The following is a 72,089-nucleotide window of genomic DNA, read 5'->3' as shown; positions in this document are numbered from 1 at the left end:
TGCTTTTCGGTTTAAGTGGAATTATTTCATTTTGTACTTTGATTCAATTAAACTTTTACAAGTAATTGTATCCTACATGAATAAGTTAACAATTGTATATACCTACTTTATATTATAAATAAATAATATATTTGAAATAAACATTTTCTATATTAATCATGGGTGTTTACTTTCTTTTGAAGTTCACTGTATGTTTAACTGAAAGAGTAATTGTTTTTAAAATAGAATAAACAAACTATGATAATTATTTAATTTATTTTTTCAGGCAATTAGAGAATGAGGTATGTTACTGGGTTTCCTATCGTTTTAAATTATTTTTCAATCGATTAAAAGTTTTGCTACTGCCTCTGCTTTTGTTTGACAAGTTTTATTTCTAAGTTAAGCTGCGATGATAACAACTGTCCAGGAAATTAATTTTCGTCTCTCATTGTGGCAACCCGGACGTGCAAGTTCTATACTGTTGGGCCCGTTTTGCCCGGTTTCTGATTCAAACGTGGGATGCATGATGCATCATCAATAATATCTCGGGGGGGGGTAGAAATGTCAGGTATTCATACTTTACAATGATGAATTGTTCTTCTTCCCAGGATAACTTCAGAACTTGCAAAAAAAAAAAATAGTCATTAAATTTGTACTAGTATAAACTTTCAAGATAAGATTATGAAACTATTTTTAAAATTAATTTTTTTTTATTTATCAAATTATAGGTTGAGTTGAATAAAAGAAATATTTAAATGTAAGAATACCGCACATGAATTAAGATTTTTGAGAAATTTATTTACTTAAGTTGATTTTGTAACTCAATCAGGGATTATATGAGTCAATTAATGACTCCATTTCGGCTTCCTTACTATCCATAGTGATAATGAGGAAATGGACGAATCCACTTTATCATTGCATATATAAAACTGCATTCAGATTTTAACTACCTTCAGGAGCTGGAGGGTTAAAGAAATAAAGAGTCGAAAAAAGATTATCTCCGTAATTTTTATTTCCTTGATCATAAATGCGCATGCTCCATTTTAACTCTAGAAAATCACGCAATCCTTGAACATGATGTAATGAGCACGAACTTAATGGAGTTTGCCTTGAGTTGGCATGATGAATCAGAGGGTTAGTCATCATCAGGAGTCAGAGAGTTAAAAAAAAAGGAGTCGTAAAAAATTCTCCATAATCCTTTTTTCCTTGAGCATAAATGCGCCTGACCCGTACTAACTTTGGAAAATCACATGATCAATATTAATAAGACTCATTGAGCATGAATTCAGTGGAGCTTATAGTCAGGTATCAAGATGAATCATGACTTAGTTGTTACCCCCCCCCCCCATGATCTTAATAACCAGCATGAGTGAGGACTAGTATCGCGTGACAAACATGAACTCAACAAATCAACAGGAAGAAGAAAACAAATTATCGAGACGACGCGGGAGTCATTTAATTTCTATTCGTTTCAGTATCCCGATATTAACACTTTTTGATGATTCTACCACTCTAATGAGTGAGACGCGGAAAAATGAGCGGATTTCCTGAATTACTCGTCATTCCTTGATATTGATTTCTGTCAAATGAAATAATTTTTCATTCGGTTTTTTTTCACGTGTATATGACTATCGTGTCATTTTTGGCTGTATTATTTTATTTTAGCTCAAATTTGTGCATTGATTGGTTATATAACTAAGTCAAGTGGCCAAAAATATTTCAGGAGTGGCTTGAAGATGTGCTATATTTATAGGCTATCATTACCGACAGAGTTTATCTACCGTTATTAACCTGAAAATGTTATCAAAAAATCCAATAATAAATAAAAAAAAGTGTATTAAGATAAAAAAAATTACAAATTAAATTAATAAAATAGTTTTCTAAATTATTTTTTTAAAAACCTTAATTATCAAACTTATAGAGCAAAAATTTTCCATTTATTCATCACAATTCAATGTGTAGATTCCTTACAGTAAATAATAATTGCTATAAACTATTTTATTATGAATTACAATCTTTTTCCGATTATATGACGAGTTAGTAGCAGTTTTTACGCCTCTGAAATTCATCAATAATCCAAGTTCAACTTGTTGTTAAATATAAACACCTCCTCCTTCCCCCTTCCCCCTTTCGTCCCTATTTTGACTAAATAAACTCATCCTGACGCATGCTTAAAAGCGCGGAGAGTTTTCGAATCCAAAAATGTACTGTTCTTTTTTACGGTTTTTCTTCATAGCTATTTCATACATTTTTTTTAATATCTTACAATGGATCAGCTAGAATGCCAAAAAAAGCCCAAGGAAACAGCAGTTCACAACCAGGCCCATTTTGACGGTCGCTTGCAGAAATAAAGAAAATCTAATAATTCTTCTAAAAATATCTAGTGATAAAAATTTAGCACGCACAACTAGGAGAGGAAATTGTTTACTGTAGTAGTTAATATAGTTAATATCATATAATATAGCATAGTTAATATCATGTAATTATTTAATAATAAATAATTAAATAATTGTTTGAAATCACACGGAAGTTTTATTGAAACGTCCATCATATTCTGAAACGATATGTATTAATAAAATATGAAACTTTTAGCATCATTTTGCGACATTACAAATGAATGGGTGTATATTCAAAACATGCTCTTTTACTGCAAATCTTCCGTATTTTGTCATTGGTGTCAATAACCACCAATTAGTCATACAGAATTAAATCACACAAATAAAAATGCAATCGATCCATATCCAGCGGAACGTGCGGATAACCTCCTACATTGATGCAAAAATCAACTTATCCTTCCGAAAAATTAAAAACTTTACCAGTTCGAAGAGGAATAACATCATCTTGCAGTTAATATCTAAAAAAACAAAGCATAAGCTCAAATTTATGCAAAATTTTTAAAAATTGAACTCATGCATTTCCTTTAATCTTAAAATACCTTACACATATCCCAGTTAGATTGATAATTTAGTCTGACAGTCAATGTCATATGTTTCCCAATGATATTCCAAACATTAAAGTGGCCGCGGTGGCCTGGTGGTAAGGTCTTGGCTTCGGAACCAGGTTCGAATTCGACGATTCCGATTCCACCAAAGAACCGTCGTGTAAGCGGATATGGTGCATGTTAAACGTCCGGGCCAAACGTCATCCCACTAGTGTGGTGTGGAGAGGGGGATGCCAACTCAGGTGTCGTCCTCGTCATCTGACCGCGGTTCAAAATTACGAGGTCTTTCCCAAAATAGCCCTAGTATTGCTTTAAAACGGGACGTTAATATAACTAAACTAAACTATCCGAAGATTAACAACTTCCGAATCCTGAAAAATTCCCTATCGATGACGGTCGGTTTCTTAAGTACTCAAATAACCTAAGAAGGGTGAAATAGCTATCATAGTTTGATGGCTATTGTACTTTGCAAATCGCTTCCAGTTAATAGGTGATTTTTTGGATAGATTTTATTTGAGTCGCAAGTGCCAATTATAACTTTGCCATTCCGACCGTGATACATTTAAAAAAATCTGTATATGACTTAATAAATATCAAATACTTTAATATCATTTGAGAACTTGATTTATATCTTTCTTTAATGTACAATTAATTAGTTAATAACTGCACTTCTGTCATAATATTTTGAAACATATTTGTTATATCTTACAGATTCTTTTTAACTCCTTTGATCTTCACTTTATTCTTCCACTTCTTATCTTTAATATCAAATTCGATTAGCTTCAATTTTTTCCTTGTTTATAACGAATCGTCCATGTAGGCGTCAAAGAAATATGACAAAATTTTATCATATTTGCTTAAAAGAAGTTGAAGTGTATAAGTTTATGTTTGATACAGCAAAGTATATTCCTTTAACCAAATTATGAACATAAACGCAACTCACTAATAAGCATTTCTTAAGCATGTTACTTTTATTTCTCTTTTAAAACTTACTTCCCAGATACCTGGGCGCAATACTTAATGTTACTTTAAGAACCTCGACGCAATCTTTTCTTTAACGAAGTGCCTTCTGAAGATGCTACTTCCCTTAATATTAGTCAAAACAAACATGACATTTCCTAATTACGTTACTTCAATTTACGGCGCCGAAAACAGAAGCAAAATTTTCCCATTTAAAAAAGGGGAACGCTGTTCTTAATATTTCGGGCTTTAAAATGTCGAGGAACAGACGTAAAAGATAACAGCTTTTTATGCGAAACAACTTCTCAGGGGAATTGCAAGGGAGTTTAATTTTCTGAGAAAATAAAATAAAGTAAAATAAAAAAAAAGGTTTTAGGAAAATTTTTAGAATAACAAAGATGATTATCACTGTTTATTCTCTTGTATTTATCTTCGATTGTGTGCTCTTAAAAGTTAAAAAAGATGAAAGGAAAATCTTTAAAATCAATATCATCCGCCTCCTTTTATCCTTTTATCCGTATTAATTTTCCTTATCATTTAAAACAGCGCACAAAAGGGGCATTTCTTTTTTATTATTATTTCTACTTTCAACTTTCATGATCGATTGCAACGAATAAAGTAAAAGGTCTCTTTATACATTCTGTATAACTTCTTCATAATGAGCTTTGGATCATATATTTTCATTTATGTGTCTTTAATGAGGAAAGTTTCTTCTGTATCAGAATTTTTGGTATAATGCATTTCTTATGTATTTTTCCATAGATAAAATGGTTCTTTTATCCTGGAATTTTTAAATGAGATGCATATATTTCTGTGGATATATTTTTGGTGCAGATGCAAGCTTAATCATTTCGAAACATCACAAGAATGTTGATTACAAAGTGCTAGTAAATCTCAAAATAAGGTAAATATCATGTTAATCCTGTACATATTGAGTTATTTTCTATTTATAAAAATCAGGAATTATCAAAATTTTTTTAATGATTCACTTATTAAATGTTTTTTATGATTTTAATATTTACATGAGGGCGAATCAAAAAGTAAAGGGGCATTGGGAAAAGGTGCATTTATTCTGTGATGGGAAACTGAAACATACATTATTTTTCTACATAACCATCTTCAACTTCAATGCACTTTTCTTAACGTTTTACAGGGGGTTTTTTTATTCCGTTGGAAAAACGTTTTTCAGTTTCATCTGTAACAAATTTTGCTCCACACCAATGACTTCTTCATCGGTTGCAAATCTTCTTCTCCTTAGCTGTTTCTTCAATGATCCAAACATATCAAAATCACCTGGAGCCAAATCTGGACTGTATGGCGTGTGCTCCAGCACTTCAAACCCCAACTCCGTTATTGTTTCGACCGTTCGTATCGAAAGATGGAAGACGCTGAACCATGACTGATATGTAAAGTATTGACGATTGCGCCTTTCTTTGATTCGTCCATTTTCCATCACCATACCCTCAATACTCTTATAATAATTCAATTTGCCTTTAGTTATTAGTAACCATATATCCCCCATGATTAGCATAATGTATAATTTTACAGATGTAAAAATAAATATAGAAAATGTATCATCGTCCATCTTAATTGTAATGCTATTGCATAAAAGAAGTATTATTCTGCAAAATAGAATTTTATTCAAGAAAGAAATTTTAAATTTTCTTTAGTTATTTGTCGAATTTTTTATTCGAAAAAATGACTAGTCTTTCGAACAGTGACAAGAAAAATTCAATAATGATTCATTGTGACGAAATTTAAATTATTGGAAAGCGTCAATGAATATAATAAAAACATCATTAAAATAATACATAAGATTCAAAAATTATATCTTAAAATCTATTTACATTGATAAAATTGTAGTTATTTTATAAGAATCCGTTTTAGTTTCGACTGTTATTTCTTTGCCTATAAAATAACAGCAAACGATTATTCTAAATCCATTATTTTAATCATAAAATAATCCATGAGTTTAATGAATAATTATCAAATATGTTCACCATGTTTGACAATACAATTAAACTATAAACATACAATAACATACAATAATTTAATGAAAATCATTTTCCTATGATGTAAATACCTTATATTTTCCATAACTAATGACGCTAAGGTAAGCAAGAGCGCAATGCATTAAATACTTAAACGAAATTTAATCAGCTATGAACTTATATTAAAAGCTCCATTCATTTCTGAAGTGTTTATGCTGATAAAGTATAGTCCATTACCTTCAAAATTCGACGAGTTTATTAAATAGATGATATTGATTAGTGAGCAACTGCTATTATCCTTCTTGGTTAAAGTGGCTGCAAGTTGAGTAGAGTAAAGTTTTGTTCAATAACCCCATTTGTTCGATATGCTGTCAACGATCCTATAAATTTCCTCTGAATCTAGAAAGCCTTAGATTCTTTTGACAATTCTATATCAAACAGCAACTTCTTTTTCGATGCTGTTTAAATACAGATGTAATATATAAATTTGCATGGTTTTGGTGATTCTTTAATAATATCTAAGGAAATTCAAAAGAGAAATCTGATATTTATATATTGTTGCGGAATATTCATCCTATGGATGAATGATGAGAAATCTATCAAGATCTATAACGTATAACGAAGATTTATTTCAGAAGAAAAACATAATAATAAAACATACTCGAAGCATTCACAAAAGCAGCACTTGCAGAAATCAAGAGCACACTAGCAAATCTCTACTAACATAGAAGCACAAAGCCACAGCTCTCAGCGTAAAACAACTGAACAGCTCAATCTGAGAAAATCATTTCAAAAAGAAAAATCTATTCTGATTTTCGTTTGTGCACTTATACATATATTCCTTCCGAGAACGGCTATGAAAGCTTCTAGAAAAGTCCCGTATCTTGGCTCCTAGTACAAATATCGCCAAACTTCCTACAACTTAGAGTAACTTCTTCTTGACACCAAAGGCGCCAAATTCGTCGCCAAGTCACCAATTGGTATCTAAGTTTTGCTAAAATATATATCTACTTCTGATTCATTGGTCTGTCTAACATTTAAATAACTACTTCTGCTCCATTAAAATATCTATTAAACTCTCTTTCTTATTATGAGCCGATTTGACAAAGAAGCAGTTATACAGATTCTTAATAATATCTTGACGAAATCATAACAATTATTGATTTTGTTTCTACAATCAAAAGATAGGAAATAAATAAGAAAATTCACGATATGGGCGTGAAGTTAGTTCAATAAAAAATATTATGACATTTGAATAATAACTGAAAAATTGAAAAAAAAAAAAACATTTGACACAGTTACAGGGATATATATGTGATAGATAATTGTGGAACAGTTGAAAGAACAAGGATATGAATAAAAAATATATGCTAAGATACTCACACAAAAAAGGATATTGAATGCATGCAAGAGGAAGTATATTAAATATTCATTAGTTTCATATATTCAAATAATTTTCAGTTGAGACATCCGTGTTCCAGTCTGTGATTTTTACATACCTCTCAAAGGAAATAAAAGTCATACAAAGCAAATTGGAAAAAAAAATGCATATATCTCTAAATTTTCTGAGAGTGATACTGCAGTAAAAAAAGGTTGCTACCTTTCAAAATATTAAATTCACTGCCAGATTTCTTAGATTGTAATAATATTGTAAAAATCTTTATCACAGTTTTTTTATTCGTTTGAATTTGAAAGGTTCTTTGAAGATTTTTAAAAAGAATTTTGAGATATCATTAATTAAGGGTTTGCAATAATCCTGAGCTGTAATGCTCTAACTAACCCATGTTATTTTTCAAAATAATTTTCTTTTTTGTGAGATTAGCATAGATTGTTTTTCTATTTCTACGAATATATGTAATCTAAAGATTTTTTGAGCTCTACAAATGTACATTGCTGTTTTTTGCTATCAAAATGCAAAAAATTCCATAAATGTATAGTTGATGATTTTGCTGAAATTTGATTGCAAAATAGAACACATCATTTTAATATGCTCCTAGCTTCCTTTTTTTTTTTGATAATTTATTAATTTACTTGAAAATATGACTGCTTATTTTAACCTCGTGGAATTCAATGGCATGATGAGTATTTATCTCTTAAATAATGGAAGTAAATAATTATCTTGATAAAACAAGTAATTTAATTTTTTATTTTGATCAACTTTCCTCAATTTAAATCTTTCTTTATATAAGAAACAGACAAAAACAATAAATCTTTTCTCAAAACTTCCTTCAGATTCTTCGAACGATCTTTTCAAATTTGTTCACTTTTCCTCTGTAATAAACATTTTTTATTTTATTTTGTAGCTTAATTGTATGATTCATTAAATTTTAGTAATATTTCTATTTTATCCAGATAAATGCTTTTCATATTCTTAATCGAAATAAGAGAATAACAATTAAAATTATCCTCATTATTATTATTTTTTGAATTTTTCAAAATTAAAATAATTTATTTACACTTGAAACTGAACAGTTAAATTAATTTGAAAAAGCGCTATGAGTAATTAGATCTTATATTCAAATGACAATTGTTATTTTAGAAGTATACGAAAATGTTTTCTTTCATTAAAAAAACGCTTTTGGAACTCTTTTTTTATCTGTAGAGAGTAAATAGATTTTCGTGTTTTTCTTAAATTGCTGTAAAAATGTACTTATTTTGTCTTAACATGGGCTAATTCTAGTACTTTTGCAATTACTACAGAAACTGTAAAAGAGCTTGTAGAATTTCTTAAGTTTCGTAAATTAAAATTTAGTAGAGAAAACATTTACTGCATGATGAATTAGTAAATTATTCAATGAAGAGAGTCCAATAAATGAAAAGACATCAGAATAGTATATTATCGATTTATTGTTTAATTAAATAAGCCTGCATAATCTTTCATATTAAACCATTATTTAAAAATCTTTTAATATGTATCTAAATTTAAAAATTCTTTAAAAAACAATTTAAAATCATTTCGATAAAATGATAGTATTAGTAAACATATTTCTTTTAAAATTTGAGATGAACTAAAAAACTTTCAATATAATGGAGCATTTTTTCAAATAGAAATTTCAATATATTTTTTTCAGATAGAAATTTCAATACATTTTTTTCAAATAGAAATTTTAATATATTTTTTTTTCAAATAGAAATTTCAATACATTTTTTTCAAATAGAAATTTCAATAAAATTCAATCCTACACAATAAATTTTATTTGGAAAAAAGTTTAAAAATCAGAAAATCATGATAAGAAAATAAAGAAAAAACACTATTCAAATCTGAACCAAAAATTTAAATTAAAATCAATTAATTCAAAATATACATTTTATAATTAAAATTTATGCGCAGAAATTCTTATGTGTCATAAATTAAAATTTACTTAATTAAAAACATTTATTAATAAATTAGTAAATTATTTACTGAAAATGGACAAATAAATGAAAAGACCCTCAGAATGATTGAATTATTGTTTAATTAAATAAGTAAGTGAAATCGTATACAATACATCATCCACAGAATAATCCTAAATAGCACAGGGAAAGGAACTAAAATAAAAAAATTAGGAAAATGAATTATTGAAGCCAAAAACTAAATATTGATTCGACTGATAGAAAGGAAAGAGTAATTTAAATAAATAAATTTGTAGAAACCATTTAAAAGGCTGTTTTGATTGAATTATTTTATACCTATACATTACAAAAGACATGACAGAGAACATAACGTTCAACACAAATTGATGGAACGAGATGCGAATTAATTAGTTAATTAAAATTGAATCTAAAATTCTGGATAATAGAAAGTAATTGCTTCTTTAGATATTTCTTTGTTTAAATAATTGCCTTTGTTCTACAATAGCACCAGATTGTGTCGTTACATCGAATTTAGCATGGTCAGTACCTTTAATCACAGATCCTCGTTCAACTTTCCGTTGTTTATATGAAAGTCTTGTTCTAAAGTAGCAAGAAGTGGTGCCGCCACAATGTATTTAGAATGACCAATATCATTAGCTACAGATTCTTATTCAATTTTCGTTGTTTATACAACAGTCCTTGTTCTAAAGCAGCAGCAGGTGGTGTCGCCACTATGTATTTAGCATGTCCCATATCTTTAGCCACAGATCCTGGTTCATTTGTTCGTATCACAGCTCTGTATCCATCAGAATCAGCAATGTATTCCACACTTCTGTAGACCCCCAGAGGGTCTAGATACCCATACACGCCTTTAACAACACCATCTTCATTTGCAGATTCACTGCGATGTTGCTGCATTCCCTTACCATCGCCAAATTGATAGCCAAACTGGTATGGACTTGGAATGAATTCATTTACCGGCGAAGAAGAAGGCATTGAAAATTCAATCAGTTCAACTATCTTTTGGGGCATTTCATCTATTGAAGGATTTTTGACTTTCAACAATGGATGAGAAAATATTGCAGGTGATATTATCAAAACTATTAGGAAGACTACAGGAGACATTTTCAGATGGGTTATGGATGAAAACTTTGAAACGAATATAATCAAAGCCAAGTTATGGTTGTTTTTATATGGAAAGGAAACTTTCATATCGTATTTGAGCGAAATTTCAGTTATGCATATATTTCAGACATGAAAGAGAAAACTGCGCAACAAATATTCACGATATTTGGTGAAATCTAGAGTAATTTAATCTTTCTTCACGCTTGAGCAGCTTTCTGTAACATGTCGTTGGATTGATGAATATTCTTGAAATATTTTCTTGCTTCTATAATCTTGAGAATCCAAGTCGGTTGCAGTGAATGTTGGTAATTGTTATTGTGAAAGAAATGATTCCATTTATTCGATGTGATTTTTATTCATTATATAGACTTGTTACTATGAAGATAATAAAATAATTTTGATGGATTAGAGAACTTAGAGAACTTTGTTCTCTAAAAAAGCGAAAAGGTAATCTTAATCTAAGATCTTAGTTCAACAACATTTTATAAAGATAAATAAACATGGATTACAGAAATAAATAACTCGTTCAATATAACAATGAAGCAACACTTTTATTATTAAATATAAGTTTATATAAGTAATAATAAATTCGATGGATCATTTCATTAGAGAATGTTGTTCTCTGAAAAAGCGAAAAGATAATATTATTCTAAAAATCTTAATTTGATGACATTTTGTAAAAATAAATAAACGTGGATTGCAGAAATAATGACTCATTCAATAAAATATGAAGCAATACTCTTATTCTTAATATAATGTCATATACATAATTCTGTATGTAGTTTAATTGAGACATTATATGAAGATCAAAATATAGAAAAATATGCATATCAGAGATTTCATTTATTTAAGTTTTTTGAATTGACCACCCAAAATAGGACTCATGTGTTTGGACCCGGATGTGTTAGAGGATAATGGAAGCTGGAAGTCGAAATTTTACATTTTCATTAAAATTTTTAATAATAAATTAAAAAATTAAATTAAAAAAGTGTGACTATTAAAGAGACCTATAAAACGATGTATCAAATGTTATGATATCTGAAATTGATAAGCTTTCTTTCATGCATTACATAGCACAATACTTTTATACGTAGGATTCTGACAATACCATTCTGAGGGCTTATGTAATGTACTAACTTGCCAATGATCCATAATTTTTTGCAGGGGGAGGAAGATTAAACTTTTATCAAAGAGTATGGCTAAAAGTTTTTGGAAGAAGATTCCAGCTGGATTTTCTTTGACTATCGAAAATAAATACAATAAATATGAAGGACAGATAAAAAATTTCCCTGCACTTCTAATATATTAAGAAAAAAAAAACACTTTATTAAAATTTCGAAACGACTTTTCATTCTAATGAAAAAAAAAAAAAAAATGAAAACTGTCATCGATTGAACGTTCACACGTGGGAATCTGACAAGAAAATTCTGAATGCTTCTGTACCTTGCCATGATGTACATACTGGTACAATCTGTACTGTACTGGTACATACTGTATTGTACGTACTAGGACAATCTGAAGGTACATTCTGTACATACTGGTACATTCTGTACTGTACTGTACGTACTAGGACAACCTGAAGGTACATTCTGTACATACTGGTACATTCTGTACCAGTTTGTCCATGATCCATAATTTTATGCGGAGGATAGAGGATAAGACTTTTATTAGATAGTAAGAGAAAAAATTTTTTGTGAACATTCCAACTGATTTTTCTTAGCCTATTAAACTTAAATACAATAAAAATGAAGAACAGATAAGAATTTCTTGTAATTCTAACATACCACGAAAAAAGAAAATTTTATTAAAATTTCTAAACTACTTTTTATTCCAATAAAAAAAATGAACACTGTCATCGATTGAACGTTCGATATAGCTGAGAAAAAGATACTTTCATAGGGAGAATAGCACTTAATTTCAATATTCAGATAAGAACATTGGTTTTCCGAAAGAGCTGGCTCAAGAAAGATCAGAAAGAATCTTTTACAACTCGGTGAATTTTCCATAAAAAGAAGAAAAAAGTAGGTAATCCCGGAAATTCGATTTCTCTTTCTCAAAATGCTCACAGACAGAATGATACTGAAGGCGACGTCTCCACCCCCGCTTTTCAAAAACCACAAAAAGGTCGAGCCTTTCCCCGATGATGGATTGCTTCACTTCGAAGACTTAACTATCGATCACTACCCAACCCCCACCTCTCCCAGACATAAATAAATAAAAAGTGGTGCAAAAAATATAGGAGTTTCAATTTCACTTCGAGTCTTTTCTGGAGAGAAGATCAATTACGACACTCGGGTTGAAAGTACCTATTTCTTCCATGTCCCTACCCCCTCGACTTGTGACTTTTGCCACCGACGTCGTGTCAGCAATGCTTTATCTTTATTAGAAGACCTTAGAACAAAAATGTAAGTGAAGTATGGAACTTCAAAGATTACGTGTCTGCGACCTGGCGGTGACATTACGCTGGAAGGCGTGAGTTAGCCTAGCAAATGCAGAAGTTTGGGTCGCTTAGGTTGGCGCCGCTCTTTCTAGAAGGGTTGTTAAATTTCTCTGGATATTTTTTTCGTCGCCATATGCATAAATAATGGATGTCTAGAAAGTTCAAACACATTGTTAAAAAAGTCTGAAATGGGTTTTTTTTAAAGAATTACAAAAGAAGTTTCACTATAACATTTGCTTTTATCTTTTTTTTTTTTGAGACAAATGCTATACCAGAATATTGTTTTTTACGACATATGAGCTGAAAAAAACAAATATATATATATATTTATATATACCACTCTATAGTCTTGAGTCTTGAATTCATTCAGATCCCTAATCAATTAATGTTCTAGTTACATTTTATAACTTTCATCTCTGAGATCGCAGACATGCTTTATCTTTATTAAATATCCGTAGAACTAAATTGTAAATTAAGTAAAGGACTTCAATGGTTATATGTCTGCGATTTAGAGATGAAATTACGCTGTTTAACATAAATTAGCCTATTAAATGCTGGAATTGGGTTACTTTACTCTTTATAGAATTTTTTTTAAAAAAATTCGTTCTTTATTTTTTTTTACCATATTTAAAAATACTGGATGCCATGAAAGTTTCAGAACATAGTTAAAAGAGTGTGAAAATTTTTGTAAGTTTCTATATAACAAGTACGTTCACCTTTTCTTTACAGGCGAGACAAATATTTTTCCAGTAAATTGTTTTTCTCTACATAAGAGCTGGAAAGACAGAAAATTATCATTAACTCTTTAAAATTGTTTTTCTTTAACATATTTATAAATACTGGATGTCTGGAAAATTCCAGAACATAGTTAAAAGAGTTAAGGAAGTTTCTCTATAACAATTGCGTTCATGGCCTCTTTATTGGCGAGACAAACGATATTCCACTATATTGTTTTCCTTTAATAAGAGCTGGAAAAGCAGAAAATTATGTCATTGGAATCATTTTTAATTCTTTGCACATTGGAATCATTTTTAATTCTTTGCACATTGGAATCATTTTTAATTCTTTGCACATTGGAATCTTTCAAATTTTTGATGTCCTAGTTTCACCTTGTGAGTGCCATCTCTGAGATCGTATCAGATATGCTTTATCTTTTTAGATATCTGTTGGATAAAAATGCAAATAAATAAAAGGAACTTCAAAAATTATATACTTAGACTTAGAAGTTATATTATGCTAAAAGACGTGCATTAAGCAAGCAAAGGCAGAAGGTTGTGAATCTTATGTTGGTAATGTACTTTATGAAAGTGCTATTAAATTCATCTAGTAATTTATATTCGTCGTATGCATAAATAATGGCTTTAAAAGGTTTTAGAAGTTTATTGAGAAAAATAGAAAATGTTCATCAAAAATTGAAAATTTCCATTTTTTTATTTATTTAACTGTTAAGAGTTGTAAAAGAGTATGCATTATACAAACAGCACATATTGATGTACTAGTTTTTTGTCATTTATTGGCTTTATTATTTATTGGCTGGTACAATAATTTTGCGGCTAAATCATAAAATATTCACTGCACTTGTTTAGGTAATTAAGAAGTCTTTAACCATTCAGTACAAAATTTCCTCCTAAATTCATTGGATCAAAGAAGTTTACAATTAATATTTGCCACGTGTGATAGAAGGAGAAAAAAATCTTTTAATAATTTTAAAAAAAGTGTATTTTTTTACAAGAGGCAGATTTCTTTTTCTTTAAAAAAGAATGTACTAGAGATTTATTTTAAAAATATTTAACCCAACGTAGCATCGTACTTTTATCACTCTAAAGACCCTGAAAACTCCTTAGTTAACATTAGAATTATTTTTGGACGGAATTTGTAATTTAGCAGAGTGATATATTTGTCTAAAGCAGCAACTTTACCACCATATCTGCATTTCAGTGACTTCCACGAGTTTAAAGCCGGCGCTATATTCTACTACAAATTCCTTCTAAAGGTGAGTGTTTGATAGTTTGCAGCATCATATTGTTGCGAAATTTCCGGGTTTGTTTGGATAGTAAAAGTGATATGGTGTGGAGCACGCTCAATCAGCAGGCGGCAGTGGAAAAGAAAACAACGACGTTTATTTACACGAAGGCAGGACAGCACAAAGACAACGAGTACACAGACGACAACTATGTACAGCAGAGACGAACACAGTAGACGACAGTAGCACACTTCAGTAGACAGCAGCACACGAAGCGGATAGACAGAATCCAGCAGGAGAGGGGTTCCTGAGAGCTTCTCTCTACCATCTCTCCAACGGCTGAACTTCTAGCTTTAGCTGCCGACTCGCTACTTCTCATACGACTTCACTTATACCACTTTCTTCAGCTTGAGAGTGTCTCTTTTATAAATGCGGGGGGGGGCGGGTCTAGAATCTTCCAGACCAATCAGGACGTCTCTGAGTGTATCTCGGTTCCTACTGGATAGATCGTGAAACTTCTCGAACTTTCCAGTATAATCCATTTTGTCGACAAAGTCGCCAAATTCATCGCCAAGTCGCCAAATAGTCGCCAAGTTATTCGCCAAGCTCTGAGTTCATTGACGCTCAGCACGCACAGGACAGATCGTACATCCTGTCTTTCTTACGATGACACTAGTCGTACTGGGAAGCAAAATTACAGGTTTGTAACAATATTGAACGAATTCCATTCATGAGTTTCCACTGTCAAGGAAAATACGCCTTAGAAGTTGTTGCACCGGCAGTCGGTCTGCTCAACGGAGTCAAGAAAAAGCCTCGATCATTCGAAGGCATTTGTTTGAGAACACTCATAGCAACACGGCATACGTAATTTTGCCGCTCGTAATCAGACAAATTATTTCTTACCTGCCATTTTTTTAAAATTTACAAACTAGAAAAATACCATTACTGCAGTAGAGCACATATATTGTATAATATTGTTGAATATGGAGTACTATAATATAATTTTGCACAATATTTTATAATATTGTGTAATATTCTATGCTACCTGTGTACTGTGGCATCATTGACAGCAACTACTTTTCCCGGTACCAACTGAAGCCATTTAGACCATCCAACGTTAGCTCAGATTTAATTCAGCACACCATGTAGTAGAAACACTTGTCTTTACAATGATGAATCATTTGGCCCTAACATTGGATTTAACCTTTGAGTCAAGGATCAATCGTCTAATGCCAGCTAAACGTGCATCACATACTCGTACACATTGTATCTTAGACGTGATTGGGCTTTAGTTCTTCGACATTATAAAGCCAAACTGAGATCGTACTATTATTCCATGACGATTTCTCAATAATGAATTAAGATAAGAAGTACTTCGTTTATTAAATAATCAAACCATTAAAATAAAATTATATTACAAAAGGCATTGTTCTCTTATCTCTTATTAAGGGCCGTTATAACTTTAATAACGGCTATGAATAATATAATGGTTATAGTTCAGACCGATAAGGATTATCGATGAGAATAGAGGATTCAGATGACTTTTTTCAGAAAAATTTAAGAATATTTTTTTACACTTGATATATGACTAATATTTACCTAAAAGTCAAGAATCCGATGTTCTGTCATGAAATAAAGAATTCAATGTTTTTGTCTTATTTTTCTGACATTTTACAAATCTAATGTTAATAATAGAGAGAGACCGTTGAAAGATAAAATGAAATAAAATAAAGAGAATTTTGAAAAGTATGTTTTCAAATCCTTTATTATTTTATTTGAAAGTATAATTGATATTATTTTTAGAATTTTGTATGAAAAAACAACAATAGAAGTGCTAGATGATTTATAAAAATATTGCCATTGTTTTTTCTGAATCTGAAGGATCCATCTCTCATTGGAACAAAAAATTTCAATTATTTTTATTCATTGCTGGCGTCGTGTGTATCCATTTACATCTTCAATGGATACTCTATAACTTTCAAAGCAGTGATGACAGCAGAATTTTCTCACATTCATTCTAATAAAATTATAAACAGCCTCATAAAATTTTGGATTTTAAGAATGTCGTGAACATAACAAGTACTCGGATTTTTATTTTCAGAGTCTAGCATATGAAAGTTGTGTCCTATTAATCGTATGCCATTGTCCTATAATAAAAAAACTAGTAGTTTTGTATTATTCATACTTTTCTGTTGTTAAACAATATTTATGGAAGTGTCTATTAATATGTAACCTTCGGCGATATTTTTTTTGGCTATGAAACGATGAGATACGGCTAATATACTAGCTTTAGAAGACCGAAAATGCATTTTAAACTTCTTTTGCCGACAAGCTGAAAACAAAATTTCATATAAAACTATAATTATAGACACGACATTTTATACTAAATTTCATTTATTTAAATAATTATGCTTTTGAGTGACGAGTTTACATGCATTCAGAATTATAAACCTTCGCGATGTTTTTTAATTCAAAATTTGATAAATATTTAAACTTTTCATGTTAAATCAGAATACCATATTTTATTCATATAGCTATTTTTGTTTGTCAGTTATAATGTTGACTCGTACTCTGACATCCGAACAAAGATTTCCTCTGGATGGATTTAATTAGAAACTTGATGCAAATCTGGAAACTTTTTGTTAAAATCATGTACCAAATTTCATACCCCAAACTCAGAGTGTCTTTGATTTATCGTGTTCGCTGTCAAACAGATATAATTCAGAACTGCTCTTCTCAGAGGGAACTAAAACGAGAAGATTTTTTAAAATCACGAGTTCGAATTTTTTGAAGATTACGATTCTTTTTTTGCATTCTTCATGTTCAAGAAACTAGAAAGATAGAAAATCAACATGGCATGGTATTTTTAATACGTTTATTACAGTCAAACAAAAAGAAGAATGGAAGAACTGAAGGAAACACTGATCATATCGAACCGAGAATTTCTTCATTAAAACATTCCAAATCTTAAAGATTTTAAAATTTCGCTAAGTAAATTTTGGATTTCAATTAAGAATAAGACATTTCTGTATTACAATTAATCATTCAGTTTCTGAAACTACGACTTAAAATTCTTAAAAGAACGCTGTTAATGCTCATTATGAGTTTTCAGAGCGAATAACTATTTCTTTCAATAATTTAAGGCTCGATTTCATTACCAATCTTCAAATAACAAAGCGAAATAGCGTAGTTTCGAAACTAATTATTGAGTAAGCGGAATTCAATCACATTTCAAAGAGTCTTCGTGCTTTGTTTACATTCGTGATTAGCAAAGAGATGCTAATTGGAAGTTGCTTTAGCAAATCTGAACAATACCAGAAAATTAATCGCAGATAATTAACGATTTGCTCTTGTTCTAGACATGGGTGAGTATCTTATGAATTCAAAATGCAATTAGCAATACAATGTATACGCTTCCAATAAGTTTATAACTGGAAATGAATACATTTTCCCAGTTTTTCTGAAAGATTTTAATTACACTAAAATTTTGTTTTTACGAATTTTTACAAATTTGTATTTAGATAAAGATCCTTTTTGGAATATTCCTAGTCTCAGAATAGGCCTCTGGAATGTTATTTCGATGCTCCTAAACTAGATATTCGAAAATAAAAATTGTCAAAATTCTGACTAATTTTTAAATTTGTCTGTTGTTAATTAATTCTAATCTAGTAAATTTTTAAAATTTTGCATCTAAAAGTTTGTCTGTCTGTCAGTGAGTATACAAGAGAATACAGAGATGTAATCCAAATTTATAACAATTTTTTTTTAAATCTGGCAAGTTTAATGTTTGCCAGATTTTCCCGTCATGTGAATGCAAACTTATTAATGGAAAATGAAATATATATATATATATATATATTTCAAAAATCCATCAAAGTGAAAAAGTTTCCGTACTCTATTTTTTTCCTTATATGACTGTTATGAATCTGTAATAATGCTTCCATGAGAAGTTAGTTTGCTAGTAAGGAAGATAATTTTACAGTTAGTTCTAACGGATACAAAATGGATGCTGGGTCAATGGTTCCAGCATTGGTGACAAACTCGGCGATCATTGGCAGAGAATTCGATGACTTCGGAGATAAAAATGAAGAACCCGGAATATTCGAGAATTTTGGCTATACCACCATTTGGACTCGAGATCGGCTTTTTATTTTAGAACATTCGATCATAGTGCTATAACGCTTTGAAGAATTAGTAATAGAGCAGAGAGAAGTGAGTATGGAAGAATTGAAGAGTTCTACGGAGTAAAAAATAAAGGACCTAGAATATTCGAGAATTTTGACTATAGTACCATTAGAACTCGAGTTCAATGGTTTATTCTAGAACATTCCATCACGAAAGAAATAAAAATCTAGAAGAAGTCAATAATAAAGTAGAGAAATATGAGTATAGATAATTTTCTCTTTGAAGAGTAGATTTTCAGTAAATTCTATCAGAGCTCTGTGTGTTGTTAAGGTTGTTTAATAATAAATTGCTATTTGCGTTTAGTTGATTTCTACAAGTGATCTTTTTCGTACGTTTCGTATGTCTTTTTTTACACATGCTTTCGTGTAATATAAAATATCTTTATTAAGCAAAATGGACTTTTATTCTCACATCCACAACTTTTGAATTTTAAAATTCGGCCTTCTAAATACACTGAGTTATTATTTACAACTATATGCATGTCAAATTGTTTGTAAAAAGGCCACTTATGACAAGTTCTGTAGAAATCGCCGATGTGTGCACATATAAATACTTCATTTTATAAATATAGCCAAAAAGCAAAAATATTATTTTTATTGCTTATTTTTAAACATTTGAATTTTCCAATTTTGCAGGAATTTCAGTTTCACTCTTTTCAACTGCTATATTTTTTTCGAAATAAATAAATAAATTCCAACAAATTTGAAGACTGATTTGGTAAACTTTCCATCTTATCCTAAAAGGTTAATATAATATTTCAGCTGTATCATCTTATTTTATAAAATATTTATAAAAATCTCTGAAGATAGAATCTTGGAAAAAATGGATTATGATAGTGAATTCTGTATCATAAACTATCAGAAGAGTAATTTGAAAAATACGGATTCTCTAATCAGGATTCAGGACGGTTCTTTTTCTGCTGAAATTAAGACACCCGAAAACTTGGTTTTGCATTTAAAAACACTCATTCGATTCTTTAATTAAAGTGAGTCATTATATCAGGGAACCTTAATTAGCATCGAAGAAATTTCAGCCCCATTATTTTGTTTCTGCTATTGGAGGGGGGGAGATAAACACCTCTCATTATATGTTGCACGTACATGTAAGACAATCCTTGGAGAGTTGCAAATTACTGTTGCAGCAATAAAATTCTCCAGTGATATGAACATCAAATTACCTCTTCCAGTTACTGTCGTTTCTCGTTTGGAATATGAGTGCCCTTGGGTAATTTTAAGCGCTTTTCGATTTTAAGTAATAGACTCGGAGGAATTTAAACATGGCAAGATACATGATATTAATATTGCTACGTAAAACTTTTGCTGTAGAGTGATAGCATTTGTTATTAAAAATCATTTTCACTTGATGCAATATATGATTAAATTCATTTTTAATAAAATATAAAACATTTTAAACATGCAGCAACTGATTGAATTTCTATTACCATAAAACAGAGCTGAATGAAGAAGTAGGATGTGGAATTAACTTCGAAATGTAAATTTTGAAATATATATGTTTTGTACTTATTTTTTATGATCTAGTTTCTTAAAGCTTTATAGGAGAGAAGCCGATGATGCCTTTTTTTGGAAATTAATTACTGCAATGTTTGTAGTGTCTTTTAAAATCTGCATATCACTTAATCCACAGTAGACAAATAAGGAGCATTATGTTAACCTAGTGCTGCTGTTTCCTTATTATTGCGCATGTAGTAAAGTTACCTACTATGTATATAATTTTCAGGTAGCCTTTTTCCAGCACTTGCCAAAACTTTTTGAATAGATTATACAAGGGATTCATATAACATTAGACGGGAACCAATAATAATTTAATTTGGTGAGTTATTTAATTTCAGATTTTTCTCCAGTATCGTTTCTGCTTCCACTATTGTCCTACCGCAGCGGTTCTTAACCTATGGGTCGCGACCCAAAATTGGGTCGCGAAGCATATTTCTTGGGTCGCGCTGAGTCGAACCTAAAAATTGCTGGTTTATTTAATATTCAACTGGATGAAACGACAGATGTAAGTAAAGATGCTCAACTGATGGTTTACGTGCGGTATCCAGGTTTAACAGATATACAGGAGGACATTTTATTTTTCAAACCAATGTCAACAACAACAAGAGTCAGTTGGGTCGCGACATGAACATATTTCTCAAATTTGGGTAGCGGCTTAAAAAGGTTAAGAACCACTGTCCTACCGCGTCAACAGTAGTACAAAATATACAACTAAAGAAGAAAGAAGACATTTAGCTTTGAAGGATCATGATTTTCAACAAGTTATAGTTAATAATACAATATGAGAATTCACTCAAATGACTATCCTATTGAATTGCAAGTCCAATCGGATATTAGGTAAACGGGCAAAAAAGTATCGTTAACATATGTATTTGAAAACTGGAGCAAACATATTTTTAACATATGGATTTGGCAAATTCCATTTCCAATTACACTTCATAGTATTCAACTTCCTGTGCAGTAGCAAATATAATGTTAAACAAATAAGTGGAAGTTTTGCCCCAGAATGTCGACGATTTCGTCAGAGTTACGCTCTGATCTCTTTTGAGTTGCCTATATTTTATTAAATTTATTGTTGTAAATAATTTATTTGTTGTTGCTTATCTTTCGTTTTTTTATATGGAGTAGAGTTATGCTTTCATTATCGAACTAGATTCGCAGTACGTTTTCCACAACAATATTATGCTAAAAATAAAAAAACAAAAACGGAAAAGTAAATTACAAAATGGTAGTTAAACTTAATGTATGTGAAATACGATTTAATCCATTTTATTTTTATTTTTAATTATAATTCTTTAAAAAAAATATCAACAAAAACTATTAAGAAAAATAATTGCAGATGTTCACAGAATCATATCCATAATTAGTTTTGAACTACACTGAAATCAATGTCTTCAAATTGTTACTTTTCTCTTTACGAGGGTATTGGCAATTAACACAAATAAGTTTTACTTCTTGAAGCAATTAAACGGACTTAGATTAATTCATGATTTATCCAAAGATTAATTCAAATAAACTGTCTTTCCTTAATCAAGATTCGAAACGTTTTGCTGTCTTCAAAATAATTCCCTGAACAATGTCTAGCCTCTATAGACATTTATTCTATCCTTTAATTAAAGTGACTCACTAAGCGACATAAACTTAAATGAGCGTGAAGTAATTCTTACTCTATTATTTTGACACTGCAACTAGAGAAACGAATAAATTGTCATTTCTTGTAAGTGGCCCTCTGAGGGTAACGGACTAACTGTTTCAACAATTCAATCTCCTGTGATATGGATATCAAATGATCTCGTCCTATTTCTACCATATTATTTATTCCCATTTAAGTATGATTGCTCTTTTGTAGCTTTAAGTGGCTTTCAATTTTTCTAATTTCTCGTATACTTAGTATAGAGAAAATATAATAAGCGACAAAAAATTCGAACTCGAGATTTTGGCGAATCTCCATATTTTACACGTCCAAAAAGCATATTTTTGGCAAATACTCGTCTATATGTGGCAAAGATAACGAAAAAATGAGTACAATTGAATACAATTCGGGGATATTGATCTAAACAGTTGAAATTTGGTATAGGATTTTAACACCAAATTTGAATATTTCTGTCAAATTTTGAATAAAATCTGTTTAGAAGAAGTTTGTCTGTCTGTTCGAATATAAGTTAACACGATAATTACAAGTGAGATACGAAGTGAGCTATATAGATAAAATATAGTGAGCTTCCAATACGAAGTGAGCTATATAGATAAAGTATAGTGAGCTTCCAATACGAAGTGAGCTATATAGATAAAATTCGGTACTTAGATTTAACATCTATTGTGTAGACACCAGCCAAATTTTGAGCCAAATCCAACTACAGGTTCACTGATTTGTACTTTCAGAAACACGCAAACTCTGTAATTCAAAAACGCAATGCCTTAAATATATCAAATTTGGTATGGGATTTTAAGACTACAAGTACAGTTTTGTGATAAATTTTTGTTTAAAAAATTTGGTAAAAACGTGTCTAAAACAGTAATTCGATTTTTGGACGCTATTAATCATATGCCATTGATTAATTGCCAAAAAACTCACCAAGGACGGCATGATAGATTCAGTAAAAATGCTAAATTCACACAAAAGTTTCGCATTTCGTTACTGATGTATGCCATTGTCATGCAATAAGTTCTTAGTATGATCAGCTTATTAGAGAATATATATAAGAAAATTTTGACGACACCACTCACGCTAGTCTACGTTTGTTTGCTGAAATGGTTTGAGATATTTTAATATGGATTTAGATTTATGTAGAAGTAAGCCAGAAATATTTGAGATTAATAATGTGATTTCTTTTGTAGTAACATAAATGTATATTAGAAGACATTTATATAAAATCAGCTAATCCTTTTTAAGTAAAATATAAATTTGGTACTATATCAAGGCTATAAGCAAAGAAATTCAAGCTTTCGCTGCCGATTTATTCATCATTAATATTGAATTTACTTTCAATTAAACTTTTGTGCATAAATTGTTTATAATCTCTCGAGCAGGCGTCCTGGCATAGGGGTAACGCGTCTTCCCCGCAATATGGGCGTTCCGGGTTCGAGTCTTGGTTTGGGCATAGTTGTACTTCATGTTCTATGTGTGAATGTGCCCTCCTATAAAGGGTTGTGCAAGCGAATGAGTGATGCGTGAGTAGTCAAGTCGTACACTTGGCCTAAGTTGGCTCTACGATACATGGCGCTCCATCCTTAAGCTTAAATCGGCTGTCTTTGAACAGTTGGCTTGTCCGTGGAAAGTGCCATAAGAAACACCACCATAATCTCTCGACAAACTATTATTTAGCATCAAATTGAGGCATATATTAAAGGTCCTGCTATTTTCATAGGTCTACACCTACTTTATTCATTGAATACACATATTTCCTTAATGGAGTTGAATTCCGTGATTTTATGATGCCATAAAATAGTTAAATGTCTAGGTAATTCATTTTAAATTGTGCGTTGCTTTCTGCGCTGCCGTAATTTCATCTTTTTTTTATTATGTAAATTACGCAAATAATTAGCAAAATTATCCTTCTTCAACTTTTATAAAAGGAAGAAAATTCACTCAATTAAATCATTGGTGAAACAATGAAATTGTTGCAAACATTGCAATAATGAAATCTTTTGTTAAAAATTAGGCAAAAGAAAATATTGTCAAAATTCAGGAGAAAAACTGCATGGTAATTAAATTGGAATGGATAGAAATAAATATTAAAATTGCAGGAAAATGAATTATGTGCAATAGTAATTTCGGGTGCTGTCAAAGAAAAAACGTAAAATCTCGAATCATTTTTAAATAATTATAATTTTAAAATAATTGCCCCTGAATTACACATTTTTACCTTTCAAAGTATATCTGGTCGAAATTTAGTGGCGTTAGGTCAAATGGCCTGAGAAGTAGTGCAATAAAATGCACATGCATATTCATCGGCATTATTAAAAGAAATTAAAAAAATATTTGAATCTAAAATGAGAACGTTTTCAAATGTAAAATTAATTAACATTTACAAGGCTTTTCTTATAAATAAAATCAGATTATGGTATTTTACGTTTATTTAATGATCTTGGCCATTAAATCTATGCATTACGTTTCCGCCTATATTGATAGGATGACCATTCAATTTACCTTGAATGTTAATTGTGGGCAAGGTACTTCTTTTTTTTATTGTGTTTACAATTTTTATATTTGTCAAAAAATTTTATTTCTTAAAAATATGATGTGTAGATTTTCTACGCATGTTTCTTACAACTTTAAACGAGCAATTCTTATATATACATAAATTTATTTCGTGTATCTCGGAAACGGTTCTAATGATTTGAATCGGATTTTATTTTATTTTTTTTTATATATATATAAGTTGGACTTTTAAAGTTTATCCATATAAGTTTCTTCTCTGAACAAAAATTCGAGATTTTACACACAAAAAAAAAAATTTACAACTATCGGAATAAGTATGTTCAACTTCTTAGTCGATGTGTGGGCAGTGCAATATAGTAGTCAAAACAGCATGTTTTGTAGTATAGTAGTCAAAACAGCATGTCCTCTGTTTGAGTTACGCTTTTTGTATTATTTTTTGATTTATATGTATATGTTTAATATTTTTGCGGTTTAAGCTTCTCTATATATGTGTCTTTCCTGAAAAAAAAACGAGATTTTACAAACACATAAAAAATTTTTTATAACTAACTATTAGAGCCTTTTTCTATCTGCTCTCATACTGATAATGTCATAAAATGCCACCATCTCACCACAAAAAAAAAAAAAAAAAAAAAAAAATTACAAATTTTGAAAAAAAAAAAAAAAAAAAAAAAAAAAAGTTGCCGAGTGAAACTCGGTTTTCCAGATAATTGTATTCAATCACTTATAAGTAAATTGAATACAATAGAAATATTTAAAATAACTTCTTTCGTTTCAAGGCATATATATATGAATTTAAGGACAGATCTTTGAAACTATTAACTAGTTATTCTGAACTCAGGAGAATAAATTAAATTTCTCTATCAAAGAATTAATTTCAGAAAGCTGCCAAAAATTGAAAGGATCGTCGAAATTGATAATTCCATTCTAGCATATAGCTTTCCAGTAACCAAAGGTGCTGAAAGCTAAATACTTGCATACTGTTGAAATTCAAATTTAATTAAAAATTTTAAAGTTCAGATTTTCTTCACATGCATTGTATTTAATTAACGACAAGCAAATTGAATATTATGGAAATATTTAAAGCAACTGCTTTCGTTTCAAGGCAAATACATATAAACTGAATGAACTGATTTAAGGTGTATGTACACACTTGAAACTTCGAAAATAGTTCAAAATTTCGATTTTTTTTTATTGCTTAATAATGTTCTCTGTTCCTTTAGCTTTCAAACAATACCAAGATGTTGTCAATATTCGAAATATTTCTCGAGTTGTAATTATTTTTCTTGAGGTGCTTTCATTAAAAACTCTAGTTACGGTTATTTTAAAACTCATTTTATGAAGAATGATATTTTTCTACTATGTTGCTTCATTCAAACAATCATAACTCAACAAGAAATGAACCAAATACAATTATTTCTATATCAAAATAATCTGTATGAAATAGCGGATGTTTTGTACCTCAATCAAAGTTATATTTATAGAAATAAATTCTTAATAGCTATTTAAAAGTTAAAATGACAGAAAAAATCTCGCCTTTTCTATTCATAGTTGATGAAAAATAAAAAAAAAAACTATATATTTTTATAATTTTATTGAGGCAGACAACATGAAGACTAATATTAGGCATCATTTCCAACTAGAATTGTGTGTCTGTATAAATTAGAATTTAAGATATCATGTTTCAAAAAATATGCTAATTAGCTCATTAAATATTATTTAATTAATTAATAATTAGTTTAGTATGGTTTTTCTCACTGAAATGAGTTTAAACATATATTAATGACCTACTGTGAAAAAACTGGATTTTTAAAGTTAAAACTTAAAAAAAAATCTTCTAGTGTGTACGTAACTAGACTGAAACATATAACTAGAAAATTTAACTGATTTAATAGAATATTGAAACTTAAAATCAATTAATCAGAATTTAATAGAATTAATAAAAGTTCTCTACCAAAGAATTAATTTCAGAAAGCTGCCAAAAATTGAAGGGTTCACCAAAATTGACAATTCCATTCTAACATAAAAGTTTTCGGTAACCAAAAGTGTTGCAAACTAAATACTTTATACTAATTAGGTGAAAAATCTTAAAATCCTATGTGCAGGTTTTCTTCACTTGTATTGTATTTAATTAACGATAAGTCAATTGAATATTATGGAAATATTTAAAACAACTGCTTTCGCTTCAAGGAAAATACATATAAATTCAAGAACAAACCGTTGGAACTTGTAACTAGTTAATCAGAACTCAAGAGAATCAATGAAATTTCACTATCAAAGAATTAATTTCAGAAAGCTACCAAAAATTGAAGGAATCGCCGAAATTGATAACTCCATTCTAGCATATAGCTTTTCGGTAACCAAAAGTGTTGAAAGCTAAATACTTGTATAATGTTGAAATTTAAATTGAATGAGAATCGATACTGAATAATAACGCATTTTGTCCTCCAATTTAAACACTCGAACAGACTGGCAGAATTTCAGCTTGCAATTTCAAAGCTTCGCAACAATGGTGAAACCTTTTATAATGACTCAATTTATAATTACAGCAATTATGCAGTGAGGTCAAAGAGAATATTGAGAAAATAACAGTAACTGTTTCCTTTAAATATGAGTATAAATGAAAGGGAAATTTAAGTAAACGACTTGATGTATTCTATAACCTTTTAACGATTAAATAAAATATTGCTTTAATTTAAAGTTCTCGATGAAGTCGGAAAAAATATTTTTCAGTGAAAAACTCATTTACATATTTTATTTTGTGATCTAACATATTTTTATTTATTGTGTGATCTAAAAACCGAATTCCGTCTTCGCTGATTATTTTATTTCATCTATGTAAGATAGAATATAGATGTATGATTTTTCAGTAACGTACATCAGATAAAAACGAAAATGAAAAATGTGATGCTTTAAATTAAAAATGAATAATTTATTTTATTTTTACAGTCTAATTCCAAGATAATAATATTTGGAATGTTTGTATTAGCTATCTGCCTCCCACGAACAGTATTCTTACATCAGGTAAGCCTGCCAAGAACGTTTAGAAACCGAATTTATTTTAGTGTATTTATATGAACTGATGTAGGAATACATTTCCAATTTCATTTTCTGAAGAATGAATATTTTATTATGATTTGATAATGTGATATCGCGTGATATGATATATAACATGACATTTAAAATTCAATAAAATTTACTGAAATTTGGTATTCAAAATGCCAAAATCTCTGAGTGTGTAAAAGATTCCAGTCATACTTTAAAGTCGATTTCAATCCAAAAGATAACGAAACTTTGACAAAAAAAATAATTAACACTTAATTTAGAATGTTATATATTTATTAAAATAATTTTTATCATAAGGCCAATTACATTCCAGATAGTTTAAAATATATATATATATGAAATGAAAATTTAATATATCCATTATTTTTTACTTATGCTGTTTCACAACACAATGGGAATTTTGCTAAAATTTAATTAACGGAAAAGTGTTTTTTCAAACTTTTACAGTAATATATGCATGTGTTTTTATTCATTTAGGGTTCTTTCACTTACTATTAGTATTATAAAGTTTTTTAAGTACAGTTGTTTTAATGTTTCCAAATTAATTCGGATACTTTGAGTGTTTCTATTCTGTATAAGTATCATAAGTATAAAGCTTTTATTTACAAAAACTTGTGGGTTTTCGTTTTTTCTACGGACAGGCTAAAAATAGAATAATTTGCATGAATTAATGTAATGTCTTGATTAAATGAAGATTGTAACAAATAATTTATATTTTATATAAAAATGCTTTTATTAGTATATTAAAAAGTACAATTTTTTATTGTAAAGCTGCTGGTAAAATAATCTTTTAAGTATAAAGTGAAAATACGCAAATTTAATTGAATTTTTTTAACAAAATTTATATTTTAATTATAATTTTTAGTGAATGAATATGTTTCGAAATATTTTTCTTATGAATTTATTTTCTCAGAATGTTATTAAAATACTTCAATAGATTTTTTACATACTTTCATATTGTTTTTTTATACTGATTCTTTTAAAAAGTTATTTTCTACTTTTCAATTTACTAAATAGGCAGGCAGAATAAATGATATTTTTTTATTCTTTTCGACATATTGATTTTAATATATTTCATAGTTCATTATTGTCAACATTGCGTGTCCTCGTCATCAGTTACTTTTCAGGTTAATCACCAGATGATACAATTCATATAAAATTTTTTAAAAAAATCAATTAAAATTAATCAAATAATTTATAAATGAATTCTCATTTATTTTGTCATAGAAGAAGCAAGATATTTCAATTCATTTGCATCACATAGCAAATGAAAAACTAACTATCAATTTTTTCATAAACATAAAATGAATCCAATTTTTTTAAAAAGAGCGTGATATAAAATTGAATATAATAAAAGATTCTTGAACTTTTTCTATATCTTCGAAAGTGAAAAATGCTTAAAAGTAAGCTGTCTTTATTCACAACGTTCAGTAGCAATACTTAAATAGAAAATGACACATTAATTTATAGCGAACCAAAAATTCAGATCAAAATAATTAGGTAAGTAATTTTATTAAAATGGTCTGAAATCAAGATGATCTTCTGATTAACATTTTCTATCAATATATTTGTAAGAGATTCCTTAATTACAAAAGACTTTGCGCCCTCAAATATATTCTGCCTTTATGGTTTCCTACTTGTGATTATGATCCAGTTTAAGAAGCCCAGCTTAAAATTGATTGAACGTTATTTCCCTCTTTCAATTTATTTTCTTGGGATATATATATATATATATATATATATATATATATATATATATATATATATATATATATATATATATATATATATATATATATATATATATATATATATATATATATATATATATATATATATATATATATATATATATATATATATATATATATATATATATATATATTTTAATTTGTAGATTTTGTGACAAAATAAATTATACAAGAGTAGAGAAATACTTTGCGGTTCCAAAATGCTTCTACAGGATTATATTTATAATTGCAACTAATGTTGTAAGAGGCCATGAATCGCTTTAATGAGTTTTAAAAATATCTTATTTTATTTATTTGTAAACATTTCAAGAGACTTTTTTTATATATTTCCTTTTGATTGAAAAAATATTAAGCAAAATGTAGGAAGATTTCGCAGTTTCAAAATCTTTCTGTACCACTCCAGGTCTGCATAAGAATATTTGTTCCTAGCACTTATTTCATTGATTTTAGGATATTTTAAAACACCTTTTACCTATTTCAAGTTTTCTGATAGATGATTCATCAGGAAAAGCTTAATATTTATCTGTGAAAAATGTTTTGCCTAATTCAGGGTTTGTCGAGATGCAAGGTCCAGAAGCCATATGCAAGAATGTTAGTTAAAAGATAATTTTGTTGATTTCGACTTACTTTAAAATAAAAGTAAAGCTACTCTTTCACAATTAATGATTTAGAATAAATAAATCATTAGTTGAAAAAACATTTCTTTATTGGTATATGGTCCTTTATGATTAATATTTTAAGTCATAAAATATTAATCCTTTATTGCAAAAAATTTTTCTTCTCCTCCATAACATAGATATTTTTTCATGCTGATTAACTAGCATGAGTAGTCGCCTCGAAACTTTCTCACACATTCTCTAATAATTCTACTTGTGTACTATTACCCAGTTACATTGGTGAAAAATAGTTACGAAAGAACCCTAAATAGTGCGATTTGTTTCGAATTTCATCATTGACATGGGGTTAAAGCATAGTTACTAGAAAAGTGAATGCCTCTTTTTCGAACGATTTAAAATAAAATTTAACACAGAATTAAAATTGTAGTTATCAAATCACGTAACAAATTTCACAAATTTAAGTCATCGCGTTTTTGAGCTATCATGTTTGCTTGTGCAAGTAAAGAGAAACAGAGAGAAGGTCATACTCTCGACAGATTTGGTTCCAAATTCGATACATATCTACAAGTTAGTTATTAAATTTTATCTTTGCAACTCTTTTCATTTTGTAGAAATCGTGTTTACATCTATTCACAAAATCGGGCAGGTAGATTATTTCTGGATATATTCCGTTCTACATTTCGTAAAAATTAGCAAATTTGGATAAGAGAATATGTATCGAATTTCCTCAGTGTTACTTAAAGCGTTTTTGAATTATTGTGTCCACATACAAACAGATATCTACCGTATATATCTCTGACTCTCCAACCTGCCCAAAGGCACACGGATAAAGAATACTGAATGACCAGACCGCCGCAACAGCAACATTGGAGAGAACTGTGGTTGAGTCTTAAGGACTATCCCCGGCCACGGTGTAACCCTTCCCGAAAGAAGTACGTCCCGTCATTGATGGGTGGAGCCAGATCCTCCACCTATTTATGTACCCACCAAGGTGGTGAGATCCAAAACCATACCGGAAGCATCTCACCATCATTTCGAGGTGCCCCCCTGGGGGTTATATACCTTCCATAAATGGGTTTTCATCCACCATTTTTTTTTAAAACTTTCCTTATAATTTTACAGCAACTTTAATATAAATGTGCAATTTAATATCGTTGCAAAGAGCATATATGGAATCTCATTTACTAAAACAATGAAAAATATTGTTGTAATATATATTTTAAATAATTTTTAATTTTTTTAAAAATTAGCGAAAAAAATTGTACGGAGATTCAATTCATATCACCGAAAAGATGATTCTTTGTACCACAAAGCTGTATATAAAAGGTTTATTTGCCATAATATAGTCCAAAGTTATTGAGAAAAAAAATGTTAAACTTTCGATTAATTTTTAATTAAATGATTACAATTTTGAAAAAAAAATTCTTCTTGATCACCTATTATTTTCAAATAGAATAACTCAAGGTCCTACGATCTGCTTTGTGCATGAATTTTAATGATACATGTAAGTATTATGCAATATATGCTTCACGAGGGAATTTAGAAAGAAAGCACCAATCACTAAATATGACCATGTTAAATGTTAAAAATTCTTTACTTGAATCTATAAATACTCCTTAACTCTGAATCATGTATCTGGAGACTAATTTATTAAAAATAAAGTCACTAATTGGGATATATTTCTCTCTTTAGAAATAATCCCAAAACTTGAACGTAACACGATTCGCTCGACTCTTTACTTAAACTTACTAATTAAGCTAGGTAACTATAAGTGGTTGCGAAGTCATTTATTTTACTGCAGCTTGGGAAATGAATTCACATGACCCACCAAGCAAAGCAGACTTCAGAGACTGAGAATTATTCTTCTGGCAATTAAAATCTTTAGTGATATGGACTTAAAATTGCCTTTCCCGGCTTCAGCATCTTTTTTTATCAAAATGTGATTGTGCTTATGAATTTGTAAATGATTTTTTTTATTGGAATAAATATTTTGATATAACTCGAATGCATCAAGCTGTAAAGACAAGGAAGAAAATACTGATATTGTTTCAGAGAATGAACGTTGTTATGATGTCGACGATATTCAATTTGAATCACGTTACTTCTTTAGATGATGAAATAATTTTGATCGACATTAGTTTTATAATGAAAAATATTTTATCAACTATTCAACCAGTGAATTTATTTCATGTTTGTATTAAAATCTAGTACAGTAAGATTTTTTTAAAATTATTTTTGCGAATAAAAGCAGATCATAGCACAGTAAAAGTAAATGCAGTTATAAAAAAATGACATAATAACATTTTGTAAGCATGAATTTTCTCAGCTGATTGGCAATGTAGAAATTTACTTCCCGTTAAGGATATAAAATTCAAAATGGTTCTCATGTCAGATACTAAATTATAGAAAATAAGAGAATAAAATAAAACAAATTACAATTTATATAAGAAAATATGGCTTTCTAACATCGAGATAAGATTTTATTTTAATGGAAAACATAAATTTTATTGTATCTCCATTATATTACTTGTAGATATCATTATACAGTGTTAGGATACGGAAGTGTAATATTTTCAAATGTATTAATTTATCAAAGAATTTTTAATTGAAATTAATTGCATTATTCAAGCAGAAACTGTGTAGGAATTTAGAAATCATTTACATTTTAAAGCTATTGAAAATTTAAAAAAAAATTTAATGTATTTCTACAATAACTTCCACTACTCTGTGCTTTTTTTATTGTTGCAAAACTATGCTGTCTTCAGAATTCCTTTTTATTTATATATTCCGTAGATATATTCCTATGTATTGCGATTGTCAATATAGAGCTTATCTCTCGAAATATTTATAAACAGAATAAAATTTCACCTTATACGAATGAAAATGTTGAATTTTTAAACAGCAAATTAATTTCAAAATCGCAAAGTGAATAGAAGTATTAAACTTAAGGTACAAGAGTATATAAGAATGCCTTAAGGAAGTGAATTTCTGTGGAAACCAAATTAAATTACAAAGCACAACGTCGATGTGTTAAAATCATTTTAGTTGTTGGCACATCAAAATGGAGAATCCACTCGATTCACTTCACTCGCTTTAGTCTCTCGTTTATATAGGTGTGCACACAGGGCGTGGAAAAATGGAGAAGAGTCTCCAAATCTCGAGTCCTAATAGAGATATCACCATAGTTCTTGTGTTTTCGAGAATCTTCTCTTTTGTTGTCGAATGCAAAGAATTCACTGCCAACTCTCCAAAAGGTAACCTAGTTATTCGCCATGGCCGTAAGTCATTTCAGACAAGGTCGTATTTAATATATGTACAAACCCCCGGGGGGCACCTCGAAATGAGGATGAGATGCTTCCGGTATAGTGGTTGGATTTCGCTACCCTGAAGGGTACACAAAAAGGTGGGGATCTGGCTCCTTCCATAGATGACGAGAAGTACTTCCTTCGGGAAGGGTTGTACCGTGACTGATGAGCCACAGTTCCCGCAGGTGTTGCTGTTATGGCGATGCGGTCATTTAATTTTCATTATCCGTATGCCTTCGGGCAGGTCTGAGAGTCAGTGATATGACTTAATATATACATAAAATTCTTTTTCCAACATCGAGATTAACTGTGCAGGGAAGCAGTGTTACATATTTGCATTAGTAGTTTTAACTCTGCTGTAAACAACTTTTGAAATGCACTCTGCAGTAAATCGATAAGATCTTGAAAATAAGGTAACAAAGGAAAGCAAATTATCGCCAGCTCCATATGACTAAACCTGTATATTTGCATCTACATTGCGAATAATAATTTCTTTCGATAATTTAAACATTTCGCAATAAAATCCTTTCATAGTAAATGCATCTTTACTGGGTAATTTTAAAACTAATTACTAAGTAATTAGAATTCAAAGCATTACCAGGATATCTTACAGTTTTATTCACATCTTTTGAAAACAAAGAGATGGTAATTAAGAATCGTCTAAGTAGTTTTAAGCAGTATAATGGTAGTCTCTAATAACAGGATCGAAGAATGGTTTTCTTCCTTTATTTCTAGAAAACAACTAAAAATGTAGGATGTAATTAGCTAGAAAATTTGTTTAGCTAATTGTTCCTAAAAACGAATTAATTATTACTGTCGTTTTTAAAAAGCAGATATGTTGAAAGAGGATTTATTTTTGCAAAAGTTACTTATGCATGAAATTGTAACAAAAAAGGATATTATTTATTCAAAATATACAATAATCATCCTATGTAGAATAGCGGATAAAAAAATTTAAAAGAATTAAATAAAATTTTATAACTGTTAGCTTTCAAATGCTGCACAGTCGAATATACAGAACGTACATCATCTCAAAACCCATAAATGAATTGTCTTTTCATTTTTTTTTCTTCACTTTATGCACTTACTCAGTATAGTGCCACCAAATTTTCTATAAATTTCATTTTCATTCTCTTTAATATTTTTATGCTTTTTATTTTATTAAATAGTGGTAGTTAATGCTGCTGTCATTCATTTCGATTGAATCTCTATGCAGAAGTTGATGATGATGATATTCTTAACAAATTATTATTAAACACGAACCGCTTTTGAAGACCAGTTGATTCGCCATTATTCCATAATAATGCTAAAAATTTCGATTTAATATTTTTTTTGTATAATTTTATCTTAATGGCTCCTTAAGCAAAATATGTTTCAAATTCCCATTTTAATAACGTAACTCCTATTTTAGAAGTGAGTCTTGCATTGTTTTCGCTATGCACTTCCTAAATTTTCTCTCTATATCTTTCAGACGTTTGACGATTGATTCATTAAATATTCAAATGCTGTCCTAACCTTCCAGGAGTCTAATTATTTTATATTTTCTACAAATATTTTACAAAAATATTCGTCTGCTAGTTATTAAATTATTTTTAATAAAAATTCGTTTTTAATTTATAACGCCTTTATGTTTCTTAAGATAACCATTTCATAAGAAAAACAGGAGGCTCCAAGAATAATCTAATTTTGGAATCTTTTCCAAAATTTCCTTTAAAAAATAACATATTTTTCTTAAATTATCAATTTTTAGTTGATTATTTCATAGTTTCCAAGGTGCACCAGGTTCCGACAAAGTATCTTGGGAAATCCCGAGGGCATAATCAACAACTACTCGAAAAATATTTTAAAGAAAAAACTTTGTCTTGATTCAGGACTTCAGATATAAATTTTAAAAAATAATCTTTAAAACTTGCTGTTACTTCTGTAAACATTCATTCGGCAATTCAATGTACAAGTAATAATTAGCTGTGAGAAAATTCCTATTGCATTATTTTGTCACTACCTCGGGGGAAATGAATAAGCTGTCCGTCATGAAAGGTAAAAATGAAAGAGGGACTCCAAGGGTTACCGTGATTGCTGCTTCGGCAATTAAAATCTCCAGTGACATGGGCACCAACTCACCTCACCTCGTTGCAACATTTCCCTTTCAGATTACGATTGCTCTTTTCCAATTTTAAGTAGAAGTCAGTTTCAAGGTAATAATTAGAAATAACTCGAAGGCAGAAATAGGTAAAATCATGTGATAAAGGAAATTAATACGAAATGAACGGTTTTTTAATACAAAATGTAGGAAGTGAATCATTTAATTCATTTAAAATTTGTTTTTTCTTAATCATGGCGTCCCGGGTTCAAGTCCGGTTCGGGAATGGTTGTTATTCACCTGTTCTATCTATGAGAAGTTTGAATGTGCCCCCCTGTAAAAAGGGGTTGTGCAAGCAAATGTGACGAGCGAGTAGCTAAGACGTATTCTTGGACCTAGTTGGCGCTACAAAGCAAGAGAAGCTCACTCGGCTTAAAATCTCTGATTTTTTCAGCGGGCTTGTCTATAAAAAGTGTCTTTAGAAACGACAGCAAAGTTTGTTCTAGTCTGATTCTTTTTTTATTTAAATTTACGAATATATTCAATAAATGCAGTTGTATAAAATTATTGTATTCGCTATAATCTCCTGGCAGTCTTAGATTCATGGTTGTGTAAATCTGATTCCACAATAACTTCAATTATTTCTCCAAGTAAGATGCGATAGTTTTGAAAAGAAATGCAGCGTCATCTACAGTTATCATCATCTGGCCATATTCAAACTGATAAAGCTAATATTAAAATAATCTGCATTTGAATTAATAACTCTCACAGGGTATTAATCCAATTAAACTAAACTAAAATAAAATAAATATTCTTGTTGCGATAACAAGCATTAACAAAGTCAAAAGAGTTTCATTATTCGAAAAGAAAAAAAATCGAAATATTGGTTATACTATTAATTTCTCATTTGTTATCTATTAAATATTTATTAAATTATTTAATAAAATATCTCAGTTTTGTAATAAACTGTTGCAATGACTATCTTATAATTCTGTAGTATCATATTCAAGGAAAAAGAGACGAACTAGCGCTGGATTAATTTTAATTATTTGCACAAGTTTCGTCAGTGAAATAATAGTTCAATTTTTAGCAATATTAATAAATCGGGAAACTTCAAAAATTTTCAGTTTAAGCCATATAAAAGCTGGGAGGTAAAAGATAATTTTATTAGGAAATGAAATACATTTTTTATATCACAGTAATGAAAAAAAGAAAGCACTGTTCATCGAAAAATCTGAGTCTTGATTAATAAAATCGTTAATAGCTGCTCTCTCTATTTATATATATTGTATATAGGGTGATCAAGAAATAACAGGAGGTGTTCGGAGCCCTGTAGCGTGTTATGTACTGGATGAAATATAGCAAAAATTGGCCACCATACACATTAAAGTATGCGGTTTGAATTTATCAAGAAAAAAAATTAATAGTAAGAAACTCCGATAGAAGAAATCCTGGTGCTGCAAGCGCATAATGTGTTGAAAAAGAATACATAACTGCCAATGGAAACAGTAAATAACAACACACCAAATACCAATGAAAAGTGTTTATTATAGCAACTTACAAATTTGGCTGAAGGTGACCACAACTTGATGTTCCAATAATTGCATTCAGTTCAAGAGGTTTTAAACAGTGGCTCACAGCATATCGGCATTTATTCGTTTGACATGAAACGTTATTTGATCTTTTAAAGTATGAATGTCAGGAACATGTCCTTGATACACAAAGCCTCTCAAGTGAACCAGAACACCCTTAGCCAGAAATTACTAAGATTCAGATCAGTGTTATCAGTTAATCGGTGTTATCTTAAACGGATAAAATTTCAGGATCTTACGCAATATCTTCTGCGTCGTAGAGAACGGGATTCTGTTAGTCGTGATATTGAACATGCGCTGCTGATAACCTGCTTATTAGCTATCGCTTGATCCATAACGGCGGTCGCAACTTCTTCAACTTGCTCCTGTTTGATGATTTTACTTAATCGGCCTGGTTGCACACCAAGAAGTCTTGTTGTTTCAAATCTTTCAACCATTCTTCGTAAGTTAGTTATGGTCATCGGTCCTCTACGTAACTGTTTTAACCACCGGTATTCACGAAGAGCAGCACTGGCACTTTTATCCCTCTTATTAAACAGCTCGACTAATAAGGAGCATTCACGGAGTGACAACACAATCGACTGGTGAATTCATGCAAAATGACTTTAATTCCCGCAATCCTTCCTTCCACAGCGCCGGGATTTCCCCAATCGGGGTTTTTGGGTACTAATTTTTTTTTTCTTGATAAATTGAAACCGCATATTTAAATATGCACGGTGTTCAAATTTTATTATACTTCTTTCAGTACATAAGCTCTGAACACCTCCTGTTATTTTTCGATCACCCTATACATACATACGTATATCTATACTTATAATAAAGCTCAATGTGTGTGTGTGTGTGTGTGTGTGTGTGTGTGTGTGTGTGTGTGTGTGTGTGTGTGTTGGCGCTCTGCAGGCCAGACCGTTTGACATACAGCTACCAAATTTGGTACATGTATACCTTGGAGGTTGGGAATGTGCACCTGGGGTTTCTTTTTTCGAATTTTTAATTAGAATTTTAATTATTAATTAAAAACTAACTTTCCCGCCAAAAAAATCTTCCATTTTCCCCACCGCCAACTTTTCCGCCAAAAAAATCTTCCATTATCTCCAGCGCCAAACGAGAAAGGCTTCCGTTTTTTTTTCTCCCAACAGTAATGAGGCTAGGGTTAAAATTTTTCGGCGGATTATTTCAATCGGTTCTGTTTATTTTCTTAATGTTTGATGCATTTAAAATTAAACATTGTTAATGAATCAATCTTTCAGATTCATTCTGAAGTACTTTTGAATTAAAATAAAACAGAATAAAGGAAATTAAAAATTTCTAATCCGCATAGCGTTACCCCAACTGGCGTAGAAAAAATCACGTATTTGCGTTACGTAACCGGCGAAGAAAATTCACGCATGCGCATTCTGTTCTGATTGTTGCCATGACAACGTTATCAATGGATGATTTAAATTATTTTTGGGTTGCATGCTTTTGTAAGTAAATTGTATTTATGTTAGTTATATATTTTTTGTATATACTTATAGTTTTAAGTACATCGTTTTTTAAGTAGTTTTTTTAAAACCTGTTTTCAACCGTTTATTTTAAACGATTCGTTTTATTTTCTTAGTGTTTGATGCATTTAAATTTAAACATTGTTAATTAATCGATCTGCTCATAATGAATCTAAGAAAATTTTGTTGACCAACTCTTGAGATATTACATAAATTAAAAAAGATATTCTTTAGTGCCCATAAAGTTTAAACGCTTAGTGACTCTGTTATCAGTAATCATATTATTAAAAAAATGCTTTGTTTCAGTAAAAAATATTATTATATTAATTGAAGATAAATTCTTTCCACTTTAATTTAAAGCATAAATTCTACGGGTGCTAACAGAAAATGAGAGAGATACATATTACGTTATGACTGAAGGCCTTTATAATATTATGAATGAATTATATGATAATCAAAATTTGAAGTTTTAAAATATTTTGATGAAGAAGCTATTAAAGTAGAAATTGCATAAAATATTTAATTATTAAAATTTTAACGAACATTAAGATTGGCGAACCGGCTGGTCGCCAAAGGCGGCTAGTATATATATATATATAGAGAGAGAGAGAGAGAGAATTTGGGCAGTTTTTTTTTCCTCTAACCCATCAGTTCCTTCATTGATCCTGATTTACTAAAAATAATTACCCAAATGCTTTGTCAGAGTGAGAGAGATAAACTTTTGTGGATATACCATGAATATTCCTAATTGAACTGTGTTTGGGTGTTTATTTCATTCAGTTTGTTTTGATACAACATGAGAACGAAATAACTTGCCTGGTAGAAGACTGAATTTATGTACTTCATGTATTTTCTTAGAAAGCATATTACGCGCACCATATCCGAACATTTCCCTGTTCCCATCAATCGAATCACAGAAACCTCAAAATCACTATCGCAACAAAAACAAGAATATAAGCAAATAAGTCGAACATATTTCAAATTATGTTTTTCGTTTCAAGGTAAACACATTTAAATTCAAAGGAAGACATTTGTGGATTTTAAATAACTATTCAAACTAGACGATCAAAGAAAATTCGATATTCTAATTTCTCAGATGAAAAATCCTCTGAATGTTTCGCCAGAATTTATATTTTAGTTCAGAGATTTACTTTCGTTCCGAGGTAAAAAAGAGTTTTAAGCCTGATACTTTTAAGCTGCTGAAATTTTAATTAAATGCGACTTGATTTTGAAAAATAAAGTATTTAAATTTCCAATTAAGAAACACTCGATAGAATTTCAGAATGGAACAGCGGAACTTTGCAAATTAAGGAAAGGATTTTTCTAATTTCTGCACCGTAATTACATCAATTAGTTGGTGAGATTAGTACGGAGGAAACGCTATCTATTTTCTAGAAATATGAATTTAGATAGAAAGGAAACTATCTGTATTGTATGCTTAATGAGGTGGTTTCAAAAACATTTGAAGAGTAAAGTAGATGACTTAGTTCCTAGAACTTGTGACTATTTTGCGTAGAAAAATAAAAGAAGCTCAACAAATGCAATTGTGAATGGATATAAATACTTTCATTAAAATATAAGATTTTACTTCGAACTGTTGAATAATTTGTAATATTTTCATTTATGAATTTCTGATTTCATAATTTGTACCTGGCTTCGGCAAAACAAGTGTCAACTATATAAATTTTGTCATTCCACCAACTTCAAGGAACTATATCTTATCTCTCTAAACGAAAATATTAGTTTAAATTACCCTTCCACTGTCAGCATAGACTATTTTGATTAACTCACGATGCGTGTAAGGAGCCGAAATTAATATAAGAAATTGGTTCAGCTATTGAAGTTGGAGGATGTATCAAGTTTTCACATTGAGATATTTCTAGGAAATTGAGAACGGAGATAGGTAGGAAATACTATTAAGTTACCTAAGCATCAGGGGTTCTAAATTAAATTAAAATTGACAAATTGACTAAATTAAATCAATAATTGAAAAAAATTATATATATAATTTATATATACAGTACACTCCCGATTCTCCGCGAAATTGGGTGGCGCGGCTGCCGCGGATAACAAAAATCGCGGATAATCCGAAAAAAGCTAAAAACGGGTATAACAAAAAAGAAAACAGTCATTCCAACTTTGAGAAATCGTTTTATGTACAATAAAACGTAAAATAAACAGCAGGAAATGTCTAACTAACGCTTAATATTTTCGTATATCACTCAAAACTAACCTAAAATGCATTTTGTTAATGAAAACAGAAAAGTGCTTAGTATTTACGAGAGGCGTCAAGGATACACAGAAAAATGAATACATATGAACTGTTTTAATACTGTAATGTATTATGTAATTACAAAAGCATAGCTGTAAAATTGCGCCTTTTTGAAAAAATCAGTCAAAAAAAAAAAAAAACTTTGTGCGGCAGGCGCGGATAATCCGCACCGCGGATAACCGCGGATAATCGGGAGTCTACTGTATATATATATATATCAGGGATTCAAATAAAGGGATTTTTTCTGTGAGGACATACAGACATAAGTCTAATAATGATTCCTCGTGACCCGAAAATCCCCTGAAATTATGCTCAAGAGATATACCATTTTAACAGAAAGGAAATACAAAATAACAAATTAGAAAAAAACCACAAAGTAAAAATACAATAAAAACAAAAACAGCATTAAAATTAAAATTAAAAACGAAAAGGCCAGAACATACCATCCAACAGTGAAGGAAACTTTAAACAATCGATTGTGATTTCCTGTTTTTAAAAGTTAACGGTAAATTATGTAGACAGAGGTAGGCACCCAGCGCCATCTATTGAGTGATCCAATATGCAAGTAAAGTTCTATTTTTATTTAAGCCAAAAGATTAATCCCAAACCATACCTTGTTTAATTAAAAAATTGACATTACAGTAATTTCTAGGAAAATCATTTTTAATTAAATTTTTAAGGAGGATATTTGATGCTTCAATATAAGAATTTTTATTATTGCAAACCCTTTTGATCCTGTTAACTTGTGAGAAAATTAGATTTTTGAAAATTTTAGAGTTTAGATTGGAATGGTAGTTACATAGTTTTGTTATTTTAAAGTTTAAATCATCCCTTTTATCGTATATACCAACTATTGTTTTATCATTAGCAATTTCGATTTTTAAATCCATATATATATATATATATATATATATATATATATATATATATATATATATACAGAGAGAGAGAGAGAGAGAATTTCCAGTAAGTTAGTGTTTTAGAGATTTCTCATGAAAATGAATATTGGTAGGGAATGAATATTGGTAGGGAATAATCTAGGATCTAAGGGCTTCCGTATAAAATAAAAATTGGCAAAATGGAATTGGTGTTTGGGGTCAGAAGCAAGTTCTTTGGTTTCCTTATATATAGATAGCATTTTAGAAGGTGCATTAATACAGTATAATTCAAAATATTTTCAAGAATTATTCAATTGAAAGGTACGAAACGTCGTTAACAACATAACCGTTAACATATTTGCCTATGCAGCTATGGGAGAACGTAGCGAGACATCTAGGGATGCGATTGGAGTCTCCGGCTTAGATTTGAGCATGCGCAGGAGAGAGCTGAGGCTCTTATAAAGAGCGCAGTCCAATTGACGTGGCATATCTGCTACTTGTTGAATTCCTCGAGCACACGTGGACCATTAACTCCGACATATACTGTGAGACACTCCGAAGACTATGCAGATCCATCAAGAACAAAAGACCGGGACTACTCACGGAGAGTGTGGTTTTGTTCTATGATAACGCGCGTTCACACGTCTCCAGGGTCACACACGAGAAACTGGACAAGTTCAAGTGGAAGCAGCTCGACCATCTGCCCTACAGCCCGGACATGTCACCCTGCGATTTTCATGTGTTTAGTCAACTGAAAAGACATCTGAAATGGAAGCGCTTCAACTCGGACGGCGGGACTTCAAACACGCTTTGAAAGACGGGATCTCGTCATGGCCACAGGAATTCTAGGAACAAGGAATCCTTCGGCTCGTTAATCAATGGGATCGTTGTGCTCAGGCCTATGGTGCATACTTTGAATAAAGTCTTCATTTATACCCACAGTTTTGTTTCGTTCCTTTTCATTTGAACACCCCTTGTAGTTTTCAACCTTTTAGTTTTAGATATCATATCTGTTTTTCAAAACTGCAGCTTACAATCTTCAAAATGGACGATCATTAATAAGATCATTTTCCAAATTCATAAAGATAAATCTATTCATCTCTTAGTGCACGTTTTTGAAGCAGATGTTTTTGGCACACATTTCTTCATTAATGAAAATTATCTGCAGATAAAAATGTTCATAAATTTCAAACGGGTAGCTCGGGTATTGTATATTTACTAAGAGAAAATTTTTAATTACAAATTATGCAAAGAAAGTACCAGTTCAAAATAATTAATGTTCTTTAATATAGACACCAATATCAGCCATAATGAGTAGTTACTTTATTTCTGATTGAACCTCCAAGGCTACATCTCATCCCCCACACAGTAGTACCATATTCTTGTTTATTTTTCATCCTTTTTTTTCTGTCATTCACCCAGTAAACTTCTTTCTTGCATTTTTTGTACATAATTTCAGCAAATTCTCTATCTTTGTATATCAAAAAGCTATTCTAGCTTGATTTGCTATAAAGTATAAGTACAACCACTATCATTTCCTGTAATTTTGAGGCAGAAACCTTATTTTTGATTTTTTTTTTTATATATATATGCAGTAAATAGCACTCATCTGTTTTTTTTATCTTTGATTTTTTTATAATCAATTAAAAGATGGCCATCTCGCCATTTTTTTTCAATTGGACTTAGTGTTTCATGCGTTTCCTGCGACGTTGCTGATTTAAAATACCTAAATGAATGTCAGAAAAATATAATTCTTTCTTCTTTGTAATCAGTTTGTAAGGTTTTTCAGTTTACTAATAATAATTTTTATCAGTTTGTAAGGTTTTTCAGTTTATTAATAATAATTTTTATCAGTTTATAAAGTATCAGTTTATAATAAGGATGAATCAAGTCTAAGCACAATTTAAAAAATTCTATCACGATTGTTACCGAATTGCTTCATAGATATTTGAAGCTTCAAAGATCATTTATTCTGAACCCTCACTAGAACTTCAGGCATTTTAATGCTACCATTTCGGTCTATGTCTTTAAGAATCTCTGAAGCAGTTTAAAAGCAAATACCACGAAAATTTCTAAACTGAAATCATAATCCCAAAGGCTTAATTCCAAGTACAGAGAATCCTAGTTTTCAAGAAAAATAAATTCAGTCATGATTGTTACTGAATTGTTTCACAAATTCTTAAAGCGACGAATCATTTCATTTGAATCATTAATCGAGCTAGCGCTGCTTCAGCTTTCTACTTAGACTGCATCCAAAAGATTATAAATTGAAATAAAAAGTATTAAATTGATGTTTTTGATTTTTCAGCGTTATTATTAAACAGCCAACGCTTGAAGAATTATTTTGTTTCTATAAAATTAAAGCAGAGTACGACTTAACACGGCAATGGCATGGAATAATTACAAAGTATTAATCTTTGGGATGAATTTACCATTTTTATTGAAACTATAGTGTCATCCTTGGCGAGTTATTTGGCGATTAATCCCTGGTATGCAGTTAATAGTATCCAAAAATCGAATTTGTGTTTTAGACATATTTAACTCAACCAATCTAAATAAAAATGTCGTACAAAGTTGCATTTGTAGTCACAAAATCACATACCAAATTTTACATGCTTAAGTCAATGCGTTTTTGAATTAACGCGTTTACTTGTTTCTGAAATTAAAAACCGACAGATAATCAATCCGTATTTGGATTTGGCCAAAATTTGACAGTGGGAGCTACATTATAGATATTAATCTGTTTACCAAATTTCATCCATATAGCTCTCTTGTTTTTGTAGTTATTGTGTTAACTGATATTCGAACAGTCGGACAGATGACATCCTCTGAACAGATTTTACTCAAAATTTGACAGATATCTGCAAAGTCGATGTAAAGACCGAATACAAAATTTCAACTCTCTAGTTCAAAACGTTTTTGAGTGAACTTTGTCACTATCAGACTGACAGACAGATATGCATTTTCCAAAAAATGACCATATGTCAGTTTCCAAAAAAACCCCATGGAAGTTCTTTAAAATCTTGAGTTCGAACTTTTTAATGATTATTATACTATTTCTATACCACATATTCGAGAAAGTAAAATTGGCGTTTGTTTAAACTTTAATTAAAATTACTTTTGAAATCTGTTTTGTTTTCTGTGCTCTATTTCCATCTATAATTTTGTAGAGTTAAAATAGAGTATCAAGTTTTTATAAAATATTAAATATTTTTTCTGTTCATGTAAAATGCAAATTTTTAGATTTATACTATCTATTTACCGACAGATCTGCCTCTTGCGCCATTAAACTACTAAAAATTCAACCAAATCACACTTCTAAAGAAAAAAATTGAAAATTCACTGAGTGGAAAGCATGATTATATAATAATAAGCTTATCTTTATTTAAACCTCATTATCTTGCGTTCAAATTGAATGCAGATCTAGAAAATATTATATCAAGAAATAAAATGAATCTTACCATAATAGGACATCATTTCTGGTAAAATTTACAAATGAAAATAAACGTTTAATCCAATTTTTTTTAAAAAAATTCTATGTGTATTTTTGAAAATTACTTGCATAAGGAATTCATCCCAAAGTTTTCTTCGATGGTTATATTGAAAGGAATTCTTTGCTAAAAACTGATTTAAATGACGAAACAATATTTTATTTTAGAAGCACTGCAATTATATCCATCTTTCTATACAAATTTTATTACTTAATTGAAAATCGATAAAAGACCTTAATCACAAAGACCTGAAAAGCCATCACAAAATCATTGCCGAAACATTTCTCAAAAGAACAAGAACATTATCTTTTAATCGTTTCTTTTTTTTATGGAAGGAATTTATTATTAACATGCATTACAAAGTTTCATTCTTTGAAGGCAAGAAAAGAACCTAACATAAAACACAGGCAACTATGAATTCTACATCCTCAATTAGCTTGAGACTAATTTAAGGAAAACGCTGTCCCTAATCAGGATTCAGGATATGTTTCTCTCTCCAGAAATAATCCTCGAACATGGTCTCACCTCTGTAAACATTCATTCGACTCCTTAATTAAAGTGCCTCATTATGCACGGCACGCTTAATTAGCTGTGAAGAAATTTCTACCTTATTATTTTGTCACTGCGACTGGGGATAGGAATAAACTGCCCTCCGTGCTGAGTATGCATGTAAGGGGGCCTCCGGGGATTGAGGATTACTGTTTCGGCAATTAAAATCTCCAGTGACATGGACACGAAATTACCTCTCCCTTCCGGTGTATGATTGCCCTTTTGTAATTTTAAGCGGCTTTCTATTCTGTGTAATATTTCGGTGTAGTTTCACGATGATAAAGTTGGCTTTAGTATGAACTCAAATTAGTTACTGTATATTGCCAAACTATTTATCCGCTGATATTATATTTGTACATGATTAAAATAATCTTATATAAATTAAATCTTTAATGAATGATATGTGTCCGAATTATTTTAAATTTTAAATGTTTTTTTCGTGCTTATTGAATTGAATATTTCTGTCCAAAAAGCTGATTTTTTTCTTATATAAAATGCTGAGTATTTATTACAAAAAAAATTTTTTTTAGTAGCTGATATACACAGACTTGTTCACGATGAAATATTCACGTGATTTTTTTGTTTAAACAAATTAATGACTTATAGTCCTCAAACCTTACGATTAAAATTTTACTTTTACTTCAGTGTCTGGGAGCAAAAGTTTGAGTATATATCTAGTGTTAAAAAGTAAAATGCTATTTAGTATTAAAGCAGTGCTTTTGTAAAAATGTTTTTTAAATAATTTATTTATAATTTAAAGGATTACTTTTCAATTATAAATTCTATTCAATGTAATAGTTCAGTTAGTTCCACGATGAGAGAGTTGATTTTAGTATAGGCTCAAATTAGTTAACACATATTACCAAATTAATTTATCCTCTGATATTATATTTGTACATGATTAAAATAATCTTATATAAATTAAACATTTAACGAATGATATGTGTCCAAATTATTTTAAATTTTAAATGATTTTTTTCATGCTTATTGAATTGATTATTCCTGTCAAAAAAGCTGATTGTTTTCTTATATAAAATGCTGAGTATTTATTACAAAAAATTTATTTTTTAGTAGCTGATATACAAAGACTTGTTCAAGATGAAATATTCACGTGATTTTTTATTTAAAAAAATCAATGACTTATAGTCCTCAAACCTTATGATTAAAATTTTGCTTTTACTTCAGTGTCTGCGAGCAAAATTTTGAGTAATGTCTCATGGTAAAAAGTAAAATGTTATTTAATATTAAAGCAATGCTTTTGTGAAAATGTTTTTTAAATAATTTATTTATAATTTAAAGGATTAATTTTAAATTATAAATTCTATTCAATGTAATAGTTCAGTTAGTTCCACGATGAGAGAGTTGATTTTAGTATAGGCTCAAATTAGTTGCCACGTATTACCAAATTAATTTATCCTCTGATATTATATTTTTACAGGATTGAAATAATCTTATATAATTTAAATTTTTAAGGAATGATATTCAATCAAATTATTTTAAATTTTAATTTTTTCATGCTTATTGAATTTAATATTCCTACTTAAAAGTCGATTATCTTTCTGTATATAATGCTAAGTATTTTTCATAGAAAATTTATTTTATAATAAGTGATATACCCAGAGTAGTTTAGGATAAAATATTCATGTTTTTTTAAATGAGTAATATGGTTAATAATGCCCAAACGAATAAATTTGGTTAATAATGGTTAATAATGCCCAAACGAGCCGGCGTCCTGGCATAGGGGTAGCGCAAATTCCCCGTGATCTGGACGTCCTGGGTTCGAGTCCCGGTTTGGGCATGGTTGTTCTTCCGTTGTTCCATCTGTGAGATGTGTGAATGTGCCCTCCTGTAAAAAGGGGTTGTGCAAGTGAATGAGTGATGCGTGAGTGGCAAAGTCGTACTCTTGGCCCTAGTTGGCGCTGCTATAAAAAACAAGAGGCGCCCCCCACCGGCTTAAAAATCGCTGTCTTCTAACAGCGGGCTTGTCCAAGGCAAGTGCCATAAGAAACAAACAAACATGCCCAAACGAAATGGTTAATAATGCCCCTTCAAAATTGCAAACACATTCTCCTGCCATAAATAACATTTAATATTGTTTTTTTTTCTAAATATCCGTAATACCCATTGAGTGTTATTTTTTTTTTTCTAAATATCTCTAATATCCATCGAGGTTAGATCTATGCCTTTATGAATTATTCTGGATTGGAAGATTGGTCTTCTTAGAGAGTAAAAAAGAAATTTCTTAAATGCCGACATTTTTTTTTTCAATTTAATATTATTATAATCTGTCGTAATAAAACAAACTGTTGTGGACTCTAGACTGTTTATAAAATAAATGCGGTAGTTTATGAATTCTAAATCATTCATTAAAACTCAATAACATACAAAAAATACCTTATAAATATTCATAACAAATTCAAGCCTTCAGCTGTGATCCTTTGCAACAAAAATTAATTAAACATATTTTCTTTCAAAAAAATTACTCCAAGCATATTGTCTTTCGCTGAGGATTTATTCATTTACCAATTAGCATTACTAAATGAATACAAAAACTTTACTAACATATTTAAACATATGTGGAACTCGAATATGTAAGTAGAAATCTATTCTTTTCGTATAAATTATTCTTAAGTAATGTAAAGGAAATAAAATCTGTAGGGAAATCTGAAAGAGGGAAAATCTAACTGAACCAAAATACTGCCACTCATTATATTTTAATTACATCGTTAATCATTAAATTTTAATTATATTTAAGAAGTGATTTGTAAATATTAATAAGCACTTAAAAATGAAAAGTTAAAATAAAGGGAGAAGCAATTCTGATCCCTCTAATGCGAATTTTTCGAAATCAATTAAATTTTCTTTTGAAAAAATGTTTCATGTTTTGAAAAATTGTTTCATGTTTGAAAACTGTTTGTTTGCTTTCAGAGTTAATAATGTATTTAAAATGCTTCTTACTACATTTTTTCCTTTAAGTAAAGTTTAAAAAATGAAAATATTTATAAAAACTTAAATAAAATTATTTTAAAGCAGTTGAATGAAATAATAAAATCAGTATTGCCAGAACTCTTATTTAATGAAGTAAAAAAAATATCGTTTGTAGAAAGTTAAAAAAAATAATATAATATGATAAATATCTAATAAATATAAAATTATATATATTTTTTCATTACTACATTTATTTTATTTTAGTGGTTAAAATTAAATAACAGTAGAAAATGTTTAATATTTTATCAGAGGAGAAATAATTTTTATATGAATTTGGCGACCGGCTTCTTTCTCTGGGAAAATATTATTTATTAATAATTTCAGTTATATTTATTATGTATAAATTGATATTCATGATTCCCTGAACAAATTATTTTTAAATATCAAATTGTGACGCATATTAAAGTTTTTTAATATCTTTACCCCTGTACTATTAATTTTGTACTAACCTTTCTAATAAAGTCGAGTCCCATGACATCTTAGTGCCATTAAGAACTTAAACCTGCACGTTATTTTTAGTGATAATGTAATTTCACTTTGAGTCCTCGCGCATAAATAGAAGAATCTTTTTCCCTAAATTTTCAACATGAAAAAAAAAATATGATATAAAATATTTGACGAAAAAAAATTATTTGAATTGCTATACAGCAATGATTCATGCTGTCAAACCTACTAAACACATCACTGATTACGTAAGTCAATTCTTGAATTTTAATTCGACTAACATAAGATTGCTGAACTATGAGATTGCTGTAGTATAAAAAAATAGAAAAGTAATATAGTGGCAAATGTTTTATGATAATTATCATGAAAATGATTATTATAGGAGTTTTGAAATGATTTAAATGGAAATTTAGTTTTTGACAGAAGCATTTACAGTTTAAAAGTATTATTCAAAAATTATTTTATTTAGTAAATGAAATTTACATCATTAGATATAGTAATTATTAATTTAGACAATTATAAATGTTAATAATTAATAAATAAAATTATTTTATTTAGATAATTATCATGAAAACGATTGTGATAGGATCTTTGAATAAATTTAAATGGGAATTTATTTTTTTCACAGAAGCATTTACTGTTTAAAAGCATTACTCAAATACTATTTCATTTAACAATTTATCATTTAGATTTTTAAGTAGTTGCAAAAATTCTGTTGAATTAATTAAGGTTATTTTAATTATTCTTTTCGGAATATTCGAATTTCATAACTATAAAAATGATTTATATTAAAATGTGATAAGGTATTTTATGACAAATTAAACCAATTAGAAGCAAGATCCATGTTTGAAAAATTCTACTCAATGTAATATTCATAATATATTGATTTTTGTTAATTTGCAATTTTGATTGAGTTAGCAGCAATGGTTGATACTATAGTGCAGATATTTAACGTCAGCGTTACATTGGTGACCTGGGCATGAAGATGCAACCTCCAGATAAAAAGAAAACGACAATAAATTGAAAATATTTTATTATATTAGTTGTTAGCCAACAACGCTACAATAGAAAGCTAACATATTTTATTCTAATGCCACTTGTACAACAGCCCAACAATAGAAGACTACAATATTTTATTTTATTGTCCCTTGTCCAACAATGCAACAATTGAAATCTAAAATATTTTATTAAACAATTTTGTACATTTAAAAAAAGTCATGGGTGACTGATATGAAAATAATGTAAATAGATAGATTCGACAAAATCATCATGGAGAGACACATCTAGACATCCTGTCTAGACGTCAAGACAGGCACATTTTTTAGTTCTTAATATTTATCATATACATAGTATAATTTTTTTTATATTTAAAAACATTTTGCAATATTTTGATCAATCAACATAAGTTTTTCTATTTAAATGCATTGTTTAATGCATTTCTAATAATCTGGCAATTCCTCTGTTTGATATCTACCAGATTAAAGAGAATCTACTGTTACATCATTATTCTAACAAATATCTATATATTACTTATTACGGAATGGCAGCAAAGAAATATAAACTATTGATGTAAGAAAGTTTTAGTAGAATGCTTTATTCAGAGTTTTTATAGCAATACCATTAGGTGTACTAAATTCAACACTTTGCTAATTAAATAAAATTATTAATTTATAAAATCAAACGCTTCATTCAGTCAGAAGATGTAAAGCAAATCAAGAAATAAACTTTAATTAGAAAGTTTAATAATCGAGAATGAAAATAGGCTTAACCATCACTATGAATACTCGCTATAACTTATCTACTGGAAATAGAGGACTTCCAAAACTATTCCATTATCTTGAAACTCAAACACTTATCCCTTTAATGTTATCGATATCCTTTCTAAACAGCTTTTTTCTTTGCTTTTAATAAATTCTTCAAGTTTCATTTACAATGTTACGATGCTTTTGATAGGTTTGGTTTGTTTTAAAAAAAGCTTTTTAAGAGTAATCCTCACTTTAATTGCTCTTTAATGTTATAAAATTCAAATTGATCCATAAAAATATTCAATAACGTTCTTTTACTAATGCTAAAATTAAGTTAAAAAATTACTTTTTTATCATTAATTCCGAAATAGGATTTTTCACTTCCGCGTATATTTCATATTGTATACACTTTTAATTTTTGCCCAGAATAATTTGTTTCAGAATGATTCATTTAAATTCCTATTTTTAAATCGCATCAAATAAATTGAAATTTTAATATTCCTTATTAATCGTTTAATAACTTTAAAAAATTAACAATCTTGGCGAGCAAGGTGGGCGCCGAATTTGGCGAGTTTATTATAATACAATCGCAATCTTTGCAGCAATAATTCTGTAATAACTAATTAAAATAAGCAACAAATATTTTGGAAACTCCTTATTAAATTCATATTATCTCCAGAAAAAAATTAAAAAAATATATTAAATGCGAGAAAATAAAGCTTAAACTGTGTAATAACAATTTTTTTCTTCAATAATGAACATTCAGCTTTAATTTAGAAGAAAAATTTAATTGCTTACTTTTCTTAGGTAGCAGCATTCGATAGCGCATTTTAAGCAATCCCTTTGTTCACTTCTTATTTCCAGTAATGTGTTACAAAATAAAGATATTTCTTAGCGAAGATAATTAAAATCGGCTTATAACAGCCAAAGCGGCGCTTCTTCTCAGAAAATCTTGTTTACTGTAATTAGATGAAAGCAATTAAGCATCTGGACTTCATAAAAAAGAACTAGCTTTAAAGATTATGAATTTTTATTTGATTGCCGAGTAATTTAGTTTTTGCGCTTAATTTGATTCAAATAACGTTAGAATACGCTAAGATGTTTCGGGAAGAAAAAGGATTTCATTTCTCAGATAGGAAATAAATTCATGAAAGGATGAATCAATAAAGCACAAAATTATGCTTGTAAAGATTTATTTATTTCTCTTTATTTGATGAGATGAACTTCATATTTAATTTCTAGTCAAATCGTTTTTCATATATTAATATAAATCGTCATTAATGTGTTGTTTGATTGATTGAAAATGTTGAATTAATCTACTACATTGAAGCCATATTGACACCACATGAGGACTATGGGTCTTGACATTTTCAAACCATGTTAAGATGACACATTGAATAATTTGATGTGATAAGCCTATCTCTCCTCTCTTCTCCTCTCTGACTAAAAACAAAATACCGCATTTTATTTCTGTCAGATATCCGCCTCCAATTTTCTAATTGTTGAACCTGAGTTCCCTATCACCCAATAGCTGCTCAGCAACGCTTCCACATTGGTCTCCACTCGATATTGGGAATGGCTGTTAATGATCCATCTTTGTAGCTTACATTCTCGAGCACATGTTAATTATAATAAATTCACAGCTAACACCGGCTGAAGTCCATTTGGACTCTTAATGACAATGGTTGCTGCTGATTGATCGTTTCTTGATGACTTTGAGGAGTCTTTTCATAAGGAAAAAAGTTTAGCATCTGGGTGTCTTGACGTTCTTCTCCGTTGAAGACATGCTGTATCTATTTGAAACGATGATTACCTGGATATAACAAATGACAAGACACAATGATTCTACAAGTGAAACGGATCCACATCTGGCTGTCCGTATGCACTTAACTATGTGTGGGAAAACGGGTGACATTACATCTGGACAGAATGCCAATTACCGTTCAAGGAAAAAGGAGTAATGTTACAGTATTAAAATTTCCGCTTTCAAAATAAACAACATTATTTATTATTAGGGAAAACCGTCAATCATTTCTTTACAAACAATATTCTAAATGAATGCCCGAAAAAAGTACTACTGTTTCAATTATTTCTAAACTGAAACCGTTGGTAATAAGAAAAAACAACACCAATGCAGAAATCAACTGCAAAATCCTTAAATACATCTGTAGCGACAATAAATAAAATAATACACGAACGTTTACAGCTTAAAAAAGTTGAAAAACATAATGTTCACCAGTTTGTACCGAAACATTTATTTCAAGACCGAGAACTTTGTGGAATCTTGTTAGAAAGCTGACAGGTGGAAAATGGAAATTCCTGGAGCATGGATTTACATAAATGGCTGTGATAAAAATTCTATTTTCTACCAAAAGCGCTGAGAAAAAAATGTACAAAGTTGTTCTGTCAATGCAGAGTAAGTTTCAGTTGGTGGTTAATGACTGTTGAAAGACTTCACAGTTGGTAAATGAAAATATGAAAAGTTGAAGAAAATGTTAAAAGCAACCTATGTATTATCAGGAGAAAGATTTATGTTCGATATTTACAGAAGAAATTTTGTTTCTTTATCTCATTGACTTTCAAAGAGCAAAATTACATTAAGACAAAGTTGCAGTTCAAAAATTATGTTGCATTTCTTGAGCAAATGAAGACTGATGCAAATATTGCATATATCCTAGTCAATGTATTCCTGCGAAATTTCCTGATGCTTCATCAATGAACTATTAGGCTTTTGGTCTACTAAAAAGTCCCTTTTTAGCACAAATCCACTATGATTAATAAATACCGAAAAGCTGTCGCAAAGGAATGGAAATCAATGCCCGCCTAAATTTTAGGAAAATTCCTTCTATTATGGAAATTATGGTGCAAGTTTATAGTACAGAAAAATGCGTACAAAATAGACCATTTTAAAAAAATATCTTCACATTTTAAACATTAATGAAACAGCTTCGAAATCGTTTGAAAAAATATGTAAAAATCTCTTGTAAATATATAATTATAATTTTTTTTTCTTTTTATTCCATTCTAACAGTTACAATTAAATACAAATGATGTTTTTATCATTTGTATTTAATTCGTTATAATATTTCATATATTTTGTACTCTAAATTATATTAACACAGTTAATGTGTTTATACAACTAATCCATAAATGAGCAATTGACACTCAAAATCAATGCCTTGCTAAATAAAATTCAAGTAATTACTATAGTTTTTAATATCCACAATTAATATAATTTTTTTATCAACACTCTTTTTCTGAAGCACCGCGAGTGCTGTCTTAGTTTGGATCCCGCAGTTTTGACAAGGGAAATACCTGGTTCTCATCTCTCTCTCTCTCGAAACTTCTACAACAAGAGAGAGGTTGTTTGATACTAGAAACAAGATTTAGTACACATAAGTTAGATAAATTATTTACTATAAAAATAAAAAGAGGATAAAAATAATACAGTAAAAAAGACAAATGTAAAATACATCATATTATTAATGAATTTATACATTTTGCTTTTATACATTCTACTTATTTGTCATACATTTACAACCTCTATTGGTAAATAAACAGCGAAGCTGCTAATTTCACACAGTTCGCAAAATGTAAATGCTAAAACCAAAATAATTCATAAATAAGTTCACAATCATAATTTCAATAAAAAGATGGGCAGCGAAACATTTTTAAGTTACTGTATTTAAACTGCCTGTTGTTATAAAATGAATTTAATCAATATCAATGAGAAAAAAGGAAACGCTTAAAAATATTGATTGTGTATAAGGTGTCCGTACAAATTTTTCAAAGTTTGAACCTCATCGTTTACTATTATTAAAGTATAACTAGATAAATATATACTTCTGCATGAAATCATATATACTTCCTTCTGGCTGTAAAATCAGTAGTTATGAAGCCTATCTCAAAATATACATCATATATAAATCATATCATAAATTTAAACGAATAATTCTTATATATATGTAAGCTTATTTATTTCGTGCATCTGTGAAACAGCTCTAACTATTTGAATTAGATTTTATAGTTATATAAGATTTTATTTTTTTAAGTTTATCTATATAAGTGTCTCCTGAAAAAAACACGATTTTACACACAAAAAATGTATAACTATCAGAATAAGAGTATGTTTATCTTCCGCCTCAAAGTGTGGGCATTGCGGTTTACTGGTCAGAACTATAAGAATAGCGCGTGTGTTGAAGGTCCTCGGTTAGGGTCGTTCTTTCTGCTTTATATTGTTACGAATCTGCGATGCGGTTTCCCAACATAGTGGGTTCTATAGGAGGTCCCAGAGCTTGGCGACCATTTGGCGACTTGGTGACGAATTTGGCGACTTTGGCATCCAGTAGGAACCGAGTTACGCCTCGAACGTTCCTGATTGGTTGAGAGGCTTCTAGCCCCGCCTCCTGAGACCTATAAAAGGAGCTGCCTGGGAGTGACGGTGAATTGAGTCGCGAAGCGAAAGTCGGAAGCGAAAGAGTAGTCGTAGTAGTGAACCATAGTCGTCATCGTGAACCGGTGGTGAATTGAGTAGTCGAAGAGTAGTCGGGATCGACGGTAAAGAACTGGCCTTCCAGAGATAAGCGGAGCAGCGACGGAGTGAAGCTAGTGCTGAACTAAGCTGTGCGCTACTGTCTGCTGTAGAGTCTTGTTGTATGCTGCACGTCTCGGTTGAAAATAATAGTCTTCTGTGCTGTATATAGTTGTCGTCTTTGTGCTGTTCTGTGTGTCTTCGTATAAATAAACGTCGTAGTTTTATTTTCTACTGCCGCCTGCTGATTGAGTGTTCTCCACACCATATAACTCCCACTATCCAAACGAACCCCGGGAAATTTCGTAACAATATTTTTCTTTTATATACCTATATAGGTGTCTTTCCTGAAGAAACGAGAAATTACGACACATGCAAAAAAGCATTTTTTACAGCTAACCATTAGATCTTTTTTTCTATTGGTGCTCATGCTGCCAATATCATACTGGACCATCTCGGACCTGATTTCACCAAGGTAAAAATGAGTATAAATTCAAAAACATAAGTCATGATAGATAAACTGTAAGATGAATATAATAGTATAGCATATTGTTTCGAAAAGCACTTTTATTTAAGTACATTCGTGATTTTTTTTATTTAAATGACCAGTTCATATGCAGATAAGATAGAAAAATATTCATATGTAATCAGATGTGATTCGTATCTAAATATTTTCTCCGAAAAACACTATTTCACAAAAGAAAATACTGCCGGACTCAGCCGTGTCTTCCAGATATTTTCTTTAAGACAAAAGCAGTTTAAATAGTTCAAGAATAATAGACACAATACTTCTTATCAAGAGTAATAATTCTTATCAAGGATAATAATTCTTATAAACAGTTGGTCTCGACACTAGATATCAGATTTGCATAGAACAATAGTGAGACAGTTAAAAATTTAAGCATTTCTATTCAAGATAAAGAACAAACTTTTGATTTTTCCCGCTAGGAGGTGCTGTAAGCGATGTCATTAAAAGCTTATATCGATTTAATGCTACGCAAAACATAAGTGTACAATATGCCCTGTTTACAATAATCAGTTTAATAATTTGGGCAACATATTTTATGTCACAAACAAAAATAAAAAATAAAAATGTTTTACGAATTAATTATCCTAAAGAGCTTAATGAAGCTTAAAGAATAAATCTTATTTATCAAAGGCAGTTAATTAAATTCTAATTCCATCAAAACAAGATTTGAAAATAATCATAAGCATCTGAAATTGAAGCTTCAATATGGAGAAAGTTAATTTCTCTATCTAGCATAAACATTTTTTATTGAAGACTAAATTTTTACAAAGGTTAATAACCAGCTATTCTTGCTCAATAGCATCTAGTGGCGCAATTGCAGCTTTTATTGTTATTTCTTCTCCTCTTAGTGAAGTATTACGAAATAAAAGTATTTAGCAAAATAGTTAATTAAAATCAGCTTACGACAATTCAGCTATGCCTTTTTTTTTTAGAAAATATTATTTACTGCAATTAGGAGGAAGTTATTAGCGTTTGATGATGATAATAACAAAACCAAAAAAAAAAAAAAAATACCAAACTGGCTAGATTAATTTTTATACGCAGACTGCAATAATTTATATTTTGCACATAAATAGAATAGAAATACAATGGACGATGCTTAGCATTTTTTTTACTCCAAAAGGAAGGTTTATTTAATGAAAGATAAGAATTCAAAAAAGATAAGTATCTGATAAACAACAGTTATGTATTTAAGTGTTGTCTCGGTTAGTTGTATTGTCCAGATTTTAACCAATATAAGGAAAATTCTGGGGTGATCCAGATACGTTTTAACCAAGATCAGATGACGACGATGGCACTTGAGCTTTTACCCCCATTTTAATTTCTCCAGCGTAAGGGTATTTGATAGCGATGCATTTAGCTTATATCATATACGTAACCTTTTTTTTAGTGACCGGCAGCCTAATTGGTCGCAAAAAAAAAAAAAAAAAACTGATACTGAATGATAAACTAAAACTCCTTATCTTTACGTGGAAGTTTAACAGATGATAAAGCGATCTAGCTGCACTAGAGATGATATATCTAGCTGGACTAGAGAAATAATAGTTTAAAAATAACATTTCAAAGATAAACATACTTTCAGATTTTATTTTTAGCTTCGACATTTTCATCCAGAATTGATGTTTATCTCATTGCATCTACAATACCTCTTAAATTGTCCTACATAACATAACATACAGCACACAATCATGGCGTATAGTACATAAAATATATATACTGTGCTGATATTCTGCATTTCAACTGCTGTAATCATATAGACAAAGCCATACTATTTGTTAGGAAATTTCGGCATTAAGGTTATAAATTCCAAATTATTTTGTCTCCCGTACTTTATTGAAAAAATGATGCAATGCATTTTGAACCTGCTTTTGTGCGTCATTGGTATGAATAAATCACTTCACGTGACATTTAACTATTTAATCGGTATCGCATCTGATATTTATGTAACTTAGCAACTGTAGCTAATATACAAAATTTTAGAATTAAGACATGAGATAAATACGTGTCGTTATGTTTGTAAGATGTTTTGGTTCGGTATTATTCTCAGATCCTGTATTGACCGTTTATGTATTTATAAGTTTTTCCCTGTCATATCTGTAAATAGTTCATCATGTGTTCAATTCTATTTCCTCGTAATAAATTGTATTTAAATTAAACCTTTCCTTTTGTCGGCCCAATCTTTGGAGACATTTTATTTGTCATCATTTCCACTGCAATACTCTAATATCAAATGGCTGTATTCCTAGCCGTTTTATAAAATATCATTGTAACACTATTCCGATTAAATTTATCTGAATTTAAATGTCAATTCAATCTTAAAGCAATGGTGGAAAATTTTGAGGAAATAATGCTTTGAATCTTATAATAAAAAATACAAGAGGTAATAGGTACTTAGAAATAAATACAAGTTATACCATAATTTAAATGTAAAATTTCCTGATTCTTAAGATTCTTAAATTAATTTAAATATTCTGTAAATAACTAATTAAATACAATTATATTGCAAAACACCCAGAATCTTGTCATAACTGCCTTTTCACTATTTCTGTTTTCTTCAACTTAAAATTTCCCTTGATTTAGTTGAATTTATTTTGTTAATACTTTCTTTCAAAATCTTCCCAAACTAATTCCTAATGTTGCAATGGAGAAACGTTTCTCAGAAAATACATGTACTTTAAACCAATCTTTGGTAACTCGTAACTTAAAATATCTCGGGTCTCTTTAATTAATTTCTTCTTTTTTTAAAGTATTAGAAATAAAATTTTCCAGCTCCAATCACGCGATTTAACAATTACTTTTTCCTGGAGAAAAAAGGAAAACCAATTTCGGGTCGACAATCTTTTAGTTTTAAAAATTCTAAGCCATTATTTTTCACAGATACACTATCATCTTCGCAAAATTAAGATATTAGTCTTCAGGGGTCTCAAATTCAAATAACTAAAAATCTTTCTTATAAATTTTGAATAAAGCATTATCGCTCAGAAAAATTTAAGATGACCGCTGTGAGCGAAAAATGATTAATGGAATTTTCTTTTTAATCAATTAATAAACGATAAGATCATTTTTCATGCATATAACTGCGAAATTTCATTATGTTCATAATAAATCTAAATTATAATCTGTTTTATGGAATTATTATGAAATATGCTAACATTTAAAATCCATTATCAGCTTAATTCATCACTGGGATATTATTTTCTTTCTAGTATATTAAGATTATAATTAGAGATTGTAATCGTCGAAATTCAATGTTGAGATTTTGATGAATATCCTCGATTCAAAATGCTCTAAATGAGGAGCGGCCTCGAAGGCCTGGTGGTAAGGTCTCGGCTTGTAAGCCGTAGGGTTTCAGGTTCGAGACCTGATTCCACCGAAGAACCGTCGTGTGAGGGTGTCTGTTGCCCGTTAAATCCACCATGCCAAACGTCCTCCCGCTGGTGTGGTGTGGAGAGGGGGGCGCCAGCTCAGGTGTCGTCCTCGTCATCTGACCGTGGTTCAAAATTACGAGGTCCGTCCCAAAATAGCCCTAGTGTTGCTTTACAACGGGACGTTAATATAACTAAACTAAACTCTAAATGAGGAAAACTCCTTTTTGGATTGATGTCTGTTGTTCTGCTCGTGAACATGATAATTGAAAACCATTCTGACCTAGATGGATGAACTTTGATCTATAATTTTTATACTAAATTCGCAGATTTTTATGAAATTTTAGACCGAATCCATTCAGCGAAAGTCTGAATTATAAATCCGGTTCATTCGACAAATGAATTCGGTAAGAAAAATGTAAAGAACAAGATAAATAAAATTTTTCACATCTAAAATGCGAATTCGTTATCAAATTTGAAACCAAATCCTTCAAGAGATCGATCTTCTGCAGGTCTGTACATGAATACATTAATAGTCAAGTTTTAACCCTTTCTAGGGCCGTGGAAGTATGCTTCCCACCAAATTTTTCAATCTTTGTATGAAATTATGAAAGTTGGCTGAAGTTCTGACAAATTTTTTTAGTAAGTCAGAAACTTAGATGCTTCAGTTCTTTGTCTCAGACAAAATGATATGTCTTGATTTGTTACTTAATTATTAATTAACCAAATTAATCAGTTAATCAAATTAAATTTATCTAATAAGCTAAATGAATCCCTTTTCTTATTCTAATTCCAAGCCTAAAAATATTTTAACATAATATGACTAGAAAAAAAATGGCCTTTAAAGTGTTAAATCAATCACTCCGAAAAAAAAGCATCCGCTATACAAATTTGGTTTTCAGTATAAATCCATGGAATACAGTTAATAAAGCAAACCAAATTTGTATTGCGGATGCTTTTTTTTACAAATCTGGTTTTCGGTATTAGTCCATGGAATACAGTTAATACCGAAAACCAAATTTGTATTGTGGATGCATTTTTTAAAAAATTTGGTTTTCGGTATTAACTGTATTCCATGAATTAATACCGAAAACCAAATGAGTTTTGAATGCTTGACAGACATGGATCGCCAAAAAAATCATCATAATCACACTATAGATTCAGTAAAAAGGTTAGCTTTGCTAGATTAAAGCCAAAAATTATTATTTCATAACTATTGTTCGCCAGTGCCATGCAAGACATTTATGGTCTTACCCAATGTTCACATTTTTTGGCGAGGAGATGTAGGATAACATTTCTGTTATAGAGTATGCCAGAGAGTTTTGGTGAGATAATTCCCACTGGTTTTATATTGATTATTTACTTGTTGTTATAAATCCCCCCGGGGGGGGGTACCTCGAAAAGAGGATGAGATGCTTCTGGTATGATGGTTGGATATCGCCACCCTGGAGGGTACACAAAAGGCTAGGGGATATGGCTCCTCCCATCGATGACGGGACGTACTTCCTTCGGGAAGGGTTGTACCGTGGCCGGTGATGACCCTTAGGACTCAACCACAGTTCCTGCCAGTGTTGCTATTGCGGGATCCGGTCATTCAGTTCTCGGGCGGGTTGGAGAGTCAGTGATATGACTTACTTGTTGATATAAATTTATCTTAAATAGGATTCAGGCGCTCTACATGTGCAATTTTTTCCTCTCCACGAATCTCTGTTTCAGAAATCCTTGAGTTCGAACAACATATTTTTTGAAAATGTCCGTCAGTCTCTCTATGACAAAGATAGCTCAAAAACGCTTTCAGTTTGACGGGTGAAATTTCATATGCAGTTCTTAGGCCAAATTTGCATATTTCTATTAAGTTTTGTGTAAAATCTGGTCTAAAGAAGTCCGCCTGCCCGGGTGTTCGAATATGAATTAACACAATAACTATAAAACGAAAAGAACTGGATGAATAAAATTCGGCATATAGATTTAACATCTGAAGTGTAGAACATCTGTCTAATTTTGAACCAAATGCAACAAGGGATTGGCCGTCAGGGATCTCCACTTTCAGGAACAAGTAAACACAATAACTCAAAAAAGTACTGGTTTAGATATATTAAATTTGATATGTGATTTTGTAATTATTAGTATAGCTTTGTGTCAAATTTTTGTTCTAGTCTGTTGAGAAAATCGCGCCTAAAACAGAAACTCGATTTTTGGATACTATTAAACGCATGCCTAGGATCACCACAACTCTTGCAAAGGTTCACAGAAAAAATGCTAAGTTTATACCAAAAGTTAATATTTCGTAACTATTGTACACCAAAGGCATTTAAGACATTCTCTGAAATAGCACCTTTAACATCTGTAGTATCTATTTTCGAGAGTGTATTAGAAAGTTTTGGGAGAGCCTTTCTCACTATTTCTTTTTTGTGTACTGACATGCATATTGTTACGAAATTTCTGCGTTCGCTTGGATAGTGGAAGTTATATGGTTTGGAGAACACTCAATCAGCAGGCGGCAGTAGAAAAAGAAACAACAACGTTTATTTACACGAAGACACACAGGACAGCACAAAGACGACAACTATATACAGCACAGAGAAGACAATTATCTTCAGCCACGAGACGTGCAAACAGCAGCACACAACAAGACTCCACTGCAGACAGTAGCGCACAGCTTAGTTCAGCACTAGCTTGACTCCGTCGCTGCTCTGCTAATCTCTGGAAGACCAGTTTTCACCGTCGATTCCGACTACGACTACTCTGGCAGCTACGGCTGCCTCCTTTTATAGGTCTCAGGAGGGGGCTAGAAGCCTCTCAACCAATCAGGAACGTTCGAGGCGTATCTTGGTTCCTAATGGACGGGTCGGGAAAATCCTCGATGTTTCGGGTATAATCTATTTTGGCGCTAAAGTCGCCAGATTCGTCGCCAAGTCGCCAAATGGTCGCCAAGTTTGTCGCCAAGCTCCGGGACCTCCGACGCGACACCCGGACTCCGTCCAATACAGATGACTGTAAAACAATCTTTCTGATGATGGAACCAACTATGCTGGGAAGCCGCATCACAGATTCGTAACAATATATTCAGAAGTAGATTTTCATATTCTTTCAATACTTTTCCTTTCAAATCTGGCAAATTTATCCTATTCTTGTCACAATCACTCTGTCCTCTACATTACAACTTTACAGACATATACGCAGTCTTTCTTGTCATTTCATGTGTTGTGACTAATTTTATTAAAAATAAGAAAATCGTATCAAGCCATGCGAAATAAAACAAAAGATAGCAGGTCGTATCTTTCAGTGTCTTAAAAAAATAAGAACTTCATAAACAGTGAAACATGATTCGCTATTTTGTCACTAAGACAAATATTAAATCTAAAAGGTAATCTAAAATCTAACGTTTACAAAAGTAAGCATTGAAAGATTGAAATATATTTTAAGAGAAAATGTATTTTTTCGCTTAAAACATCATTCAATAATATCAGATTTTAATTATCAATTCGACAATTGAAACGCATCTAAATATTGCTTTCAAATTGCAAAGTAAACGATTTATTGATTCAAAATAAGCACACAGAAAAATGCAATTGTATTTCAAATAAATCCTTGTTGAAACAGAATTTTAAAAATGTTATTACATTTTGAAAATGAAAGAGAAAGGAAAACAATAGCTTTATATTCACTTAACTATGTAGCGCTGAACAATTTGTTTAACAATTAAATTATGATAAACAATATGTTCGTATCAGTATCGCTTTCGATGAATGAAAAAGAATATAATGAAAGTCCCAAATGAATTTCATCTGAAAACTGCAATGAAAAGAATAATTTTTAAAAATTAAAATTCGTTTATTTAATGCAATTAAATATTATTTAAATAACTTCTAAAAGGAAATCTTCGGAAGCAAATATTTTTCATAAAGTGGAAGAGCTATAATCTGATTTTAGCGGAGTAACTTAATGTGAGATTACAGATGCATATTAAAAATAAATTTTTATCGTCATTTTACATATTTAATTGATTGTTCAGTTATGAAACAGTTTGTATACTGCCATGAAATATATTTAACTGCATTATGATGCTGTATTTGCATTTTCTGCAAAATATTGAAATACGAATGCTTCATTATGATTATTTTGGCTTTTACAATGCCAAAGATAGAGAAAATCATTGCAAATATTTACTACTTAACAGTTTTGAAATATTAAAAGAATTAACTGAAAATTCGAAAAAAAATTTTGTTTTTCGTTATAGGGTATAATATTTTTTTTTCATTGTGTACTTTTTTTGGTTCGTTTTGTCTTAAATCTTTCAAGTGCTCTTCAATTTGTATAGAAGCTTTGCTCAAGGCTATCGAATTCAATATTACCTTCTCTTCTAATTAGTCTCACTTTAGTAAGGTCAACTTCCGAAAATCCCTCGTGTAGTTTGAAATAGGGCATTTACCAAATTAAACTAAGCACTAGAAGATAATTTTACAGAAGGTCAAGAAAGCTTTTCGGTGAGTTTAAAATACAATAGGGTTAAAAAGGAGTTAATACAAAAGTGAAAAAAACATAAAATTACGTTATTGAAACAAAAACATTTATGCAGCAAATTTTTTGCGTGTTGAGAATATTAGAATAACTCAAAAGAAAAATAGGCTAATAACGGACTGATTATTATTTAAAACTAATGTTTTGTTGTTACTTGTAGCACTTTCCAAGCCCGCGGATGAAGTGTCAACGATTTAAGCAAAGTGTCCAGTAGCCTCTGTGGGCAAAGACCCCTAAGCATCCGGGGGCAGAAGTCTGACTTATATCCCATATGAATGTGACACACACATTCACATGCACAGCCCCTTCTTACAGGGGGTCTCTCCCACGTGCCTCACAGATGGAACACAGAGTAGCGAACACCCATGCCCGAACCAGGACTCAAACCCGAGACGTCCAGATCACGAGGCACACGCACTACCCCTAGACCAGGTCACCGGCAGCTAAAGATCATTATTACTTTTTCAGAAAGAAAGCTAATAGTTCCCTCACCAATGGCTAGGATTTTCAGAAAACAACATTTTAAAGTGTTTTTTTCGTATATCTTACAGAAAAAGTATAGATTAAAATAATTCGTGGATGTTTACCTATTAAAGTCCGTCAGAATTTAATATTTAAGACCAATTTTAAACAGCGCATAGTTAGGGCTGGCCTTTATCTGATTTTACAAATTATTCTCATTTGGACCCAGTTCTTTTACTGGCGTCCTGGCCTAGGGGTAGCGCATCTTCCCCGTGATCTGGGCGTCCCGGGTTCGAATCCCAGTTCGGACATGGTTGTTCCTGCTCTGTGTTCTATGTGTGAATGTGCCCCTCTATAAAAAGGGGTTGTGCAAGCGAATGTGTGTGTTTCAACTTCATATGAGCTGGAAGTCAGACTTCTGCCCTCGGGTGCTCCGGGGTCTTTACCCTCAGAAGCTATTGCATCCCCTTTCCTTGGTAACACGGACACATCATTATCACACAGTTCTTTTGGAGCACCATGCCAAAGTATAGTACTTGATAAAATAAAAAGTGTAAGATATCAAATTAGATGTACTATAAAGATAAAACAAAAAAGTATTTAAATAAACTTGAGACTTACTTTATTTTATTTCATGTTATTCACTTGTTTTATAAAAAAGTGATTATTTAAGTCTTTTATTTTAAATTAAGAAATTCTTTATACGAAATTGAAATTGAGCCTTTTAAATAAATTTACACTTTTATTAATTTCCATACCCTATTGATCAAATAAATTATGGAGAGAAATTAAAAAGCAATTTATACAAATACATTTAAAATGAGGCGAAGCAAAGTAAAAGATATCCCATTTTTCACTTACCTTCAAAAACGCTTTGAAAAAAAAAATGCCCCGATTAGAGAGATTCATATAATTTTTTAATCAATTCTGTAAGTTAATCAGCTTTGCAGAAGGCCGCTATTTTTATTCACTTTCCTGAGAGATTTATCATTTTCGTAAAAGGATACTTTCAGTATCATTTGACAAAATTCATAAATCACAAAATATGATCACCCCAATCCTCCCTTTAGTATTTTCTTTCTCATCTGCTTCATCTTTTGTCATTAATCATAATCAGGTAATTAATATACCAGTTATGTTTCGCCTGTGTGAACTAATATCTTTCTTTTTTAATTCTTCCTTCACTTTAAAGGATTTAGAATTTTTAAAGTAATTCAATTGACTATCAAAAGAATTTGCCAAACAATGTTTTATGAATGGTAATTTTTTTCAATAAAATCTTCTTTCTTCAAATCGTGAATCATGAATAAGAATAATAGATTAAGATTTAGAAAAATAAAACAAAAATTATAAATTTTTCTGGTACTTTTAGAACGCATTTATTTGTAAAGTAAATTGGTTTCATTAAGATATTGTATAATCTGCAATAAATGAAATGTTATAGATGTGAAGAATTTTTGAAGCAATTCAAAGGATTACAGATTCTTCGCCAAACGATTATTTATGAATGGTAATTTTTTAAATAAAATCTTCTTACTACAAATCATGAATTATGAATAAGAATAATATATTATGATTTAGAAGAAAAAAAAACGAAAAAATATAAATTTTGCTAGTACATTTCGAATTATTTTATTTGTAAAGTAAAATGGTTTTATTAAGACATTATATAATCTTCAATAAACAAAATCTTTTGGATGCAAAGAATTTTTTTAAAGCAAATTAAAGGATTACAGGTTCTTTCCAAACGATATTTTATAAATGGTATTTTTTTTAAATAAAGTGATTTTACGTCAAACAGTGAATAATTTTGAAGTTAATAAATTAGATTTTGAAAAAAATAAAGAAAAAAAGAATCATAAGTTTTTTCTGCATTAATAAGTAAGTTTTATTATATAATCAAGTAAAATGGTTTTATTGTTATTATATAACCTTCAATAAATAAAACACTTTAAAGCATTTCAAAGGAAAATTCTTTGTCATACGACTTGCTATTACTGCTATTTTTTAATAAAGTGAATTCAAACTGAGTGTTTCAAATTATGAATTATAAATGTGATTAATAGATAAAGTTTGGAAGAAAAAAAATGAAATATAAATTTCACTATCTCTTTTAAAATCTTATTATTCATGAAATAGAATGTTTCCTGATTTTATTGATAATTTTCAATAAAAGTTCAATAATTTAATGTGAAAAAAGATGATAAAATATGACGCTTTTTTAAATTTATTTACTTGAAACAATAAATAAGCTACATAATTCCTTGGAGATGGAGGAATATTTGCTTTATAGTTTACTGCAATATATAAGCCAAAAATATTACAGTGTTACAAATTCTATAATCGAAATTTCGATGAATCTCCACATTCAAACTTTGAACCAAACTAGTTTACGGCAAGAGATACAGAATGTTTGGATAGTTTTCTTTATTATATAATGAAAAAGAAAACCCGCCAAAAAGCAAAGCAAAGAATGCATGTTGCCAGTTTAATTGTATCCCAGTAGCTAATACATAAACCATTAGAAATAAGTATATGCTTTCGTCTGGAAAAACTCTGTAACTGATGTAAAAGAAAATATTTTATTTTTTAAAAAATAATTGGTATTTTTCTTAAATCAGTGAGAGTAGTCACTCCAGAACTCTCTCGCGTATTCTTTGTAGGAATTTTTGTATAATAGTTGCGAAATATTAACTTTTGGAGTGAATATAGCACTTTTACTGAATCTTTTGTGTAGTCCTTGGCAAGGTTTATGGCGATAAATCCCTGGTATGTGATATCCTAAAATCGAATTTGTGTTTTAGACGCATTTTTTGACAACCGATTGAAACAATTTGATACAAAACTATACTTCTACACAAAATCCCATATCATATTTGATATATTTAAGTTATTGTATTTTTGAGTCATCATGTTTACATGTTTCTGAACGTACAGACCGACAGATGCTCAATAAATTATTGGATTTGGTTCAAAATTTGTAAGATGTCTGCTCTATAGTGTTAAATCTGTGCCGAATTTTATCCACCAAGATTTCTTCTTTTTGTATTCACTTATTGCGTCAACTGATATTCGAATAACCGGGCAGAAGGACTTCCACTGAACAGACTTTACTCCAAATTTAATGTAAACATGTACATTTAACACAAAGATCATATACTAAATGTAAACAGTCTAGCTCAAAGTGTTTTTGAGTTATCTTTGTCACAAACAGACGGAAATACTTGAAAAATGTGTTTTTTGAACTTAAGGAAGTTTAAAACGTGGTGACGTCAAAATCTCGAGTTCTAATTTTTTGACGATTACTATACTTTCTTTATACTACTTATAGGAGAAAGTAAAAAAAACTGCGAAATCTAAATATTTATGCAACTCATTTGTTCTGTTCCTAAAATTTAATAAATATTTTTAATAAATTAACATTCTAGATAAAAAAAATCAGTTCTTCTGTTACTAAAACTAATTAATTTATGAAAAATAAAATTTCAATATTTCACTTTACTCAGGTCTTCTGAGGAAGATTGATTGCTACCGTGACTTTATAAAGCTAATGATTCAGGAAGAAGTCACGAAAACAGTATTGTCTTTGGCATTAAAAATATCCTTGTTCAAATTGACTTTTCAAAAAACATTTGTATTATGATTTCTTTCTATTTTTGGAAGAAAAAAGTCTTTTTCTTAAGAAATGAAGCAAACATTCTCAAAATATATTTCAGGGACTGTTAAATTGTTCGTGCTGTATTTCTTTTTGATAACAAAATAGCAAAAAGAAAAGTTGCAATACTTTTAACTAAGTTATAAATATATATTTTTTATCTATTAATAATGAAATTATAATTTCTTTTAAAACTACTTTATTGCTCTTTATATTCCAGTTTATTTAGATAATCTTAGTTAACAAAAGAAACTCTACATTTGGATCATTTTATTCCAAACATAAAACATATAGGATGTAACTTCTAATCGTAATCCAATAATTATTTCCAAACCATTAAAGATAGATATATACTTCCAAATTGAAAAGCATTCTAAAAATGTAAAAAGCCATTTTCTATGTTCTTAGAAATATACTGATAAAAATTTACAGAATCTAAGGATTGCATTTACGTTATACAATTTTATTTACTAATAAAATAATTTAAAATAAATTTACTACTGATATTTAAATATCCTCGATTATGTAAAGAACATACCTCGAATTTTAATTTAATTCTTCCCTTACACAATGCAGCGCGGTCTCTAAATTTCGTATAATTTGATAGAAAACTTAGCATTTTATAAAGAAAACCTAATCCAAAAAATTTAGAATTTCAGTAAATATATTTACTTTTTCAAATTTAAGTAAAATCTTTATATTCTCATATATTTATTTATAAACTGTATATAAGTACTTTGCAGAGAAAACAAAACCATTAACGAAACTCTCAAACATTTGAGCTGTTGGTGAATTGATTAAATTCAAATCCTTCTCTTCTTCACCAATTTCTTGTCAACCTCAAATACCTTGCTGTCGAATATCCCAATGGAAAGTATCAGTTTTTACCTTTTTAATTTCTCATTTACGAAGTACAGCAATCGTTAAAATTTACGAACTCAAGTTTTTAACGAATCTCCGCGTTTCACGTTTCCCTACATTCGAAATTCACATTTTTGGTATTATGTCTGTCTGTTTGTGAACACGATTATGCAAAAACCTTTGAGCTAGATAAATGAAATGTGATATATGGACTTAAGAACAAATTTGTAGATTTCTGTCAATTTTGAATGAAACCCATCCAGTTATACTATACTATTTAATTACAGAAGAAATTCAAAACATTAAGAGCTCGGTATAAAATGTGGTACACAGATTTAGCATCTAAAATGCAAATCTGAGTCAAACTTGTAATCAAATATGTTAAAGAATCAGCCTTCTGTTGATCTGTAGTTTCGTAAGCATGTCGATGCAATGAATCATAATCGCAATGACTTAAATCGGTATCTGACTTTGTGATTATAGCTATAGTTCAGTGTTATTCCAGTCAATCGGGAAGAAAAGCATCATCTAAAATATATATTAGCGTGATAGATTCTGTAAAACTGCTAGATAAGCGCAAAATATCTTTATATAGTAACTATTACTCACCAATGCTGTGCATGGCTTTGGCGGCTTTACATAAGGAGTATAATTTTATGTAGGAAGAAGGTACAAGTCCTTTATTGGAGAATATTTGGGAAAGTTTCGTGGATAACACTTAAGCTTATTTGTTTATTCGAAATTCAAGCATGAATAAATACAAAAACATATTTATAATTATTAAGTTTCGAGACTAACACTTAAGCTTAGTTGTTTATTCGAAATTCATGCATGAATAAATACAAAAGCATATTTATAATTATTAAATTTCGTGGATAACATTTAAGCTTAGTTGTTTATTCGAAATTCATGCATGAATAATTTCAAAAGTATATTTATAATTATAAAGTTTATAAGGAAATTTATGGGGAAAATCCGCACTGGTTTGGTTGATCCTTAATACAAAATTCATAATATCTTAAATTTTAGAGGTTTGTTTTGGATTGAATATTCTGCATTTAACTAAAGAAATAAAGTGTATTTAAAAGAATAAATAATGGAAAGATGGATGCAATCATCTAAGAAAGAATAGTGGGTCCGGAGCAAGGTTGATCGATCAACCTAGGATATCCTTCGAATTCTTTCTCTAAAATCATCAATCAGATAAAGAAAACTCCCAATTGTAATATTAGACAATGAATGATCCATTTCGAGATTATCTAGAAAGAATAATAAGGTATCTACTAGAGAAATGAGCTTATGAAGACATTGTTACCCTATCGCACTTTGTAACAGAATTTCAACTCAAAAAGTTGTATAATACATTACACCTACAGATAAAAAAAATGCAAGTAAGTAATTTGGGCTGAGAAACATGGATAAGAGCGGTCACTGTAAATAAAATTTGCGACAAACTTTAATATTTAGATGTAAGATAATAGAGTTTGCTAGGTTTATAAATGGACACGAATAAATAATTAAGATAAGGTAAATTGAATGCCTGCATATCCTGTCTCAAGAACGATCTTCCAAACGTGCGCAGTCTGAATGCTTCAACACAATGATCTACACGTATTACTCCTTCGCATTATTTTTAAAATTACATTTTACCATTCGAAATTATTCAAGCTTTTATGGAGTTGTTTTTATTCAAAAACACGGACAATCATTTCAAGCCTTGAAAAATTTGTACTGTTCAAATTGATAACTGTTTTTGTCTATTCTCTTTACGACCCAAGTATGAAAAATTAAAGAAATCCTTACTGATAATGTGTGTGTGTGTGTGTGTGTGTGTGTGTGTGTGTGTGTGTGTGTGTGTGTGTGTGTGTGTGTGTGTGTGTGTGTGTGTGTGTGTGTGTGTGTGTGTGTGTGTGTGAAATTTTTGAAATTCTTACATACAAGCCATAACTTATATTTAATATCGAAATTCAACAATCAATTAATCAAATAATACATCATAATGTTGTAAATAATAAAAATGCCTTAAATTATTATTCTGTGTCCTTTGAACGTATTTGAAATTTCTGAACATAAAAATCAGTGAGAATCTTTTCAAAATCTGCCATAAAACCAGAATGATTATCTCAATATTCCCTAATGCTTGTTTAAAATTATAAATATATTATCGTATTTTGTATCATTTCTCCATTTTTTTCTTTATATCAATTCAAAATTCTTTTTCATATTATTCAGAAATAAGTGGCTAACAGCGTGTTTAACTGTTTACACTCAACTCCTATAAGTATAAAAGCATTCTTAGGCAAACATCCTTCAGACGATAAAACTGTTTCCCGCTCCTTCCCAATTACCAGAAACACATATTCTTCTCCCACAAGCGTTCCTTTCGAATCAGAAAGAATAAAATTCCAATCTCGTATCTATTCCAAAATCAACTAAAGCCATCCGGGAAAATTCACGAAAAGTTGGAAAACCCCATCAGCCTAAAAGGCACTGCTGATACTCAGAACATTCACTTCAATTAAAACTTTACGCAGACTGCATTTGGCTAAATATTTCGTACTTCGGCGCCAAGCAATTTGTATGCAGATTCACTTTAATAGAATTTCTCTATTCAACCCTCCCTTTGAATTCAACCTTCAAGGAATTGAGTATAACCATAACTTCTAAATTAACCTCTTTAAGTTCCTCCTTGAGGTTCAAGATCCGAGGGAAGTCCCTGGCTTAACGACGAAACTATGGGGATTATTAGAGAGACTGAACTAACTAAGCATTTGGCGTTTTAAAATCACTTGGCGTTAAATATTTAGAGCACACACCTCAAAACATTTCCTTTGGCTTAGAGCCAATTAAAAGCAACTCTCAGAACGGTTGCCAAGTTATTATTTTAAGCCACATTTGAATATATCGCTCTGGCATTCAATTAGCAATTCAAATAGGAAATGAAGGGTACATTAATTTAGTCTGGGCTCGGATAATTTCATTCGAAACGTTTCGAAATATTAATTAGTGATATGGATATCAGTAAAGAATCGATAATCTTTTCCTTCATTCGGACTTTCTTACTGTTAAAGCTGTTTCAGTCAAATTCTACGGTCGATTTGAAAGTCTCTTGCAGAATTTGAATATCGAAGTTCCAGAAATTTGAATTGACAGCAGGGTAATTGAAATATTCTGAGAAGTTATAATAATGGATATTCAATTATTCATAGTTTATTGCCAATATGTGAAGTTGAGTGAATTAGGCTCTATTTCTGTCCTTGATATTAAAACTCTCGGTTAGTAAGGGATATTTCTGTGTCCACTATATTTCCTGCAG

This window comes from Argiope bruennichi, chromosome 10 (genome assembly GCF_947563725.1).
Source record: "Argiope bruennichi chromosome 10, qqArgBrue1.1, whole genome shotgun sequence".
NCBI classification, from domain to species: Eukaryota; Metazoa; Arthropoda; class Arachnida; order Araneae; family Araneidae; genus Argiope; species Argiope bruennichi.
Note: the sequence above shows the minus strand (reverse complement) of the source record.